This window comes from Bos indicus x Bos taurus, chromosome 22 (assembly GCF_003369695.1).
Source record: "Bos indicus x Bos taurus breed Angus x Brahman F1 hybrid chromosome 22, Bos_hybrid_MaternalHap_v2.0, whole genome shotgun sequence".
Lineage (NCBI taxonomy): Eukaryota > Metazoa > Chordata > Mammalia > Artiodactyla > Bovidae > Bos > Bos indicus x Bos taurus.
In genome coordinates, this window is record NC_040097.1 from 8,080,323 (window position 1) to 8,140,766 (window position 60,444).

At 46.7% G+C, this 60,444-nt stretch overlaps 2 protein-coding genes across 3 annotated transcripts; both read right to left on the reverse strand.

Annotated features, from left to right (window-relative positions):
- Nucleotides 1–5,678: 5,678 nt before the first annotated feature.
- LOC113880450 (serine protease 44-like) lies at nt 5,679–12,016 on the reverse strand. Its single transcript, XM_027522634.1, has 7 exons — nt 11,639–12,016; nt 11,435–11,486; nt 11,188–11,344; nt 10,254–10,519; nt 9,362–9,513; nt 8,653–8,793; nt 5,679–5,702 (listed from the first exon to the last, which is right to left on the reverse strand). The coding sequence occupies exons 1-7, from the start codon at nt 12,014–12,016 to the stop codon at nt 5,679–5,681; spliced, it is 1,170 nt and encodes a 389-aa protein (XP_027378435.1).
- An 18,527-nt stretch (nt 12,017–30,543) lies between these two features.
- On the reverse strand, nt 30,544–51,249 carry LOC113880764 (serine protease 42-like). 2 transcript variants are annotated; one of them, XM_027523304.1, is made up of 5 exons: nt 51,055–51,249; nt 34,583–34,739; nt 33,969–34,231; nt 32,905–33,065; nt 30,544–31,407 (listed from the first exon to the last, which is right to left on the reverse strand). In XM_027523304.1, the coding sequence occupies exons 1-5, from the start codon at nt 51,155–51,157 to the stop codon at nt 31,174–31,176; spliced, it is 918 nt and encodes a 305-aa protein (XP_027379105.1). In that variant the 5' UTR covers nt 51,158–51,249; the 3' UTR covers nt 30,544–31,173. The 2 variants fall into 2 exon arrangements, with proteins under 2 accessions (XP_027379105.1, XP_027379106.1); XM_027523305.1 differs by lacking the exon at nt 51,055–51,249 and adding an exon at nt 35,034–35,528.
- Between the last annotated feature and the right edge of the window lie 9,195 nt (nt 51,250–60,444).

Genomic DNA, 60,444 nt, shown 5'->3' on the forward strand with positions numbered 1-60,444 from the left:
GAACTTCTGTCTCTGGAGGGCCCACATCTGTATAATAAGATGTATAATGTCCAGGTGGCAGGGTTGTGAGCTGGGAGACTGAGCTAATGTGGGTGAGTGCTCACACTGGCACATGAAGTGACTACAGAAAGAAATCAGTTATAGGAACTACGTGATTATCATCATCACCCCCAACTTCACCACACCCTGGCAGCACCCCCAGGATGGGAGGGCTGCTCCCTATTGGAGGAACAGGCCAGGCATGCTAGAGGTGTCTTGAGGGGTTCCCCAGGTAATCTCCTTAAGTAAAGGCTGAAAGAAGTGGTGAGAAATAACTCAGGCCCTGCTGCTGGGGATGAGGAAACTGCACAGCCTCAATACAGAGATGGCGAGGGACCATCAACTCACCTTGCAGGGGCCTCCACTCTTCTCATGATAACCACAGACCATTCCTTTACGAACTACCTTGGGAAATGGTTTTTCCTGTTTCTTGACCATCCTATTACATGTCGTGTAGTGAAGAATGACTTGCTTAGTCTCCTGAAGAGTGGGTACATGTGACGGCCCTACAGAGAGACATTCAGTAATAAGTGGATCTGCATGAGTAGAACATGACAGGGTCCCCCAGATCCCACGGTGGGTCTTGATCAGGGCATTCACAGTCTTTCCCTCTTAGAGAAGGAAGGACAGTGGGTTTTGTCCCATTTGACACAGAAGGACCTGAGGCTAACGGCTGACATGGGGAGCAGACGAGGTAAGAAGCAAAGCCAAGTCAGAAGGAGGGACAGATCAACACAAAGACAAGGCTTCTTACAAGGCCTGATACAAAAGCAAGTGTCGTCGCTCTGGGTATCCGCAGTAGCAGTGACAGGTGTCTGTACAGGGCAGGGTCACAGACTCTGGGTCAGGTAGTGCCCACGGGTTCCCTTCAGCCTGCAGGCCAACCCCAGGGCATCAGACATCCCCCCTCAGATCCTGCCAGCCAGTCTCACCAAATTGTAAAGTTCGGCCCCATCCAGTCGCCCAGCACACTGTCCCAGCTTTCACTTCAAAATCCTTTCCAGGAAGGCACACTGGCTGGATGTACGCAGAATAATTCACAGAGAGGGCCAGCAGAACAAGGGCAATGTCATGCCTCATAGTCTGATAATTATAGTAGTTATAGCAAATGATGTCTTGAACTGGAATGACCACTGCATTTTGGGAATTTGATTGTAACAATGTGTCTCCTAGGCGCACTGTATATTCCTCATGGCTGTGGGAAGACAACATGCCCCTCACAGAGATTCTGGCGGGGCTACACTCCCCTCCACCCCTTCCAGGTTCTTCCCAGCCTGTTCCCATCTCCTACCAGCCATCAGCCTTTCCTCCCTCTAAACAACATCCCCTCCTCATCCCAAACCACTGGAGTCAGTGATTCTCCAAGTGAGGTCCCAGGAGCACAGAACAGCACCCAGGATCTTGGTAGAAATACAAGACTCGTGTTTCACTCAGAGTGAATACAAACTCGGGGCTGTGACCTCATTTTAAGGTAAAGAATGGACAGATCGGGTAGGGGCTCAGGTAGGAGGCAGGCCTGGCTTCTTGTCAGGCAGCCTGACCCGCAGCCCAAGCCCACCGCCCCAAAACTTACCCTCTTACACAGTGAGCTGACGTCAGTACCCAACGTGGCGCAATGAGGGAGCCTCCACATTTGTGGACATTGTTGATCTGCAGGCTCACCTGCCAGGGCCACTTTCTCTCAGGGGATGGCACTCCACCAACTATCCGCATAACCCGATGGCCACATGTTCCTGTGCTCGGTACAAAGGACCGGAGGTGACGCTGCTGCCTCCCTCCTAATACCCTCACCACGCCCACCACACCCGCCTCCTCCACCCCAACTACCAGCGCCTCCTCTAACATCAGCGACACCACGCCCACCCCGCTCAATTCCGCCAGGACAGCCTGACCCTTCAGCACCCCCATCAGCCAGGCAGTATGCCTCAGGGGATTCCAGGCAGGCCTATGCCGTCCCGCACAGACGCAGTACCTTGAGGAGGCAGCGGTTCAAAAGCGGGAGTCTGTGCAGGTTTCAAAGTCTCTCCCACTGGAGTTATGGGAGGCACAGGAGACACAGGGTGTGCTGAAACATTCACGGATGTCGGGTATCCTGAAGTTGAGGGGGTCCCCTGCAATGTGGGGCTCATTGTAGAAGCCTCCTTGGGTCCATCACCCTCACCTGGGGAAGATGAAAGAACAGTGGGAAGAGGAGCTGACCAGAATGCACCCCACACACCACTGGGCCATTGGCATGGCAGCCTGCTCACCCTCAAACCCCACCTCCCATCCCCCACGACCCACCCGCCAAATCCCATGACCCACCCCCACCCCCCGACGAGGAGCCCAAGACCAGTCTCCTCTCATTCCTGCCCGCCCGGGCCTCACTGAGAAGTGGCTGAAAGGCAAGGAGCCAGACCAGGAGGCCCAAGGAGCCGCCGCCACAGCGGGGGACACCTGGGGCCGCCATGCGCACTTCTGCTCGCCTCTGCACTCTGCAGCGCCCCCTCGCGGAGGCTCCGCGCCTGCCCTCCTGTTGGCGGGATCACACGACCAGACCGCGGACGAATCCCAAACAGGCTCCTCCAAGATCTTCCCCTCCAGGTTATTCAACAAAGACATATTCTAGCCAGTGTTCTTAAGACCCTTGAACATATAATTAAGTCCTTCGCCTTAGAGATAGTCTGGATTCTATCCCTCAGCGTGATATAACCACAGGAACCCTTTAAAAAAGGAAAGAAAAGCAACCTGCCCAATGAATGATTTAAAGAATTTTAAAAAAAAAGAAGAAGAAAGTATGGTAAATAGGAAATACAGGGGAAAACAGCAGTTTTGAGTCTGCATATAGTACCGTCTGCAGTACATGTGAATGAGTAAAACATACCAAACAACAAAAGGACTTTCATATTGGAGGAAAATGCAAGGTCCAGAAATGAGACTCTTTGAAGAGACAAATTTATACAAAGAGATACAGACACATGGAAAATAAAGGAATAGAAAGGGAAATGCCAGGTCACACTGGTGCAAAAAAACCCAAAAAAGCTAGGAGTAACAATTTGGTAATTAGATGAAGCATTTCAGGCAAAGGTTGTATAAGGGACAATGGGAATTACAGTAAGAACAAGACATGAAGAAGGGGATGCAACGACAAGCCTTTAAAAGGTAAAGCAAATGAGACCAACTTATGGGAACTGGGGCTTCTTACATACTACTCTTGGGAAGCTGATAATTTACATAGGCAAAATTAAGCAAATATATAGACTATTTCACTCTCACAACTCATCACCTAGACCTAACTGCACTATGATGAATTTTACAACTACCAACAGAGAACACTCACTCTTATTGAACACATAGAGAACTTTCAGAATCAAGGCCCTCAAGAAAATCAGTAATCTCAAGGAATCAATGTGTTGATTCTGTTCATGAGCCACACATCAATAACATGAAAATCAACTTGAAAAAAAAAAAAAAACTCTTCCCGAAACAAAGCCAAAACTCTAGATAATGATCCTCCTTTTAAAATTAGGAAATTATTTTTAAAAAATTAGGAAATCATGAGGGAAATTTGACATTTTGAGGATCAATACCACAGAAAGCATTACCTATGAAATTGCATGTGATACAGCCATAGTAGTAGTCCCAGAAAGGAATTTATAGCTGTGACTATATCAGAAAACAAAGACAACTGATAACAAATGAGCTAACTCAACTAAAAATGGGGAAAAAACCATAGAGTAAACTCAGTGAGAAAGTTTGGGAGAAAGGAGGAAATAATGAAAAACAGGAACAGGAAAAAATAAAATAGAGAAAAATTAAAGAGAGGATTGACACAATCTGAACTCTGTTCTTTGAAAAGCTTAATAAGAGAGAACGTTTTAGAAAACAAGAGAAAAAACATATTACAAAATGAAAAAAGGGAAGCAACTTAGGCACATGTTTAATCCTTAAAGAATACTACTAAATGCCTGTGTGAACGCTCCTATGGCCAAGAGAGAACAATGGGCACTGCCCTTCCTGCCTCAAAAAGCCAAAAAAAGACAAAAATATGAAACAACCCTTTTCAAGACACTGGACACCAGGCCACAAAGGATGGACTGCTGAGTGAGGGAGTGAGCCTACTACTGCCCTGCTGACTGCCCGAGGCAGGGCTGCAGACAGACAGTGGGGAGAGTGTCAAAGGAATTTAACTGCACCCCAAAATAAAGCCCAAGAATATTTCTGGGAAAGTATCAGACACCAGGGAAAGGTCACAATGTCTGGTATCTGATCACCTAATACTCACCACTCGAGGAACAAGAAAATACAACCCATCAAGGCAACAGTCAATTAATCACAACAAACTCAGAACGGACACAAACATTAAATGCACAGGCAAGACTAGTGAAACAGCCACTCGGACTGTGTCCTACATACACACGCAGACTTTAGGTAGACATGCTAAAGATGGAAAAGGATGCCAAGCAAACTCTAGATATAAAACCCGGCATGTGTGAGATGAAAAACATACAGTAGGGTGGGATTAACACCACAATAAACATCTAGAAAAAGCCATTAACAAACTCAGAGGCATGACAATTTAAAAAAAAACAAAACCACAAATGAAACACCAGTAAGAAAGCATAAAGAAACAGCACTGTGAGCTGGGAACTAATATATGGGTCACGGAACTTCCAAAGTGTTTCAGACAGAGAGACAAAAATATTGTAAGAAAAAATAGCAAATACTCTTCAAATATGATAAAAGCTGTAACTCCAGAGATCTAAAAAGCTCAATGAACATCAAACAAAGAAACATGAAGACAAGAAGATCAAAGTACAACATCAGAAAATTTCTCAAAACAAAAAAATAAGAGGAAAAAAATGAAAATGATGGGACATTTTGTAGCGGATGCAGTGGAAGTAATGTGCTTAGTTGAAGTCACCAAAGGCGTTGCTGGGCTTTCTTGTTTCAGCTCTCATATTATAAACAGACATCCTACTCCGAGTCCACTCAGTGCCATATTTTTGCATTTCTGTGCTGTTGGCTGGTGATTTCCCTCTTTTAAAAGGCTCCACCCATTATGCTGGAGTGCTGTCTACCACTCCTGAGGGCTCCAGCCTGGGATGCACACTGCAGAGAAAACAGATGGGTTAGGTCACCTCCACACAGGTAGGAACTACACTGCTGTTGGCCACGAGTTCAATGGCACTGAATCAACAGAGTGTATTAAATAAAGTGCTTTTAAGCAAAAAGAAACATAAAAAAAGATTGCCTTTTTATCACTTAGTGAAAATGCTGTGATCAGAGGTTCCCAGGAGTCTAATCCTGCATTTGCCTGAGAAGCAACTCTTCAGAGCTGGCTAATTCAGTGCTCAGAGCTGCTTCATAGAACATATCACCACAAAACCTGACGATTTTACCATGAGTGCTTAGGGTGCTTTGTCACCCACCAATAGGTAACTGACGCACTTACTGAAAGTCAGATTGTCCTACCTTGGCCTGGCCAAGGGTCCTAGATCAGTCCCCTGGAAACACACTTTGAGACAGATCTGTATGCCAGGGTTTGTTGAGGAGTGCTCTGGGGAAGATTCACACCTGGAAGGGAGCAGGTGAGGCAGAGCTGGGCAATAAGAGAAGCTTAGCAGTCATGGGGTTGCAACTGAGGTCTCAGCTGATCCTCAAGAAGCCCTTCCCAAGTTGTCCTAAAAGGAGGCAAGGAGGCTGGGCCTTCACATTCCTGCTTGACAGACACACATTTAACATGGGCTACCTGCTGTGAAAGGGTGGCATCTTGAGTGAATTGAGTGTAGCGCTTGCCCGTGAGGGAGCTATGACTGTATTCACAGATGCTGGAGAACACGTGTGACTTAGCAGAAATGCCACACTTCACTACTGAGCTCCTGAGTCCTTTGGACATGATCCTAGGATCCTTGTCATTTGGAGACCTTGCTCACCATCTGGTGTGATAGGATATTTCAGGGTGAATTCATACATTTCCTGGCCCACTCCTGGATACTACTCAAGCCATTTCTCCAAGAATCCCTGGCTTCTGTGGGTAGAAAATCATTATTTCAAACCACAATTTGGGCATTAGAAACTCACATAGTTATGCCTCACTACTCCTAATGACTGGAAGCCTGCAGCATTTTCTATTGGGTTTTGTGTCCTTGTCTTTTGAAGTCCAATATTTTCACTAGAACTCACTTCCTACCTGTCAATCTCCTCCTCTCCCTGTTAGCTAGCTCTTTCAGAGGGTGGTTCCATCAAGCCACCAAGCCCTGACCTAAGGGTCATCCTAATGACCACCTCTTCCCTCCCACCTGAGCCCCACATCTTATTCCTGCTCAGAGCCTAGTTCCTAATCACAACAGAAAGTCTGTATATTTGCCAGAAAGGGCAAAAATGGCTGCCATTACACTGGAGGCTGCCGCTCTCGTTTCTGAGAGGCCATGCCTGACGTTTCTAGGACCTAGAGGCTGATGCTCAACATCTGAGTTACTTGAACTGAAATCCCTCGCCCACCACAGGAAGAACATTCTGCTGCCAGCAAACAAAGTGCACCCACACTGAGGCTGTAGCCTCCCCAGGGCTTGGGATTCTCCTCCAGCAGGGGCTGGAACATCGGCTTCCCATGTGGGATTTTCCCTCTTTGACAAGACAACCTGGGCAGGAAAAGGAGGGCAGAGCAGTGAGCTGAGAGGCCCTGAGAGAAAGGAGTAAGGTGACATAGGAGACATCAGTATTCACTTTCCATTCACTCACTCGCTCACCAAACAGTTCCTGAAATTGCTCTATCTGAAACCTGGAGCTGGAAGCGGGAAGACACAGTCTCTTAAGCTTGGGCACAAAATGCCACCAAGAGGAAAGCAAAGTAGGGAACCTGCCCAGGGCCACCAGAGTCAGGGGAGCCCAGGAGAAAGCACATTTCACGGCCCAGGGTCGTCCACAGGAGACACTCTGGGGAGGACTCAGTGCTCATAGTGGAGGCAGAGAACGAGAAATGAGGAGCCGTACTAACATTTCCAGCCACAGAACATCACTGGACAGAGCAGGGGAGCTTGTTCTGAAAGAAGGCTGCAGGTGAGAATGGTGTGGAACACACAGACTCAAGCCTTCAAGTCCGCACGACTGTTCATTTCTGTAAATAACTGTACTAGAATGTTATCTGTGTGTGCTCACTCTTGTCGGACTCTTTGTGACCCCATGGACTGTAGCTGCCAGGCTCCTCTGTCCATGGGATTTCCCAGGCAAGAATACTGGACTGGGTTGCCATTTCCTACTCCAGGGGAATCTTCCCAACCCATGATCTAACCTGCGGCTCCTGCACTGGCAGGCGGATTCTTTAACAGTGAGCCACCTGGGAAGCCCATGGTTCCGCTGAGGTCCACTTATATCTGGAAGCTTGAACACAGACCAAGGAAGGATGGGTGGACAGGACACAGAGCCTGGGAAAAGATCAGCAGCCAGTCCAGGTGACTATGGGACCCTAGGCCTGCTGATTGAGAAGCCACACACACCCACAGAGCCAGACCCTCCATCCTAACCCCGTGAAAACTCAGCTCTTTGGGTCTCCTCCAGGCATGTCCCTTACGGGGCGGCACGAGAGGTACAAGGCTGTGTGAGTGCGTCACGCCCTCATCTCCGCCCTCCTGCCTCCAGGCTCCCATGCAAACTCAGTTCCAACAGCCCCGCTTGGAGTGATGCTGACACCTACAAGAGGAGCACTAATGCCTAGAAGAGGCCCTGGACCCACTGCCTAAGACACCAGCAGGCTTCCATCCAGGTAGACAGGCTCCTCATCTCCCACCTTCTAGAGAGTAATGGACACCATGAAATGTCCCTCAGCTCAGTGGGAAACTAGTTCTCTACAGCATGTTATATGCAACCCCACAACCTTCAGAAGAACAGAGATTCACAACACATAAGAGACTTTCTAAGCATTTATTGAGTTGACATCAGAAATCTCCACACTCCTTAATGTCTCAACACAACTTGGGGTGAGCCTGGATGTGGCCACTGGAGCACTGGGAAGGGGGGTTCCAAGACTGAGCTGCCCCAGGAAGGCTTGTGTGGCAGAGGCTGGACCCTCACAGATGGATCCACGTCGGGAAGCAGGGGACCTTTGGCCAACCCAGACAACTGAGTCACATGCGTACGTGCTGAGGCCTCACTCTCTCCCAACAATCACCATGTGCACTGATACGATAAAGTGTCAGATAATGCTGCTGCCAGGGATGATGTGAAGACGTTCTGCAAGATGTGGGTGAAGCACCCTGAGGCATCACCGCAGGTCACTCTCCATCCAGCTGGGATTGTTTCAGCCACTCCTTCCCAGCAGCAAAATGCGGCCATGGTGTAGGTGTAGATGCGATAGGTTCCTGGAGCAGCAGGCTGGAAAACTCTCAGGGTTTCTTGCTTCCATTTCTCAGTCACGTGGACCTCCACATGGTCAGTGGATTCCAAATTAAACTGAGGATAGGGCATTGAGTAGGAGTCAGAGGTCAGAGGCAGTGCTAGTCCAAGACTCAGAAACTGGAAGAAACGTGACCAGGGTGATCACGGGGTCAGCAGGATGCTCCAAGGCAGCACCAGACACAGAGTCAGGCTGAAGTAGCCCGTTGAACCTGTATGAGAGGTCTTACTCACTCTAGCAATGAGCCAATCCTTGTAGAAACTCACTTCTGTGTAAACTCCTGGATACCCGCTGCGACCACAGCCAATGCCCCAGCTCACAATCCCCACTTGGACCCATGAATTATTAAATTCACAGACCAGGGGACCCCCAGAATCTCCCTAGATAAAGATAAAGAAACAAACACAGTGATGGAAGAGGGACAACGTCATAACAGCCTAGTAGCCATGCAAGGTGGGAAGATGGACGTGCATGGGGCTCCCCAGGCACCACTAGGGCTCCAGCAGCCCTAGGTTTCCATGTGTATGAGATCTGAGAATTGATAACATTTACCCAAATTGTGTATGTCATCAATACAGTCTATACCAAAAACTGAATATTCTCAAAGAAAATGTATGTACTCTGAGATATTAGTAATGAATAAAATCCTTACCTGTTTATATTGCCTGTCACTTAGAAGAGGCTATAACACATGACTTGTATTATTGGTATTTCATGCCTGACTCTCCCCTCCTCCCCTGTCTCCCTCTAGGCAGCATCAGGACCTCTCTCCTGAAGCATCAGGTCAGACCAGCCCAGGAGAGCCTTGGTGGCTTGTCCCCTTAAACCCTCAACTTGAAGACAGGTGACACAGGCACTGCCAGATCATGTAGGTCCTACCGCCTGTGGATGAGGCACATCTGGGAGGACAGCTAAAATGCAAAGGCAGCAAAGGGCCCATGAACTCACCTGGCAGGCATCCTTTCCTTTGGAGCTGATAGCACAGACAGTCCCCTCCTTGACCACATCAAACTGACTTTCCAACTTTTCGCTGAGCACCTCATTACAAGTCTCATAGCGAAGAATGTTTAGCTCAGCCTCCTGAAGCTCTTGTGTAGAAGCTTGTGGTACGTCTGTAGAGAGAATTTAGGAGTAGTTTAGATCTGCCTAGTGGGACAAGACAGGTGCCCCCGGTACCCACTCTGGGTCTCAATACAATGTGTTCACATACAGACACCCTTGTAGGGGCAGTGGATATTGTTCCTGTTTGACACTACAGGACATGAGGCCCAGCGCTGATATGGCGAGAGTGGTAAAGAATCCAAACCAAGACAGGTAGAGAAGAACTAATAGAGGCAACCTGAGAAATTAAAACTAAATATGCAACAGGTGTCCTATCCATCAGTAAAGTATTTTTAGTTTAGAGCAGGATCAGACTCTCAAGACACATAGTACCCCAAGAGTACCAAACCCACCCTCTCCCCAGGGATAGAAGTCTCTACAGTTTCTTCCAGAGGCATTCAATGGCCTCTTCTCAGTCACAGGAAGCTCCCTGTCCACCAAGACCAGTACTTCCAGTTGGGACAGCTCAGATTAGCAGACAGATAGACATCCCCTGAGTTTAATAATCCACCCTGGAGAGAACCCACTTTGCTTGTCGCTCAAGCCCCCAGGTCCTGACATACTAACAAAAATTTGTAACACCATCAAATGACTCCCGCCAACATCTTCTCCACCCTCCTCCCTTACCTACTTGCTAGAAAATTGCCTGTCTCTCCCTTTAGTTTGGAGGCCCACACCTGGGCACCAGGAAGCCCCTTCCCCAGCCCAAGTTTGCTGCCATCTTGCTTCAAAGTCTCACCTTCTTCCTTTACTTTTCCCCATCCAGTCACCCAGCACTCGGTACCAGCTTGGACCATGAAAGCCTTTTCAGGGAGGCACACGGGTTGGATGCTCGCAGAGAAATTCACAGGGAAGGCGAGCAGAGCAAGGGCAATGTCATTTTCGATTATTCCGATAGGATTGAAATGTTTGTGGATAACGATGTCTTGGACTGGCACCGTGACTGCCATTGTGGAGGTTTGCTGCAACTGTGTGATTCCCATCTTCACTGTGTATTCCACATGGCTGCAGAGAGATCCTGGAAGCTCTACACTCCCCTTCCACATCTTCTAGGCTCCCAGCCTCGTCCTATCTCCAAAGCCGCTCATCAGTCACCTCCCTCCCTCCAGACCACATCCCTTCCCAGATCCCTGATCAAGAGGTTCTCAAAGTCTGGTCCCCAGATGAGCAGCATTGACCTCACATGGGGGCTTGGTAGAAACACAAATTCTCAGGTCCCACTCCTGACCTACTGAATCAGGGGATGGAGACACACAGTTATTGTTTTAACAAGTTCTATGGGTGTGTACCCATGCTCATTAAAGTTTGAAACCTCTGAAAGTAAAGCCAAATTGATCAGCTACAGTCCATTCCCCTTAAATATTTCCTCTTGCAAGTCTTTGCACATATATTTTTTCCCAACTGGCATCTCTCCCCACGTCTTGCCACTTGACTTGAAGGCTAATCCACACAAGGTTTTTTTTTTTAAAAAAAAAAAAGGAGCTCTGAACCTGATTTGGGGTTTTGACTTTCCAGCCTATCAAGGGCCCTGACATTACCTACCTCTGACTATAGCCTGAAGAGCTATAGTCAGGGACTGTGACCCTTGATTTTAGATGAGGAAGAGGAAGCTCAGGAAGGGGTTAGGACTGGCTCTAACCTGAAGCCAAAAGCCCAGAGCCCCCAAAACTCACCCAAATATGCAATGGGCCGCGGTCAACACCCACCGACTGCCAATGAGGGAGCCTCCGCATATGTGTTTTTGATTGACCTGCAGGCTGACCTGCCACGGCCACTTCTTCTCTGCGGCCGGCCTTCCACCAACTATCCTCGAAGTCCGATGGCCACACGCTAGAGCAGGTCAATGAAGGGAGAGGACTGAAAGTGAAGCCATTGACACCACTGCCACCAGAGCCCGATGAGCCTCAGAAGTCTCAGAACCCTCAAAACAATGCCATGTCCCCTCCAAGCCCCAGGCCAGGCCTGTGTTCCCCTAAGACTCCTTAGAGAATGGCCATGTCCTCTCAGATCTCAGGGGCAGAGTTGGGTCTGCTCAGATGGCCCAGGGAAAACTTGTGCCTCCTGAGAGTCTCCTCCCCCAGAGCAGGGGCACCTGCCCCTCACCCCAGGCTAGTTCTCTGCCACAGGGCTTGGCCAGGAAACATCACCTGAAGGAAAGAGGGGTTTTGGGGTCTCTCCTGGTGCCTGTGGGGGTGTCATAGCCTTGTATGAATCAGAGTCATTTAAGGTAAACGCCACCAAATTGGGGGCTACCGAAGTCATACGGGATTCAGGGGCCCCGGAAGTTCCCGGGGCTCCCGAAGGAGGCAGCTTCCAATGGCGTGCTCCGGGGTCCTCGCGACCACCCCCCAAGGTAGGTGGAGAGGGTGAGGGCAGAGCTGACCTGCCCTGCGCCCCCTCCCCACCCACCAGGGCCTCACTGAGCCAAGGTTGAAGGGCCAGGAGCCAGACTAGGAGGCCCAGGGAGCCGCTGCCGCTCTGGAGGACACCTGGAGACGCCATGGCACCTCTGGTAGTCGCCTCCAGGCTCTGCAGCGCCCCCTCGCGGCGGCTGCACGCCTGCCCTCCTGATGGTGGGGAAATGGCTCTGTCGTGGGGGCAACCCGCCCCGCCCCGCCCCGCCCCGCCCCGCCCCATCCCGCCCCCACCTATGGGGTCATCAGAGGGGCGGGGCCTGGGCCAGGCAGCGCCACGGAGTTGTGACTCAGGCGAGTCCTTTCTCTTCCCCGGCTCTGAGCGGACTCATTTATGAGTGACTCCCAGATGCCTGACATCCCCTGGCCAAGGTCCCTGGCCACAGAGAGTGACAGCCACGCCACTGCCGCACAGAGATGCGTCCATCACTCCCTGTAGGGCTGGATTAAGCCTTTCCTGGCATTTCCCTCCCCTTCTTGTTGGCAGTGAAAATTTAAATTCCTCAATATAAACGCTGCACTGAACGTTAGCAACACTGAGTTAGGCATGATACTGATATCTTTTTAAAAATCTACATCCACATGAAAAGAACCATTGGTAAAATGCAAATTAAAATCACGGTGAGATATCACTACACATCTAATAGACTGGCTAAACTTTGAAAATTGTGACAACACCAAATACTGACACAGATGCAGATATGCAGGACCACTCATACACCGTGGTAGGAATGTAAAATATTACAGCCACTTTGGGAAACAGATCTGCAGTTTCTTATAAAACAGAATGTGCAATTACCATATGACTCAGTAATTGCACTCCTGGGCATTTATCCCAGTGAAATAAAGATTTACATACACACTCGTACAGGCACAAACACACAAATACTTCGACAAATGTTTATAGTGGCTAAATTCATGGTAGCCAACATCTGGATTAGAATAGAATAGAATAGCCTTGTAATAGAATAATGGCTTCCCAGAGAAATTCCCATTCTAATCACTGGAACTTGTGACTATATTACCTTACATGGCAAAAAGAATGTGATAAAATTTAAAACTCTGGAGAAAAGATTAACCTAGATTGCATACATAAAAGTGGCCACAATGCTTTGCAGCTCCTCCTGTCAAGAGACAAAATCAGGGGCTTCCTTAGTGACTCAGTGGTAAAGAGTCTGCCTGCCCATGTAGGAGACATGGGATTGATCCCTGATCTGGGAAGATCTCGAATGACGTGAGTAACCAAGATGTGTGTCTCAACTACTGAGTCTGTGCTCTGGAGCCTGGAAGCTGCAGCTGCTGAGCCCACATGCCGTAACTACTAAACTGGGAGTCGTAGAGCCCACGCCCTGCGACCAGAGAAGCCGCTGCAATGGAAAACCTATGCACTGGGACTAGAGAGTGGCTCCTGCTCGCCACAGCTAGAGAAAAGCCCACATGGCAATGGAGACTGCTCAGACAGCTGAAAATAAAGAAATGAAATAATTCTTTTAAATCACTAGGAAGAGAACTCAATAGTTTTTTTAAAAAAAGAGAGAGGCAAAGTCAGACTGTGATAGAAGCAGCCACGTCGTGCTGTGCTGTGCTCAGTCGCTTCAGTTGTGTCCGACTCTTTGCGAGCTGACGGACTGCAGCCCGCCAGGCTCCTCTGGCCACGGGATTCTCCGGGCAAGAATAATGGAGTGCGTTGCCATGCCCTCCTTCAGGGGATTTTCCCAACCCAGGGATCAAACCCACATCTCTTATGTCTCCTGCATTGGCAAGAGGGTTCTTTCCTACCAGCACCACCTTGGAAGCCCCACTTGGTCTATCGGTTCAGTCGCTCAGTCATGTCCGACTCTTTGCGACCCCATGGACGCAAGGCTTCCCAATCCATCACCAACTCCCGGAGTTTGCTCAAACTCATGTCCATTGAGTCGGTGATGCCATCCAACCATCTCATCCTCTGCCGTCCCCTTCTCCTCCTGTCTTCAATCTTGCGCAGCATCAGGATCTTTTCCAGTGAGTTCTTCACATCAAGTGGCCAAAGTATTGGTCTATATGACCTGGCAAATCCTATGGTGCTAGAGTTTGCTGTGGTGAATTAAAATGCTTGTAAGAAGTCTTTGCTATGTCCTAATTAGAGAGTCACTGTATAGATCCCTACAGTTCTGAAGCAAGACCACACACTCTGCTGCAAAGAAACTATATTCTTTGAAAAGCAACTTCTGGCACACTACTGAATCCTAAAAAGAAACTAAATACCAGACCACAGGACATTATGTGACTAAGAGACCAGTGCCTCCTATCATAAGGTGAATATTTAGCCAAATTAAGTCATAAACTCAGTTAGAAAAAGCAAATTCACCACTCATTGGAAGCCATATATTTGGGATTAGATCATGGCAGGTCCTGAAGACACAAGTAAGCTGTGCAAAGAAAAGGCGTAGACACCACCATCCCCCATCATGGCACTTATCTGTATTGAACTGAAGCTTCTCCATCAGTTCACACTCATAGCCTGATAGGCAGGATCCTATGACCAATTGATGAAAGAAGAAAAAACCTGGGCCTGGTTCACAGATGGGCTCAAAATCTTAGTGCCAGCTGAAAAGAGACAGCTGTGGCACTAGAACCTCATTGAGTAGTTACATATACACATGTACATTCTTTATATAGCCAGCATTGCCTGCTGATAATGCCTTTGCTGACACCACTCTCAGTGGACTCAAGAAACATGTAACTTGCCATCATGGAATCCTGAGTAACATCACCTGACATACAGGGGCCTGCTTTTTGATCAGGAAGGTGCCAAGTAGGTACATGGTTAAAGGATCACTGGAACAGTCATAAACTTCATTATATAGAAGTTAGAGGATTGATCAAATACTGGAATGGCCTCTGTATTAGTTTTCTCTGTTCTGTAACAAATACAAATTCAGTGGCTTAAAACACATTTACTACACATTTACTATCTTACAGTTCCTGTGGGCCAGGAGTCCAGGCACAGTTTACCTGGGTCTTCTGTAAGGCTGCAGTCAAGGTGTCAGCCAGGGCCAGGTTCTCATCCACCGGGAGACTCGACTGGAGAAGAGTTTCCTTCCAAGCTCAGTCAGTTGTTGCCTGAATTTGTTTTCTGCTGTTGTGGAACTCATGGCAGCTTGCTTTTCCAAAGCTAGCCAGGGCGAGAAAGACACAGAATGAGTCCTCAGCAAGGTAAGAGTTTTACATATTGCAACATAATGTTAAGGGTGACATCCCACTCCTGAAATCAATCAATCAGATTCACTTTTCAAATTTCCTTGATGGGGAAGTAAAAATGACTAATTTTATTAAGTAGTGACCTTTTGGTCCACATTTATTTAAGATTCGGGGTGATGAAATGACAATTATGCACAAAGCACTTCTGCTGTATAAAAAAGTTTTTTGGACTCTTTGGGAGAGGGAGAGGGTGGGATGATTTGGGAGAATGGCATTGAAACATGTATAATATCATATATGAAATGAGTCGCCAGTCCAGGTTTGATGCATGATACTGGATGCTTGGGGCTGGTGCCCTGGGACGACCCAGAGGGAGGGTAGGGGAGGGAGGAGGGAGGAGGGTTCAGGATGGGGAACACGTGTATACCTGTGGCAGATTCATATTGATATATGGCAAAATCAATACAATATTGTAAAGTTAAAAAATAAAATAAATAAATAAATGGAAAAAAATATCATTGAATTGTACACTAAAAGTGAGTGAATTTTATGATATGTAAATTATGCCTCAATAAAAGTTTTCAGAAACCTGAAAAAAAATAATAAATTAAAAAAAAAATCCAAAGAGCAGAAATACACCAAACAGCAAATAGGTCCAAGATGAAATGTTTAAAAATAATGGATTATTTCCATTATCTGAATGGTGGAGACTGTTTCAGAGTTTTTATATATATCAAAACACATTTAATTGTTCACTTAAAATATATGAATTGCATTTTATGTAAATTACCCATCAATAAAGCTCTGGGAAAAAAAAGTAGGATGTTCACTCAAGCAAACTGTACATCTGTTAAGCTGACTTATCAGCTTTTATCATGGGATATCAGTTTTACTTAAAAGAGTGACTAATAAATTGTGGTAATTTAGACTTGCATATTTGGCAGACATATGATCAAGAATAAAGTTTTTTTAAAGAGTCTGCAACTTTTAAGAAAACAAGTGACAGTATTTGTTGCCAATGATAAGATTTGAGCTTAGAGGTGAAAAGTTTCGGAAAATTTATATTTGCTCTCATGAGTTCAACACCTTTCCAATAGTTAAATACTTTTCTGACAACAGTAGTGGTAACATGAGTGAGTGTGATTTTTTATTATGTAATGAAATGTGTCAACATTTGGGAATTCTATATAACAAAGTGAACCAATATTTTTCAATGATTTACAAAATTATGCATAGTTTCAAAAGATCCATTAGAAGTGAAAGATAGACTTCTGAAGTTCAGTGTATTTTCATATCCTTACTTGTCATCTGTGCCTTCTTTCTATAAAATGTTTGCTCATAATATCTACTCAGTTTTACATTTGAGCTGATTTTAAAGTACTTTCTGTTTAGTTTTTTTATATGCGTCCTAATCTTTTGTTGGAGTGTTGGTGTTGGAGAAGACTCTTGAGAGTCCCTTGCACTGCAAGGAGATCCAACCAGTCCATCCTAAAGGAAATAAGTCCTGAATATTCATTGGAAGGACTGATGCTGAAGATGAAGCTCCAATACTTCAGCCACCTGATGCGAAGAACCGACTCATTGGAAAAGACCCTGATGCTGGTAAAGATTGAAGGCAGAAGGAGAAAAGGACAACAGAGGATGACATGGTTGGATGGCATCACCGACTCGATGGACATGAGTTTGAGCAAGCTCCAGAAGATGGTGATGGAAAGGGAAGTCTGGCGTGCTGCACTCCATGGGGTCTCAAAGAGTCAGACACAACTGAGTGACTGAACTGAATCCTTTGTTAGTAATGGGTATTTCAAGTATCATTCATAATCATGATTTGTCTTTTCACTTGATTACATGTTTTGATGAACAAAAGTTATTTAACTATAATGCAGTCAGAAGTAACCATCTTTTTCTTTATCATCTATGCTTCTGGGGTCTTATTTTTAAAAGCCTTCCACACCCTGGGGTTTTAAAGGTACTGTCCTATATTTTCTTCTAAAAGTTTTAAACTTCTGTTTCTCATGTTTAGTCTTTCATCCATGTAGTTATTAAATACATAGCATGAGACAGGAATTCAGTTTCATTTTTTTCTACTTAACCATGTCTCCTAACACTATGTACTGAGTGGCCTACTATGCCCCCATTCATCAACAGTGCCACCTCTTTTATATATATATACGTGTCCATAGATACTGAGTCTGTTTCTGGCCTCTCCAGTCCTTCCATCATTCAATTTACTTATCTCTGTGCCAGTACTATGGTTTCTTGACCACCAGAGCTTTTGCGCATCAACATATGAGAGAATGCATTCTCCTACCTCAACTTCTTCATTAGGGTTTTGGCTACTCTTGGTACTCCATACACGTTTTAAAATAAGTTTGACAGTTATTTAAACTGTTGAACATTCTATTTGAATTGCATTAAATCTAAAGACCATTTTGGGGAGAACTGCCATATTCATGGTATTACCCTTTCCTATTCATGAACCTGGGGTATCTCTCCTATTTAGATCTTCCTTCACATCTTTCAATAAAATTTCATAAATGTTCCCATAAAGTCATGCACATCTTTCAGAAATGCAATTTTATGTTATTCTTTTATTTAATAATTCTATCATATTACTTTATCAGTTTGGAAAGTTTGTAGATTTTGATGGGTTTCTATACTGACAACCAGGTTATGTACAAATAATTATATTTTTTCTGTAATGAACATGTTCTCTTTGCTCTTCATGAACATTCTCTCATTCTGTTTTGGGTAGTCCTGTCTTGCTTAAAAAAAAAAAAACTAAAAATTATAAATTGTTTACACAGTCATGATTTTAGATATCTGTTATTTCTTCTTTGCTCACTTTATTTGTTAAGGTACAGGCTAAAATGTGGTAACAGAGATATCTGAAGATACAGTGGCAAAAATAACAAAGTTTACTTCTCTCATACCCGTCCACCTATAGGCAACCCAGGTCAGTTTCTGCCACCCTTAAAATGGGCATACACCTGCATCCAAGATGGCACCTCCATCTTCCTCACCTTCCACTTTGGGAAGGGGAAAGAGCCAAGAAAGTCTGCCCATGTCTGCCGAGGTCCACCCCGGCTGATCCAGGGTATTCGAAGCGGGGACGGCGTCAGCGAATACACTGGCTTTAATTAAATATTAATTAGAGATATAAAGAGTAATAGAATGAGGATAGCTCAGCAGGAAAATTCAGTGGAGAAAAGAAGCTGAGTAGCTTGGTTTACGCGGGAAACCAATAAAACTTCAAGACAAGAAGTTTGCACCACTTACATAGGCCGCAGGCATCCTTCCGTTCTCCCAAAGGAGAGGAGACACTGAGGCCTCCCCGGTTGGATCTTAGAAGCCCAGGCATAATTAGTAAGCATGGCTGGCTCCACGCTCCAGATGGAGACTCAGCCAGAGTTTGAGAGAGAGGGAGACATGGGGAGACCAGTATTTCGAGGAACTGATCCCAATTCTTTATTTTCCAGAGTCTGTTTTTATACACTGAGATGTTATACAAAAGTCACGCGGGGACAGCAGTCCTGACTTTTATTAAAGTCAGGTGCTTCATACAAATGTATACAGAGGTCTTAGTGGTGTTACATCATCTTCTGGCCAGGGGGGCCTGCTGACAATTTATGACCCTCTCCTTGTGACAGTGGTCAGTCAACCAGAACACTTATTTCTCCATGGGTGATTATTTTTGAAACAGATGCCACCCAAATAAAGTTACATTCCTATAGGGTGAGGGTGTAGTGGGTTTTAGTTAAAGAAAGAATTTACTTAGCCTAAGGTCCAATGTAATTAATATCAAAGTTTAATACTTATTTCTTCTATATATTCATTAACGTGTATAAGGGCAGGGGATGTGGAAACTTAGCAGTAAACATTGGCTCAACAAATGAAAAACCCTTCACCAATACAATTTCTAATCAGCCCACTATACTTATACTAATAGTTTTTTAACTTCTCTAAAGAACCTGTTTTTAGAAGGTTTAAAGCATCTCATGCCTCTCACGGTTGGGAGGCTGTGAGCAATCACATGTGGCTGGACAAGCCTGTCAGGCAGGCTAGAGAACCTTCAGAGGAGTTTGTAGGTTGAAACACTCCTATCACACCCAGGAATTATTATTAACTGGAGCTCTAAGTTAACTCCTTCTCCAAAAGAGGTGGTGGGGGACAGTCCCCTGTAAAGTCAGAGGTGTAGGTGAGAGCAAAAGTAGTAAAGTAGGCAGGCTCTGGTTATGGGGGTAGATGCTCGAGAATTTCCAGGGGGACTCCTGAGGCTCGATCCCGCCTTTGTGTATGTCGAGCCTCCTTCCTCATGACCTTTGCCATTGGCGGAGTGCCTCCCGCTGGCTCCCTGCACATGTCCCTTTGAAAGGCACATCCCTCCAACAGCACACATTACTTCTATTTACATCTGCTGCTGCTGCTGCTAAGTCGCTTCAGTCATGTTCGACTCTGTGCGACCCCATAGACAGCAGCCCACCAGGCTCCCCCGTCCCTGGGATTCTCCAGGCAAGAACACTGGAGTGGGTTGCCATTTCCTTCTCCAATACATGAAAGTGAAAAGTGAAAGTGAAGTCGCTCATTCATGTCCGACTTTTAGCAACCCCATGGACTGCAGCCCACCAGGCTCCTCCATCCATGGGTTTTTCCAGGCAAGAGCACTGGAGTGGGTTGCCATTGCTAATGAAACATAAATTAGATACATGGTCCCCCTAGGCTTCAAGGGAAGCTGACAAAGGTAATTTTTAAGTGGGTGACCACCCAGATCACTCAGGATCCATTTTACCAGTTTGGTGTACCCATCCCCAAACTGCTCTGGTTACAGCTACTAAGAACTCACACTTGCATCATTCTCAGGAGGTTTACCTTTGAGAACATGGAGTCTCATTACAGGAGGTGACAAGGAGTTGCATTCCTACTTCTGATCCTTCCAGTCATCCTGGCTTCCAGTGTGCCCAGTGATTTAGTGGTACTAGGGCACAAAAGCCCAGCTCCTGTGCCTTAAGACTGGAAGAATTCTCTAGTATAACACAGATCCCAGAATTATGCTAAGCATAGACGTCACCTATCATCACTTTCTTACTAAACTTTTTCCCCTTACCTATCCTGCTTCCTTCACACTCATACAGGTTTCCCCTGAAAATAACCCTCTTAAGTGTTTGAACATGAATCCCTGTCTCAGAATTTGCTTCTAGAGAAATGATCCAGTGGGTGCTGGAGCTGGCTTGTACCAGTTCACGAGAGCCAGTAGTTAATTTGCAGCAATTTTGTGAGCTAGTTGTTTAAAGTTACTATTATTGTTGAAAATTAAAGTATAAAGCCTACAGTTAAAGAAATTACATTAAAAACAAAGGTAATAAATAATCAAAAGCCATCACTTTTGCATTATTTTACTGTATTTACCTGTGCTCTTGGGGTTATGTCTACTGTAGCTGTATGGTAGAAATTCTGTATAATGGTGCACATCTCTTCCCAACTCCAGACTCAATAATGTCATGTTACTTAACTTATATGCAGAGTACATCATGAGAATCGCTGGGCTGGAAGAAGCACAAGCCGGAATCGAGATTGCCAGAAGAAATATCAATAACCTCAGATATGCAGATGACACCACCCTTATGGCAGAAAGTGAAGAGGAACTAAAAAGCTTCTTGATGAAAGTGAAAGAGGAGAGTGAAAAAGTTGGCTTAAAGCTCAACATTCAGAAAACTAAGATCGTGGCATCTGGTCCCATCACTTCATGGGAAATAGATGGGGAAACAGTGGAAACAGTGTCAGACTTTATTTTGGGGGGCTCCAAAATCACTGCAGATGGTGATTGAAGCCATGAAATTAAAAGATGCTTACTCCTTGAAAGGAAAGTTATGACGAACCTAGATAGCATATTAAAAAAGCAGAGACATTACTTTGCCAACAAAGGTTCATCTAGTCAAGGCTATGGTTTTTCCTGTGGTCATGTATGGATGTGAGAGTTGGACTGTGAAGAAATCTGAGCACCGAAGAATTGATGCTTTTGAACTGTGATGTTGGAGAAGACTCTTGAGAGTCCCTTGGACTGCAAGGAAATCCAACCAGTCCATACTAAAGGAGATCAGTCCTGGGTATTCATTGGAAGGACTGATGTTGAAGCTGAAACTCCAATACTTTGGCCATCTCATGCAAAGAGTTGACTCATTGGAAAAGACCCTGATGCTGGGAGGGATTGGGAGCAGGAGGAGAAGGGGACGACAGAGGATGAGATGGCTGGATGGCATCACCGACTCAATGGACATGAGTTTGGGTAAACTCCAGGAGTCCATGATGGACAGGGAGGCCTGGCGTGCTGCAATTCATGGGGTCGCAAAGAGTTGGACACGACTGAGAGACTGAACTGAACTGAACTGAATAGTTTGAAATAAGCCTGGATGGAAGTATTTCTATCACAGAAATGTGCAAATGTTACAGATCAGGACTTTTTTCCCCTACAGAGCAACTTGTTAAAAATTTTCAGGTACCTTATGAGAATTACCTAAGGCATCAGGTCATTGCATAAGACATCTACTGTTACGAAAGGAGAAGAGAATGGATATTGGGGCTAATTAGAATGCCACATAGGCCTATTTTTGTTAAAAGCTGGAGGCAAAAGTTTCATAAAGTGAAATACACAGATCTTAAATGCATGATTTAATGTTTTAATGAATATATGGGACCCTGTAACGACCATCTCAATCAAGATATAGAACATTTTGCAGTTCACTGATGGTCCAGTGGTTAAGAATTTGCCTGCCAATGGGTACACAGGTTTGATCCCTGGTCTGGGAAGATTCCACATACCATAAGGCAACTAAGCCCATGCGCCACAACTACTAAGCCTGTGATTTAGAGCCCTAGAGCTGAAACTAATGAAGCCAGCGTGCCTAGAGCCCAAGCTCTGCAACAAGAGAAGTGAGTGAAGTCGCTCAGTCATGTCTGACTCTTCGCAATACCATGGGCTGTAGTCTACCAGGCTTCTCTTGTCCATGGGATTTTCCAGGCAAGAGTACTGGAGTGGGTTGTCATTTCCTTCTCCAGGAGATCTTCCTGACCCAGGGATCGAACCCAGGTCTCCTGCATTGCAGGCAGACACTTTACCGTCTGAGCCACCAGGGAAGCCCTCACCACAACTAAAGAAAGCCTGCTTGCAGCAATGAAGACCCAGTGCAGCCAAAAAAATATTAAGTAAATAAGTAATCTTAAAAAGAGGTATAGAACATGTCAAAACCCCAGAGAGTGTCTGTGTGCCCTCTTCAAATCCATCACAGGCAACTGCAGGTTACCTGTTTTGCTTGTTTGGTCTTCACATAAGTGGAATATGAATACTGCACTCTTCCAGGTCTGACTTCATTCAGTCAACATAATGTTTTTGAATTTCATTCATGTTCCTGTATATAACAGCCCTTTATTCTCTTTTATTGCCAAGTTGTATTTTAGTGACTATCGTTTATCTGTTGACAGACATTTGAGTTGTTTCCGGATTTGAGCTATTATGAATAAAGATGCTGTGAACATTCGCAAGTCTTTGACTATACATTGTTGCTTCTTTATTCTAGTCTGTGGCTTTTATTTTCATTTTCTTAACAGTGTCTTTGAAAGAATAGAAGATTTTCATTTTGATGAAACCCAATCTTTTTTTCTTCCTAAATGGTTCATGCTTTTCCCACCCTATATAAAGAATCTTTGCCTACTCAAGGGTCACAGAGATTCTTCTTCCAAGTTTCTTACATTTAGTTCTATAATCCATTTTGAGTTAATTTTTCTATATACTTCAAGGTAAGGATTGAGGTGCTTTATTTTTTATTTATTTTGTATAGGAATGTCCCATTGTTCCAGCATCATTTGTAAAAATAAAACTATCCTATCTCCAGGTGAGTTATCTTTGCACCTTTGTTAAAATCAACTGGCCATATAAATGTGGATCTATTTCTTAACTCTTGATTATATTCCCTCGATCTATATGTCTGCCCTTATGCCAATACCACATTATCTTGATTACTATACCTATATATTAAGTCTTGACTATCCTGTAGTTCTTTATTTTGCTTATTCTAGGCCCTTTGCTTTTCCACATATATTTTAGAATCAACTTTTCAATTTGTACAACAAAAGCTCAGGCTTGAAAAACATGAAATTTTTTCAAATTTGGAAATATCACACTATCAAATTTCAAGACTAACTACAAAGCTATAGTAACTAGGACACTGTGAAGTTAGCATAAAAATATACAAATAGATAAGGAATTGAACAGAGTCCCAAAATAGGTGCACATATATCCTGAAAGATGATGCTGTGAAAGTGCTGCACTCAACATGCCAGCAAATTTGGAAAACTCAGCAGTGGCCACAGGACTGGAAAAGGTCAGTTTTCATTCCAATCTCAAAGAAAGGCAATGCCAAAGAATGCTCAAACTACCGCACAACTGCACTCATCTCACACGCTAGTAATGCTCAAAATTCTCCAAGCCAGGCTTCAGCAATATGTGAACCGTGAACTTCCTGATGTTCAAGCTGGTTTTAGAAAAGGCAGAGGAACCACAGATCAAATTGCCAACATCCGCTGGATTATGGAAAAAGCAAGAGAGTTCCAGAGAAGCATCTATTTCTGCTTTATTGACTATGCCAAAGCCTTTGACTGTGTGGATCACAATAAACTGTGGAAAATTCTGAAAGAGATGGGCATACCAGACCACCTGATCTGCCTCTTGAGAAATTTGTATGCAGGTCAGGAAGCAACAGTTAGAACTGGACATGGAACAACAGACTGGTTCCAAATAGGAAAAGGAGTACGTCAAGGCTGTATATTGTCACCCTGTTTATTTAACTTATATGCAGAGTACATCATGAGAAATGCTGGACTGGAAGAAACACAAGCTGGAATCAAGATTGCCAGGAGAAATATCAATAACCTCAGATATGCAGATGACACCACCCTTATGGCAGAAAGTGAAGAGGAACTAAAAAGCCTATTGATGAAAGTGAAAGTGGAGAGTTAAAAAGTTGGCTTAAAGCTCAACATTCAGAAAACGAAGATCATGGCATCCAGTCCCATCACTTCATGGGAAATAGATGGGGAAACAGTGGAAACAGTGTCAGACTTTATTTTTCTGGGCTCCGAAATCACTACAGATGGTGACTGCAGCCATGAAATTAAAAGACGCTTACTCCTTGGAAGGAAAGTTATGACCAACCTAGATAGCATATTCAAAAGCAGAGACATTACTTTGCCAACAAAGGTCTGTCTAGTCAAGGCTATGGTTTTTCCTGTGGTCATGTATGGATGTGAGAATTGGACTGTGAAGAAGGCTGAGTGCTGAAGAATTGATGCTTTTGAACTGTGGTGTTGGAGAAGACTCTTGAGAGTCCCTTGGACTGCAAGGAGATCCAACCAGTCCATTCTGAAGGAGATCAGCCCTGGGATTTCTTTGGAAGGAATGATGCTAAAGCTGAAACTCTAGTCTTTGGCCACCTCATGTGAAGAGTTGACTCATTGGAAAAGATTCTGATGCTGGGAGGGATTGGGGGCAAGAGGAGAAGGGGACAACAGAGGATGAGATGGCTGGATGGCATCACTGACTCGATGGACGTGAGTCTGAGTCAACTCCGGGAGGAGGTGATGGACAGGGTGCTGCGATTCATGGGGTCGCAAAGAGTTGGACATGACTGAGCGACTGATCTGATCTGATATACTGTCAATTAATTTTTGATAAAGCACCAATGCAAATCAATGTGAAAATAAATGTATTTTCAACAAATGGTACTGGTATTGGATAAACATTAGAGAAAATCAAACCTTGTTCCCTATTTCACACTGCATCCCCAAATTTAATAAACCTCAGACTTCAATGTAAAAGCTAAAATTATAAAGCTTAGGGAGAAAAAATAGAAGAAAAATCTTTGCAACCACAAGTTAAAAAGTGAAAAAAAGCAAGCCACAGACTTAGGAACGAATAAAAAGATAAGTCTCTTGATTTAAAATGAGCAAAAGAATTAGAAAGTTGATTCACAAAAGAAGATACACATATGAGCAATAGTACAGGAAAATGCACTCAATATCATTAGTTACAGGGAAATGCAAATTAAAACCTCAGCGAGAGACCACTTCATACCTGTTAGAACTGGCAATCTTCACCAGGTCCTGAGGAGGGAGGATATGGATCAAGCGGAACCACCATTTACTGCTAGTAGGAGCGTCAGTTCAGTTCAGTCGCTCAGTCGTGTCTGACTCTTTGAGACCCCATGGACTGCAGCATGCCAGGCCTCCCTGTCCATCATCAACTCCTGGAGTTTGCTCAGTCTCGTATCCATTGAGTCAGTGATGCCATCCAACCATCTCAGCCTCTGTCGTCCTTCTCCTCCTGCCTTCAGGATCTTTCCCAGCATCAGGATCTTTTCAAGTGAGTCACTTCTTTGCATCAGGTGGCCAAATTACTGGAGTTTCAGCTTTAGCATCAGTCCTTCCAATGAATATTCAGGACTGATTTCCTTTAGGATTGATTGCTTTCATCTCCTTGCAATCCAAGAGACTCTCAAGAGTTTTCTCCAACACCATAGTTCAAAAGCATCAATTTTTTGGTGCTCAGCTTTCTTTATGAGCCAACTCTCACATCCATACACGACTACTGGAAAAACCATAGCTTTGACTAGACAGACCTTTGTCAGCAAAGAAATGTCTCTGCTTTTTAATATGCTGTCTAGGTTGGTCATAGCTTTTCTTCCAAGGAGCAAGCGTCTTTTAATTTCATGGCTGCAGTCACCGTCTGCAGTGATTTTGGAGCCCAAGAAAATAAAATCTATCACTGTTCCCACTGTTTTCCCATCTATTTGCCATGAAGTGATGGGACCGAATTCCATAATCTTGGTTTTTTGAATGTTGAGTTTTAAGCCAGCTTTTTCACTCTCCTCTTTCACTTTCATCTAGAGGCTCTTTAGTTCTTCTTCACTTTCTGCCATAAGGGTGGTGTCATCTGTGTATCTGAGGTTATTGATATTTCTCCTGGTAATCTTGATTTCAGCTTGTGCTTCATCCAACCTGGCATTTCACATGATGTACTCTGCATATAAGTTAAGTAAGCAGAATGACAATATATAGCCTTTACATACTCTTTTCCCAATCTGGAACCAGTCCATCGTTCCATGCTTCCTGACCTGCATATAGATTTCTCAGGAGACAGGTAAGGTGGTCTGGTATTCCCATCTTTCTAAGAATTTTAACAGTTTGTTGTGATCCACACAGTCAAAGGCATTGGCGTAGTCAATGAAGCAGATATTTTTCTGGAATTCTCTTGCTTTTTCTATGTTCCAATGGATGTTGGCAATTTGATCTCTGGTTCCTCTGCCTTTTCTAAATCTAGCTGGAACATCTGGAAGTTCTCAGTTCACGTACTGTTGAAGCCTAGCTTGGAGAATTTTCAGCATTACTTTGCTAGTGTGTGAAATGAATACAGTTGTGCGGTAGTTTGAAAATTCTTTGGCATTGCCTTTCTTTGGGATTGGAATGAACTGACCTTTTCCAGTCCTGTGGCCACTGCTGAGTTTTCCAAATTTGCTGGCATATTGAGTACAGCACTTTCACAGCATCATCTTTCAGGATTTGAAATAGTTCAACTTGTATTCCATCACCTCCACTAGCTTTGTTCATAGTGATGCTTCCTAAGGCCCACTTGACTTCACACTCCAGGATATCCTGCTCTAGGTGAGTGATCACACCATTGTGGTTATCTGGGTCATGAAGACCTTTTTTGTACAGTTCTTCTGTGTATTCTTGCCACCTCTTCTGAATATCTTCTTCTTCTGTTAGGTTCATACCATTTCTGTCCTTTATGGTGCCCATCTTTGCATGAAATATTCCCTTGGTATCTCTAATTTTTCTGAAGAGATCTCTAGTCTTTCCCATTCTATTGTTTTCTTTTATTTCTTTGCACTGATCACTGAGGAAGGCTTTCTTATCTCTCCTTGATGTTCTTTGGAACTCTTCATTTAAATAGGTAGATCTTTCTTTTTCTCCTTTGCCTTTCGTTACCCTTCTTTTCTCAGCTATTTATAAGCCCTCCTCAGATAACCATTTTGCCTTTTTGCATTTCTTTTTCTTGCAGATGGTCTTGATCATGGCCTCCTGTACAATGTTATGAACCTCCATCCATAGGTCTTCAGGCACTCTATCAGATCTAGTCCCTTAAACGTATTTGTCACTTTCACTGTACAATTGTAAAGGATTTGATTTAGGCCATACCTGAATGGTCTAGTGGTTTTCCCTACTTTCTTCAATTTGAGTCTGAATTTGGCAATAAGGAGTTCATGATCTGAGCCACAGTCAGCTCCTGGTCTTGTTTTTGCTGACTGTATAGAGCTTCTCCATCTTTGGCTACAAAGAATATAATCAATCTGATTTTGCTATTGACCATCTGATGATGTCCATGTGTAGAGTCATCTCTTGTGTTGTTGGAAGAGGGTGTTTGCTATGACCAATGCATTCTCTTCGCAAAACTCTGTCAGCCTTTGCCCTGCTTCATTTTGTACTCCAAAGCCAAAGTTGCCAATTACTCCAGGTATCTCTTAACTTCCTACTTTGGCATTCCAATCCCCTATGATGAAAAGGACATCTTTTTTTGGTGTTAGTTCTAGAAGGTCTTGTAGGTCTTCATAGAACTGTTCAACTTCAGCCTCTTTACAAATAATTTGGAAAACTCTGGAATTTTCTAATAAAGTTAACCATACATCTATTCTATGAATAAGCAATTCCACTCCTATGTTTATTCCCAAAAGAAGGAAAAGCATATATGCACAAAAAGTCTTGTACCTGCGTGTTTATCAGTACCTTGATTCATAATAGCCCCTAACTAGAAACATCCCAAATGTCCATCAACAAGAGAATTAATGAACTGTGAAAACTCATGTAATGGATAACTACTTAGCAATAAAAAGGAATCAACTGATGATACACATGAGAACATGGATTAATCTCAAAAACAGTATGTGGAATTGAATGAAGGCAGTCAAAAGGTACAAACTTCCAGTTATAGGATAAATAAATTCTAGGGATGTAATGTACAACATGATTAGTATAATTAACAATATCACATGTTACATATGAAAGCTGCAAAGAGAACAAATCGTAAGAGTTCTCACAAGGAAAAGTGTCTTTCTATTTCTTTAATTTTGTGTTTATGAGATGATGGCTGCTCACCAAACTTAATATGGTAATCATTTCATGACATATGTAAGTCAAATCATTAGGCTGTACGCCTCAAACTTATACAGTGCTATATGTCAATTATATGTCAATAAAACTGGAAGGAAAAAAGACAAAAACAGTATGTGGAAGGCAGACCCAAAAGAACAGACTGTATGGTTCCATTAATGTGAGATACAATAACCTGCAACTCTAATGTGACAGTAAACAGAACAAAGGTTATCTCTGGGAGGGGATATAGAAAGGAATATAAAGCAGCATCTGGATCGATGGAGATGTTCTCCATCATGATTTTGATGTTAACATGGGTATGTATTTGTTAAAACTCATAAACGAGTACACTGCAATATGTGCATTTTACTATATATAAATTATACCTCAATAAAGAAAATAATAAGAGAAATACATTGAGATAATAGTCATTCATCAACATAAACCTCTAACCTTATCAGTTTTTAAATATGACTAGAGAAGGAGTGCAGAAGAATTGATGCTTTTGAACTGTGGTGTTGGAGAAGACTCCTGAGAGTCCCTTGGACTGCAAGGAGATCCAACCAGTCCATACTAAAGGAGATCAGTCCTGGGTGTTCATTGGAAGGACTGATGTTGAAGCTGAAACTCCAGTACTTTGGCCACCTGATGTGAAAAGCTGATTCATTGGAAAAGACCCTGATGCTGGGAAAGATTGAGGGCAGGAGGAAAAGGGGACGACAGGGGATGAGATGGTTGGATGGCATCATCGACTCAATGGACATGGGTTTGGGTGGACTCCGGGAGTTGGTGATGGACAGGAAGGCCTGGCATGCTGCGGTTCATGGGGTCGCAAAGAGTCGGACACAACTGAGCAACTGAACTGAACTGAGAGAAGGAAGCAATGGCACATAGCAAAGTAGAAATAAAAATAATTTAGTCTAAATAAGAAATTATTTTAAAAGCTTCTATTCATAACAATCCAGAAATAAAGCTATAATACCAACTGAATTAAAGTGAGATTTTTCTATGAGTAACTGAAACTGAAGATGATGGTGGCTCAATTAAGAGAGTTTATTTCTCTCTTGCATAAAGAGATGTGATGGCATCTATATTTGCTCTATAAATTCCAGAGAGTCAAGTTCCTTCTGAATTTCTGTTCTATACCCTTAACATGTTCCTCATGTTCCAAGATTGCTGCTCAAGCTCCAGTCACCATGAATATACTCTAGCCAGCAAAGAAGAAAGTGACAAAGGGCTTGTTCTCCTTTCTTTGAAAGGTATCTTTAATACCTTCCAAAATTCATACTCAACATCACTACTTACATTTTATTGACCAGAACTTATTACCAAACTTAAGACAGGTGGGAAGGTTGGAAATGTATTCTTTATCCTGACACCATATATGCCCAGAAGGAAGGGTCTGAAAGAAGCCATAAGACCATCAAGTTGACTTTTTTATTCACCTAACTATTCATATGCACCTTCTCCCCATATGCAAAATGCACGATCCTCTCCTAAAAGAAGGCAAACTCAAACTTTCATGAAAGAAATCAAGAAACAGTGAAGTGCTCTGCACAATGACAGAGAGGTAATCTGGGACCACATGGTAGTGAGGGAAACAGGCCAGTAGAGACACACTGTGTGTGGTGTTGGCCGCTCAGTCATGTCCAATGCTTTGCGACCCATGGAGTGCAGCCCACCAGGCTCCACTGCCCAAGGAATTCCCCAGGCAAGAACACTGGAGTGGGTGGCCATTTCCTTCTCCAGGGGATCTTCCTGAACCAGGGATCAAACCCAGGTCTCCTGCATTGCGGCCAGATTCTTTACCGTCTGAACCCCAGTAAGCGACCCAAACTGTCCCCTCCCTGAGTCTCAGTGCTGTTCTCCATAGCCTGGCCAAGGCAGTCTGGTGCTCCAGGCTCCATAAACCTAGAAGGGGAGCAACAGAATCACACAGAAAAGTGGGGTGATGTTTAGGCATAACGCCCTGACCCCTCTCCGGCTTCCAGGCTTCTCTCTCACTCCCTCCTTCCCAGATGCAGTAGCTAGCAAACTCACCTGCAAAGGTCCCTGCAGAGATGCTAATGGCTATGAGGGACACAGAAGCAGGACCCAACTTCTAAAGCCATCTGTCCACTCACATCACATCAGATCACTTCACTCCAGGGCTTTAAAAGACCATGAATACTTTCCTAAGCTAAATGTGAGATAAGTTCTCTTCAGTGACCCCAGACCAGTAGAGATGCAGAACACACAAATGATTCTCCAAACATTTATTGGGTTGACATCAGAAGTCTCCACACTCTGTAATACTTCAACACAACTTGGGGTGAGCCTGGATGTGGCCACTGGAGCCCTGGAAAGGGGGTTCCAAGACTGGGTTGCCCCCGGAGGGCTTGTGTGGCAGAGGCAGATACTCACAGGTGGATCTACGCTGGGGAGCAGGGGACCTTTTCCAAACCTAGATAACTGAGTCACATGAAGACATGGTAGGGCCTCCTCGCTCTCTCCCAACAATCACCACACAGACCGGTTTGATAAAAGTGTCAGATCTAACACTGCTTCACCAGTGACGATGTCTCTTCTTTGCCAGATGTTCCCCATGATGTGGATGAAGCATCATGTCCACCTGGCAGATCGCTGTCCATCCAGCTGGGATGTTTTCACCCACTCCTTCCTGGCAAGCAGAGCATGGCCAAGGGGTAGACATGGATGAGGCAGGGAAACTTCCAGGGCTTCTTGCTGCCAGCTCTCTGTCATGTGAATCTCCACAAGATCAGTGGATACCAAATGGAATTCAGGAATTGGCACTAAAGTAGGAGTGGGAGGTCAGAGGCAGGGCTAGGTGTGAGACTCAGAAACAGCGGGGAGTGTGGACCAGGGTGATCACAGGGTCACCAGGAGGCCCAGGGGCAACACCACACACAGCAACAGGAGGAGCACCACTGGATACAAAGAGGCAGCCTTGTTCACCACTGCAACTAGCCACTTAGCGTAGAGAGCAGTTTCTGTGTAAACTCCAGGCGTATTGTTACGACCACAGCCAACGCCCCAGCTCACAATCCCTACCTGGACCCATGTGGTACTGTACTGACAGACCAGAGGGCCCCCAGAATCTCCCTGAAAAAGAGAAAGAAATCAAACTTCAGGAATGGAAGAGCACCCACATCAGGGCAGGCTGACTGCACAGCAAGACACTGAGAGACGGGCATCTGTGAGCCTTCCCCAGACATCTCCCAGGCCCAGATTTCCGTGATGGTAAGAACTGAGGACTGAAAAGTCAACTGGAAAATTTTAGTATCCTCTGAAGACATTATGACTGGTCATTTCCTACACTACGTGCATGTGTGCTAAGTTGCTTTAGTCATGTCCAGCTCTTCGAGCCCGCCAGGCTCCTCTGTCCATGAGACTCTCCAGGCAAGAATACTGGGGTGGGTTGCCATGCTCTCCTCCAAGGGATCTTCCCAACCCAGGGATCGAACCCAGGTCTCCTGCGGCTGCTGCACTGCACACAGATTCTCTACCACTGAGCCACCAGGGAAGCCCTCCTATACTACAGTGGTTGTTAAACACTTCAAATACGACCTCTGCACTGAGCCCCTTAATCCGTACACCTAGCCTAAGTTTCTGTAGAGCTCCTGACCATACAGCCAGCTGACTCCATATATTAAGCTACACTCTCAAGACATCCCACATACTCATCCCAGCTCATGCAAACACTGCACATCCTTTTCCAAAACTGCTCTGGTGCCCCCCACCAACCAGCTCAGTCAGAAACTCAGAGTCCTCTTCAAGCTCTCCCTCACTCCCATCCTCACATGCAATCGGTTACCAAGAACTGATGACAATGTGCTTCAGATCCCCTCCACCCCTCCATGAGCCCAGGTCCTGCCTGGGGCTCAGCACCATTGCCCACATGGAGAAAACAAACTCCCGGCCTACAGGCCTGCCTGGACAGGACCAAGAAGCGCAGCACAGCACTGCAGGCCACACGTTCTGACTCCAGCCCCTACTCTGGCCATACTGGCCTCCTCATTGCTCCAGACTGGAAACCCATTCCCTAAACAAGACCGGTGCTTCAGACCTTGAGCCTCGAACTCACTGCTCCCTCTCCCACAGTGATGTTCTCCTCTTGCCAGGATCCAAACACTCATCCTCTGAGACCTGTCCCCCGCTCAGGAAGCTGCTCAGGGCAGAGGGGATGCTGTGGGCCCAGGGCTCCTACAGGCACTCCCAGAGGCCCTGGAACTTCTGTCTCTGGAGGGCCCACATCTGTATAGTAAGATGTATAATGTCTAGGTGGCTGGGTTGTGAGCTGGGAGACTGAGCTAATGTGGGTGAATGCTGAAACTGGCACAGAAGTGCCCATAGAAAGAACTCAATTACAGGAACTACATGATTATCATCATCACCCCCAACTTCACTGCATCCTGGCAGCACCCCCAGGATGTAGGGCTCCTCCCTATTGGAGAAACAGGCCAGGCCGGCTCATGGGTATCATGAGGGGTTCTCCCCTGAATCTCCTTAAGTAAAGACTGAAAGATAAGGTGGGAAATAACCCAGGCCCTGTCACTGGGGAAGAAGGATACAGACGTGGCAAGGGACCCATGAACTTACCTGACAAGAATCTTTTCCTATACTATTATAGCCGCAGATCACTCCTTCTTGTACTAAATCCTTATCTGTTCGTAGGGCCATCTGGAGCAGCCCATTACATTTTTCATAGTACATGATATACTGGTCGATCTCCTGGAGAACTTCAGACACAAGTGGGCCTTCTACAAACAAAGAAGAAACTCGGCAGGTGATAGATCTGCACAGGTGAGTGATAAGCCCCCAAACACCTTAAATCCCACCTCCCCCCCGAAGAAGGCATTATAGAGGTCATTGTCCCCATCTGACAATGGAAGAAACTGAAGCCCCAAGCTGGCAAGGGGAGAAGAGAAGGTAGGAACCAAATCCACAACAAAATAAGGAAGAACAGATCAGGACAGGAAGAGGCAAGCCTGACCATTGTGAGAAATGATAACCAAGCATCTGCCACTCTGCGTATCAATAGTAATCATGAAAGGCATCGCATACATTGGCAAAATGCCTTTACTTTAAAGCAGAATCACAGATGCTCAGACAAGGAGCACCCGAAAGCAACAATCCAGGCTCTTTCAAGAGATAAGAGGCCCTATAGCCTCAGCAACAGGGGTCTTCTGGCTCTGCCAAGACGCCCAAGGACAGAAAGTTCCCTACACACCAAGGCAAGTACTTCCAGCAACAGACAGCTCTGACTGGCAGACAACTCATCACATCCTGAAGAGTTAACCCTGGAGAGAACTCCAGAGCATCCGGTTCTGTCCCCAAGGAACCTAAAAATACCCCCAAACCAGTCAGACACACTTGCCCACAAATCTGCAGGAGACTTTGCCCATGTATTTTTTCTTCAGAGGACAGCTCTGGTTCCCAGGACTGGTGCCTTTCATAAATGGCTGGCATCAAATATTTGTGTTGCAACAAAAGATTTCAATCAATTTCTGGGCTCCAGCCATTTGGGAACCATTAACCTGGCTGCTCCCTTACCCACCCGCCAGGTGGTAGCCTCTCCCACCCCACCACTTTAGTGCTATTGCTTACTCCAGGGATAAGGCTGCCCCCCTCTACCCAAGGTTACTACCTCCTCACCGTCTCACCAAATTCTTGCTTCCTTCCCCATCCGGTCACCCAGCACCTGGTCCCAGCTTGCACGCGGAAAGTCTTCTCAGGGATGCATATAGGCTGGATAACGCCAGTGAAATTTACAGGGTAGCGGAGCCGGAGAAGAGCAAGGTCATTTTTAACGGTTCCACTTGTTGAGAACTGAGGGTGAACGACGACGCGGCTGACAGGGACCACCAACCCTGATAATGTACCCTGGAGTTTCCGATCTCCCATCATGACACTGTACTGGTAACGGCTGTGGGAAGAGGACATGTCCCTCATAGAGACCCTGGGAAGCATCCTTTGTGCCTTTCCACACACATCAGCTGTTTCCCAATCTGGCCCCAACCTCCCTCACCACTCTCTCCATGCCCCTATCCCCAAAATCCCCTCCTAATGACTTTCAAAATGGATTTGCTACAACTGGATTTGATCATCAAATTAGCATTCCTGGTAACAAGACTACCAAAATGCAGAATCTCTCCCATTTTGATTGTGCGGGCTTTGGTTTGGTTTGGTTTGGGTTTTCTATCAACTTGCAGGGCAATAGAAACTAAAGGGTGTCTGAGGAGGGCAGGACTCTGGCATCTCCACTGTCATTACTCACCTTAAAATACAGTGGCCTGCAGTCAGCACCCACCTCTCTGTGACGAGGGAAGCTCCGCACACATGTCTGTTACGGACCCTCAGGCTCACCTGCCAGGGCCACTTCCCTTCCTCGCTGTCGTGTCCTCCCAAGATTTTCAGGAACACTTGGCCGCACGCTGGGGTGAGGACAGGGTGGCAAGGAGAACCTCTGAGAAACAGGCCCTGACCCCCGGGAGCCTCCGATACAGCCAAGAAGGCCATGTCCTCTTAGGCTCCAGGGCAGCGCTTCCAAACCCGCAGGCCTTGGATCCGCACACGAGGCTCACCGCCACCCCCCCCCCTCCCCCGCCTTGGGTTCCACAGCAGGGCTGCGCTGATTCAGACCCCAATCCTCCCAAGCTCCTGAGGAGCAGCAGCTCCCACCCTGGCGCCTCAGCCCGCCCCTCCGGACGCCCAACGCTGAGAGTCACCTAAGCTAAACTCCACCAACTTGGGGACTTCGGAAGCGCCTCTGAGGGGTGGCTGGGCCACCGTGCGGTTCTTCGCGTCGCCTCCCGAGGGAGCTGGAGGGGGCAAGGACGTAGCCGACCCATCCTCCGAGGCCTCCGTGAGCCAGGGTTGAAGGAGCAGAAGCCAGACCAGGAGGGTGTGGGGGCCGCCCAGGGACGCCATGGGCTCCGCGATAGCCTCCGCGCTCTGCGGCGCCCCCTCGCGGCTGGCGGCTGAGTAGCAGCATGGGGACCACGGCGCATCTGGCTGCTGCAAGCCGGCCTGAGAGCGCAGTCACGCTCTCGCTCTCAGATCCTCATCCGAGACAGTCTCCACCCAGAAATCAGCCCAAGACCGAAGGGTTAGAGTCCATCTGAGGAGACTGTCCTTGCTAGGGGCCTGCCAATTTAATGTTTTTGAATTGTGGTGCTGGAGAAGACTCTTGAGAGTCCCTTGGACAACAAAGAGATCAAACCAGTCAATTCTAAGGGAAATCAACACTGAATACTCATTGGAAGGGCTGCTGCTGAAGCTGAAGCTCCAATACTTTGGCCACCTGATGCAAACAACTGACTCACTGGAAAAGACCCTGATGCTGGGAAAGACTGAAGACAAAAGGAGAGGAGGGCAACAGAGGATGGGTGGTTGGATGGCATCACCTATTCAAGGGACATGAACTTGGGCGAACTCTGGGAGACAGTGAGGGAGGGAGGCCTGGCATGCTGTAGTCCATGGGGTCGCAAAGAGTTGGACATCACTTAGCGAGTGAACAACAACAATTTAAAGGCAGGTGCTTCCTGACACCCCTGCCCTTCTTGGTGTGGTACCTGGCCTGGAGCTGGTGAGGATGGGCAGTCTAGGAATTTGCTGAGGAGCCCTAATTCTCCATAACGGTTTCTCAAGGCACGGCTCATTCACCAGACCTCGACTTGGAGGTAGGGGGACTGCAGATGAAGTGGGCTGGGCAAAGGACCTGGCTGCCATGGCTTTTTCCATCATGAGGATGGATACCTTTAAAAATGAGCCTCCAGCAAAGACACCTGTGGGTCAATCCATTCTTATTAGCTCTATGTCCCTGATATCTATTTGTCTTTGTTGCTTAAATGCTTCTACCAGGCCTCTGCCTCTCTGGGTTTCATTATTCCTGTCCAAGTCAGGGGAAAAACAATACTAATGCTTGAGTTTCAGTACTTCCCACTTTTCCCAGCCAAAAGAGGATTGCCAGTTACAATGTTTTTGAGGATGTGGGTGTTCCTCTCACAATTTATTTTCAATGTCTTGTTGAGGGGGTTATTATCTAAATTCCTCTTTCTCTGCATTTCTCTCTACATTAAGCCAGGAAATTTCTGGCATATCAACTTCCTTTTGTACAGTCTACTACTGCATTCAGGTTTAAGACAACCCAATAAACAGGTATCCATAGAAGCATTCCTACTTGCCTGAACCACCAAACTGAATTCCAAATTTCTAGCAAGTGCACTCTTCATAAATTTGGCCCCAACCCTACCCAATCAAGAACCCCTCAAATCCAGTCGTATCCATATACCCTTGTTTGTTCCCATGTAGATCAGCAAAATCTTGCAGTTCTTTTTGTAAGGAAGCCTTCTACCCTGGGTTATACTTTGCCCCTATCCTAGAACATGCTGGGATCTTACACTAGTTATTAGGTCTAGAAGCAGTGAAGACTGGGTGGTATAGGGAGAGAATTCAGTTCAGTTCAGTCGCTCAGTAGTGTCCGACTCTTTGCGACCCCATGAATCACAGCACGCCAGGCCTCCCTGTCCATCACCAACTCCCGGAGTTCACTCACTCATGTCCATCAACTCAGTGATGCCATCCAGCCATCTCATCCTCTGTCATCCCCTTCTCCTCCTGCCCCCAATCCCTCCCAGCATCAGAGTCTTTTCCAATGAGTAAACTCTTCGAGTGAGGTGGCCAAAGTATTGGAGTTTCAGCTTCAACATCAGTCCTTCCAATGAACACCCAGGGCTGATCTCCTTCAGAATGGACTGGTTGGATCTCCTTGCAGTCCAAGGGACTCTCAAGAGTCTTCTCCAACATCACAGTTCAAAAGCATCAATTCTTCGGCACTCAGATTTCTTTACAGTCCAACTCTCACATCCATACGTGACCACTGGAAAAACCATAGCCTTGACTAGATGGACCTTTGTTGGCAAAGTAATGTCTCTGCTTTTTTAATATGCTATCTAGGTTGGTCATAACTTTCCTTCCAAGGAGTAAGCGTCTTTTAATTTCATGGCTGCAGTCACCATTTGCAGTGATTTTGGAGCCCCAAAAAATAAAGTCTGACACCGTTTCCACTGTTTCCCCATCTATTTCCCATGAAGTGATGGGACCGGATGCCATGATCTTCGTTTTCTGAATGTTGAGCTTTAGCCAACTTTTTCACTCTCCTTTTTCACTTTCATCAAGAGGCTTTTTAGTTCCTCTTCACTTTCTGCCATAAGGGTGGTGTCATCTGCATATCTGAGGTTATTGATATTTCTCCTGGCAATCTTAATTCCAGCTTGTGCTTCTTCCACCCTAGCGTTTCTCATGAAGTACTCTGCGTATAAGTTATATAAGCAGGGCAACAATATACAGTCTTGAAGTACTCCTTTTCCTATTTGGAACCAGTCTGTTGTTCCATGGCCAGTTCTAACTGTTGCTTTCTGACCTGCATATAGGTTTCTCAAGAGGCAGGTCAGGTGGTCTGGTATTCCCATCTGTTTCAGAATTTTCCACAGTTTATTGTGATTCACACAGTCAAAGGCTTTTGCATAGTCAATAAAGCAGAAATAGATGTTTTTCTCGAACTCTCTTGCTTTTTCCATGATCCAGCAGATGTTGGCAATTTGACCTCTGGTTCCTCTGCCTTTTCTAAAACCAGCTTGAACATCTGGAAGTTCACGGTTCACGTACTGCTGAAGCCTGGCTTGGAGAATTTTGAGCATTACTTTACTAGTGTGTGAGATGAGTGCAATTGTGCGGTAGTTTGAGCATTCTTTGGCATTGCCTTTCTTTGGGATTGGAATGAAAACTGACCTTTTCCAGTCCTGTGGCCACTGCTGAGTTTTCCAAATTTGCTGGCATATTGAGTGCAGCACTTTTACAGCATCATCTTTCAGGATCTGAAATAGCTCAACTGGAATTCCATCACCTCCACTAGCTTTGTTTGTAGTGATGCTTCCTAAGGCCCACTTGACTTCACATTCCAGGATGTCTGGCTCTAGATGAGTGATCACATCATCATGATTATCTTGGTCATGAAGATCTTTTTTGTACAGTTCTTCTGTGTATTCTTGCCACCTCTTCTTAATATCTTCTGCTTCTCTTAGGTCCATACCATTTCTGTCCTTTATCGAGCCCATCTTTGCATGAAATGTTCCCTTGGTATCTCTAATTCTCTTGAAGAGATCTCTAGTCTTTCCCATTCTGTTGTTTCCCTCTATTTCTTTACATTGATCGCTGAGGAAGGCTTTCTTCTCTTGCTATTCTTTGGAACTCTGCATTCAGATGCTTATATCTTTCCTTTTCTCCTTTGCTTTTCGCTTCTCTTCTTTTCACAGCTATTTTTAAGGCCTCCTCAGACAGCCATTTTGCTTTTTTGCATTTCTTTTCCATGGGGATGGTCTTGATCCCTGTCTCCTGTACAATGTCACAAACCTCCGTCCATAGTTCATCAGGCACTCTATCTATCAGATCTAGTCCCTTAAATCTATTTCTCACTTCCACTGTATAATCATAAGGGATTTGATTTAGGTCATACCTGCATGGTCTAGTGGTTTTCCCTACTTTCTTCAATTTAAGTCTGAATTTGCCAATAAGGAGTTCATAATCTGAGCCACAGTCAGCTCCTGGTCTTGTTTTTGTTGACTGTATAGAGCTTCTCCATCTTTGGCTGCAAAGAATATAATCAATCTGATTTCAGTATTGACCATCTGGTGATGTCCATGTGTAGAGTCTTCTCTTGTGTTGTTGGAAGAGGGTGTTGGTTATGACCAGTGCATTTTCTTAGCAAAACTCTATTAGTCTTTGTCCTGCTTCATTCTGTATTCCAAGGCCCAATTTGCCTGTTACTCCAGGTGTTTCTTGACTTCCTACTTTTGCATTCCAGTCCCCTATAATGAAAAGGACATCTTTTTTGGGTGTTAGTTCTAAAAGGTCTTGTAGGTCTTCACAGAACCGTTCAACTTCAGCTTCTTCAGTGTTACTGGTTGGGGCACAGACTTGGATTACTGTGACATTGAATGGTTTGCCTTGGAAACGAACAGAGATGATTCTGTCGTTTTTGAGATTGCATCCAAGTACTGCATTTCGGACTCTTTTGTTGACCATGATGGCAGAGAACTGGTGTGCCCTTATTATGTAATTTACTCACATGAGGTCATTACAGTGTCTGTAAGGCAGAGAGACCAGCCTTATGAAATGGGAGGAGGTGCTGTTTCTGTTAGCAAGAGAGGCTCAATGTGGCTGGGCGTCAGGGTGTCCTAAATCTATCCAAATGTATACCCCCTTGTAAATTTTCAGGGTCTCACTCCCAAATCTATGGCCTAACTTTTTCATAAGAGTGCTGATGAATCTCTTAATTCAGTTGATGTTGAAATTCAGCAAACCCAAAATAATGAGCCCTAAACCCCGTGCTCCACAAGAAGCCACTGCACTGAGAAGCCCACTCGGCACAACTGGAGAAAGCCCATGTGCAGCAATGAAGATGCAGTGCAACCAAAGCTAAATTAATTAATTTTAAGACAGAAAAACCAATTGCAAATTTTCTATTAATGGTGAACTACAATGATATTTTATGTGTTTCATCGTTTTTTTTTTTTTTTTGCCACATGGCATATGGGATCTTACCGAACTTCCCCAACTAAGGATCAAACTCGCCCCCCTGTATTGGAAGTGCAGAGTCTTAACCACTGGACCACCAAGGAAGTCCCTATACATTTCATCTTTAAGAGTACATTTCATGCGGAGAAGTGTCACCAAATGCTATTAACCCATGAACATAGGGCTTGAAGCAAAAAAATCTTCACTTGAAAGGTATTTGTTGAGTTCTTTTGGATTCTTCTCCAGTCATTTGCCTTTTATCCTGTCATTACATTGCAAATTAATCACTTCATTGAAGTTTAGGTGGAAGCCACTCAACCACCATGTTAAGTAGATTTTTGAAATATGTAAATCTCCTTTGCACTGACATTGAGGTACAAAAACTGCCTCTGGAACAGTAACAGAAAACTCAGAAAATATATCTACTGCAAATGTGCGTGGAAATGCCTGTCTTACATCTTGTTTTAGCTTTGGACAGCACAGGGACTTTATAAAGTAGCTAATACAACTTGTGATTCAAAAAATGTTACTTATCATCAAAGTGATTTACCATAATACAGATAATAATGGGCTTCCCAGGTGGCACAATGTTAAAGAATGCAGCTGCCAATGCAGGAGACAGGAAACACGGGCTCAATCCCTTGGTCGGGAAGGTCCCCTGGAGTAGGAAATGGCAGCCCACTCCAGTATTCTTCCCTGGAAAAGTCCATGGACAGAGAACCCTGGTGAGCTACCGTCCATAGGGTCGCAAAGAACTGGACACAACTGAGCAGCAGCACACACACACACACACAGACAACGACACAAAACTAATCGAGGATTGGGAAACACTGTCACAAGGCACTTGCACTACCTGAGAAACGAATACCAGTATTTGAAAGAAGAGGACTCATCTCAAGATACTCACTGTAAACTCAAGGGAGACCAAAAAAGGTAAATACTGCAAGTAAGACAACAGTGGGCCTTCCCTGATGGCTCAGAGGTAAAAATCTGCTGCAATGCAGGGAACACGGATTTGATACAAGGTTCCAGAAGATTCCCTAGAGGAGGAAATGGCAATCCACTCAGGATTCTTGCCTGAAAAATTCCATGGACAGAGGAGCCTCACTGGCTACAGTCCATGGGGTTGGAAAGAGGCGGACACGACTGAGTGATTGAGCAGAGCATGAAGACAATAGTGAGGGAAAAACAGAATCACAAAAAAGACTCCATCGATGTAAAGAGAAGGGGAAAGAGAGGAAAAGAGAAAGAAGAGACAGGAGAAATAGAAAAAACAAGCAAGCTGGTAGATTTTAATCCAACAATAACAGTACTTACACCAAAGGTAAATGAATCTATTAGATTACATTAGTAGTTTTATTAATTCATGTTCATGTCGTATTATATGAATTAAGACAGACTGCAGAGATTTTTTTTTAAAGCACAACTATTTATCCACATTAAATATAGACAGGTTATAGGGGAAAGTATAGAATATAATACATAATGCAAATACTAATCGAAAGAAGAAATGGCTAGATTACTATCAGGTAAAGTCAACATCAGAACAAAGAATATTGTCAGGGATAAATAAAGACAGTAATTGCATAGTAATAAAATCTAAATATGTTAGGATCCTAAATGGAGCTAGTAACAAATCTTCAAAATTTACAGAGCAAGGGCAAAAAAAAAAAAGATATTATGACCACAATTAGAATTTGGAACTTTAACATGTCTTTCATAATTGATAGAAAAAGTATACAGAGAATTAGTAGGCATATATAAGATCTGCAAAACACTATCAGTGAATTAGACCTAATTGACATTTATAGAATACTCTATCCTAACAGCAACAGAATATATCTTTTTTTGAGTGCACATGTAGAATACACCAAAATACAGCATATTATGGGCCATTAAACAAATGGCAGCAAATTCAAAAGAATTAAAATTGTACAAAATATGTCTTCAGATTATAACAGTATTAAGCTAGAAACCAATAATATAAAAATATCTAGAAAATTGCAAAATGTTTAGACAGATATTAAAACTTTAATTTTGTACTTCCAGAATGGCTGCGTGAGGAACTTGATTGATTCTCTCTTTAGAGAGCAAGCTATTTATAGCTGGTGAAAATTATTTAAAAAATAACTAAGTTCTCTGGAAATTGGCCTGAGAGGACACAGAAAATTGAGAAATATTTATGCAAGAAAATCTAAAAAATCTTGGTGAGAACGAAGAGTTCTTGGCAAGAGTCTGTGGTATGTGAGCCATGACCAGCTCCTATCCCCACTCCTTAGCTTCATATTATGGAAATGTGCTCTGGGCAAGTGGCCAAGTCAACTGGGTCTCCCTCTCTCCCAACTATGGTTTCACTCAGAAGTAGATAGCTGTGTCTTTCACTCTCCCAAGACCAACTGCAGAAGCTCTATTCTAGCAGGCACGACTAAGAAAACCTTCCTTCCCTCACTTAATTCCTGCTCAGAGCAGAGGCTCTAGTCCAGGCAGAGCAGGCTAAGAATCCCAAGTCTTCAACGGCCCCCTCCCAGTTCCCTCCCAGAGCAGAGATTCCAAGCTGGAGCAAGGGAGATACCATCTCACTCTCCAGTGCCCACTCCTGGAACAGGAGTTTCACTCCAAGAGAAGCAGGCTGCCATCCACTTCCCTAGCTCTGCTGCAATAGCTCAAACATCCTGCCCAGGAGAACAGGCTCTGTGACTCTGGTTGAAATAACTGAATTATTATTATCTGGAACAAAGGGTGGAGAAACTCATGCCTAATGGAGTTGTTAAGAACAAAAGACATCTTCCTGGTGAGCACTTAAGAGAGCGGCAGTAGCTCCATGATGCTAGTGACAGATTAACAGCAGATTAACCAGAAGTTGAAAAGAGAAAACCAGTGAAAGAGGTGGCCAAGAAGAGTTCTCCTGGAGGCACACTCATCCCCGGCGGGGCGGCGGGGGGGGGCGGTCTAAAACACTGCGTATGTGCTAGGCTATGCCAACTCAGGAACAATAAGAGCAGGAAGTAGGGGTTTCCCTGGTGGCTCAGTGGTAAATAATCTGCCTGACAATGCAGGAGACACAGGTTCGATCCCTGATCTGGGAAGACCCCACAGGCTGCGAAGCAACTAAGCCCCTGCGCCACAACTACTGAGTTTGTGCTCTAGAGCCGGGAAGCCGCAATTACTGAGCCCACGCACCCTAGAGCCCATACTCCTCAACAAGAGAAGCCACCGCAATGAGAAGCCCAAGCACCACAACTAAAGAGTAGCGCCCCCTTGCGGCAACTAGGGAAAACTTCGTGCAGCAACTAAGACCTGCTGCTGCTGCTGCTGCTGCTAAGTCGCTTCAGTCGTGTCCGATTCTGAGCAACCCCATAGACGGCAGCCCACCAGGCTCCCCCGTCCCTGGGGTTCTCCTGGCAAGAACACCGGAGTGGGTTGCCATTTCCTTCTCCAATGCATGAAAGAGAAAAGTGAAAGTGAAGTCGCTCAGTCGTGTCCGACTCCTAGCGACCCCATGGACTGCAGCCCACCAGGCTCCTCTGTCCATGGGATTTTCCAGGCAAGAGTACTGGAGTGGGGTGCCATTGCCTTCTCCAACTAAGACCTAGAACAACCAAAATAATAAATAAAATGATAAAAAACATAAGGGCACGAAGTAGAGCAAATATAAATGTGCTTCCCAAACCAAACACAGATCTATCAGCAGAGGGCAGAACCCTTGCTAGTTCAACGGATCAAAGCACAGCCTGCACAATGAGCTTTTCTGACCCAGAGGCAACTCCTAAAAAGCCCAGCTTAAAAATAAAATCACACTCATCCATAGTTGGCTGAGAGGCAGTGCACATACCAAAGGCTGTATCTTTTAGGAATGAATGGACAGGGAATTTCCAAGTTTCTAGTCATCAGATGAACATGTGGGGGAAAAGTAAATTCCCTAAACGGTGAAAACAGTCTCCAAGACATGCACACATTTCCAAAGGTAAACAGTGAAAATAAAACTAACCAAAGGGGCTTACACACAACCAGTGACCAATAAGAGGCTTATGCTGATCCACGAGTTAACACTAGGAAGCCAGGCTACAAAATAAAAATAAGGAAAAAAAAAACAAACAAACATGAGCAGGGATATCAGAGGCTGCAAACTGAGAGGGAAAGAGACTTCACAAAATTATCTCACACAAATACTAAACAAACAGACAAATGATCACAATCCAGGGTAACCAGGGTAAACAAATGATCACAATCAGTATCCAGGTTTGTACCACATTATCTGTGATGTCTGCTATTCAATGAAAAAATTACAAAGCATACAAAGGGATGAAATAAAATTTTGAACATAAACTTCTTTCTCCACCTGTTTGAGCCACTACCCCCTCATCTTTAGCATGCACTGTGTATCTGCATCATATAACTAAGTCCATTAGAAGACACGGGAATGCCTACTCACCAAAACAAAAGCAATTTCCTCCTGACACCAGAAGGTAACTCCTTAGGAGATAACATTCCTTTCTCAATCCTGTAAGAGGTCGCAGTAACCCTCTAACCTTACTGGACTACGTAAATTGTCAATATGTGACTCTGTGCATAAACCTTTGTCTCAAATCTTATATAACTGTGCAATGACCTCTAAGAGGCAGAACAACACAGTCCGGAGAACTTTCTGAAAGACTGTCTCCTGGATTATAATCCTCAAATTGGCTCAAACAAAAGTTTCCATTTCTTTCTTAGACTGACTGATTAATTTTTTTTATCAACAAAAGATACACGACAGTTTAACCAATACATAGGAAAACAAGCAGATAACAGAAACTATCTTTTAGGGACCCCATGTGTTGAACATAGTAGACAAAGGCTTCAAAATAGTTATTTTAAATATGTTCAGAGAAGAAAAACAAAATAAGCATGCACACACATACATACATACATGTCATCTCAACTGAGGCAAGAACATTCCTTTCTTTGGGATTCCCTAGTGGCTCAGACAGTAAAGTGTCTCCCTGCAATGCGGGAGACCCAGGTTCGACTCCCAGGTCGAGAAGATCCCCTGGAGAAGGAAATGGCAACCCACTCCAGTACTCTTGCCTAGAAAATTCCATGGATGGGGGATCCTAGTGGGCTACAGTCCATGGGGTTGCAAAGAGTCTGACACGACTGAGCGACTTCACTTTCACTTTTCAATACTCTTTTATGATCAAAAAAAAGGAGTAAACTAAGAATAGGAAGAAACCTCCTCAATATGATGAAGGCCATATATGAAAAAGCCACAATGAGGGGCTTTCCTGGTGGCTCAGTGGTAAAGAATTCGCCTACCAATGCAGGAGACATAGGTTCAATCCCTGGTCCAGGAAGATCCCACATGCCATGGAGCAACTAAGCCTGTGTGACACGACTGCTGAGCCTGTGCTCTAGGCCCAGGAGTCACAACTACTGAGCCCGTGTGCCGCAGCTACTGAAGCGCGCATGCCTAGAGCCTGTGCCCCACAACAGGAGAAGCCACCTCAATGAGAAGCCCGAGCACTGCAACTGGAGAGGAGCCCCACTCACTGCAACTGAGAAAGCCCGCGCAGCAGTGAAGACCCAGCCCAGCCAGAAATAAGATACACACATAAAATTATATATAAAAGAGAAAAACCCACTATGAACACCATACTTAATGGCAAAAGACCTAAAGCTTTTCCCCTAAGATCAGGAACCAGACAAGGATTCCCACTTCCACCACTTCTATTCAACATAGTATTGAAGGTTCTAGCCAGGCAATTAGGCAAAATAAAGGCACCCAAACTGGACAGGCAAAAGTAAAATCATCTCTGTTCACATGATCTTATATATAGAAGTCCCTAAAGATTCCACACAAAGAAAAACCCTAATAGAGATAACAAATGAATTCAGAAAAGTTGCAGGATATAAAATCAACATGCAAAGATCTGTCACATTTCTATACACTAATAGTGAACAATCAACAAGGAAATTAAACCAAATATTAACCAGAAATCAATGACAGCTTAAATATCAAACTGAAAACTCCTAGGGCTTCCCCGGTGGCTCAATGGTAAAGAATCCACCTGCCAATGTAGGAGACACGGGTTGGATCCCTGATCTGGGAAGATCCCACATGCTGCGGAGCAACTAAGCCCGTGTGCCATAACTACTGAGCCCACGTGCTGCAGCTACTGAAGCCCGTGCCCCCTAGAGCCTGTGCTCAGCAACAAGAGAAGCCACCGCGATGAGAAGTCCTCAAACCGCAACTAGAGAAAGCTCGAACAGCAACAAAAATCTAACACAGCCAAAAATAAAGAAATAAAAATTTTCATACTCCTAGAAAAAATTATAAGGGCAAAATCTGTGTAACCTTGAAGTAGGCAAATACTTTTGTGACGTAATGCGTGCTTAGTCACTCATTCATGTCTGACTCTTTGCGACCCCATGGACTGTAGTCCGCCAGGCTCCTCTGTCCATGGGTTCTCCAGGCAAGAATGCTGGAGAGCGTTGCCATTCCCTTCTCCAGGGGATCTTTCCCACCCAGAGACTGAACCTGTGTCTCCTGTGTTTCCTGCATTGCAGGCAGATTCTTTACCTACTGAGCCACAGGGGAAGCCCCTTTGTGAAGTAGACACAGAAACAACTGATAGAAGAAAAATTGATAAATTGGACTTTATCAACATTAAAGAATTCTGTTCTTTGAAAACTACTGTTGAAAGAATGAAAAATTCAAGGCAGAGATTGAAAGAAAATATTTGCAGTACATCTATAGGACAAAATATTTGTATCCAGAATACATGAAGAATTCGTACAACTCTGTAAGAAGACAAACGGCCCAGTAAAAACAACAAAAGCCAAATACTAGTGACAGGAAGCAGAGCAGTGGTTGCCTTGGGCCAGGGGGCAGAGGGAAGAATGAACTGTGAAGGGACACAAGGGCACTTTTACAGGGGATGGAATTGTTCTGCATCTTGATTATTGTGGCTTTACAAATATATCTCTCTCAAAGCTAGTCAACTATGTGCAATTTACTGCACTTAAAAATACACCTTGCTAAAATTCATTTTTAAAAATAAATAAAATCAGGATTAAAAAAAGGAAATGACAAAAACAAGTCTACTTGCAATTTATATCAAAAAGAATAAAATACTTAGAAATGCATTTAACCAAGAAGGTGAAAGTATACTGAAAGCTACAAAAACTTCCTTTAAGGAAATTAAAGATTTAAACAGAAAGGCATCCTATACTGAAGAATAGGAAGATAGAACTGAGAGCTCAGAAAAAAAAACACCTCACATATATAGTCAAATGATTTTCAACAAGGGTGTCAAGAACGTTCAGTGAAAAGAGGATAGAATTTTCAACAAACTGCGCTGGTACGACTGTATATCCTCAGGCAAAAGAATGAAGTTGGACCCTTACCTTACACAATACACAAAAATTAACTCAAAATGAATCAAAGACCTCAATGTAAGAGGTAAAACTATAAAACTCTTAAAAGAAAACATAGGAAAACATCTTCATGAGATTGGATTTGATGGTGATTTCTTGGGTATGACTCCAAAAGCACAGACACAAAAGAAAAAACAGATAAACTGGATTTCATCAAAATAACTTTTGGTTTACAAAGAACACTATTAGTAGGGTTGAAAGATAGTCCACAGAAAGAGAGAAAATATTTGTAAATCGTATATCTGATATGGGATTAGTATCTAAAAACATAAAGAACTCCTACAACTCAATGACAAAAACCCCAACAACCCAATCCAAAAATCAACATAGGTGGTGGGATGGGGAGGGTGGGAGGGAGGCTCAAGAGGCAGTATATACACATATATATATATACACACATACTTATGGCTGATTCACATTATTGTATGGCAGAAACCAAGACAACTTTGTAAAGCAATTATCCTCCCATTAAAATTAAAAATAAATAAATTTAAATGAACATAGAAATTGAGTAGACATTTTTCCAAAGAAGATACACAAATGGCCAGTAAGCACATGAAAAGACATCATGTCTTTTACCCAACATCACTAATTATTAGGAAAATACAAATCAAAACCACAAGATATTACTTCATACCCATTACGATGGCTAAAAATAAACAATCTGAAATCAACAACACAGAAAATAACACGTGTCAGTAAGGATGTGAAGAAATTGAAACCCTGTGCATTGTGGAGAGGGAAGAGGAAGGACATAAGGGGAGACAGTAGGGAGGCAAGCAGAGGGGGTGCAGGGAGGGAAAGAATGGAAGAAGCTGAACTATTTATACACAGGAAAATCAAAACGCATCATTTGCAGAAGATACAATTGCTTTCTAAAACAAATCCAAACAAACCACCTGAAAAATTAATAAAACTATACAAAAACAAACTAAGAGGGCTGGGAGAAAAGATCAATATACAAAATCAATAACTTGCTATCTGTAGCAATAATAAATTAGAAAATGTAATAGAAAAAAAAAGATATTGCATTAAAGATAGCCGCACACTTTTTTTTTTAATACCTAGGAATTGGCACAAGGCTTTGCACCGTCTGCCTGTGTTCCTCTGATCTTTTTATTTTTTTAACTTTTATTTTGTATTGGGATATAGCCAATTAACAAAGTTATGATAATTTCAGGTGAACAGCAAAAGGACTCAGCCATCCATATACATTTATCCAGTCTGCCCACAAACTCCCCTCCCATCCAGGATGCCACATAACAGTGAGCAGACTTGCACATGCTATATAGTAGGTCCTTGTTGGTTATCCATTTTAAGTATAGCAGTGTGCACATGTCAATCCCAAACTCCCGATCCTCTCCCCCATCCTTCTCCCTGGCAACTGAAAGTTCATTCTCTAAATCTGTGAGTCTATTTGTTTTGTAAGTAAGTTCTTTTGTATCTCTGACCCTTTCTTACCTCTCTCTTCCTCATTCACAGGGCTCCAACCCTACTGGCCTCTTCCATATGCCTCACTGGCTCCTGCCTCCTAGCCTCTGCACTGGCTGTTCCCTTTGCCCCCAGATAACCACACAGCTTATTTCCTCACCTCCTGGATCTATACCAGGATCAGTAAATTTTTCCTGTAAAAGGCCAGATAGTCAATATCTTAGGCATTGTGGGTTGAGAGACAAAAATCTAGTGTATGCAGGTACTTAGATAACAAGAAAGAAAATGAATTTCCACAAAATGTATATTGATGAAATTTAATACACAACCAGAAGAACTGAGTACTGGGTTTGTTTTGGGTTTTTTTTTCTTTTGGTTTTGGTTGGGGTAATACAGGTCTACTAAGAAGAATGGAATTCTTTAGGGGGATAACATCAAAATTAGTGTTCCCTATCATGGAAATGATTGCAAATGCTCTTCTGGAAAAACTATTCTTGGCTAAGAGGTGGTGAACCAGATTTGGGGTGTACTCAGAAGGCAATAGCACCCTACTCCAGTACTCTTGCCTGGAAAATCCCATGGATGGAGGAGCCTGGTAGGCTGCAGTCCATGGGGTCGCTGAGAGTTGGACACGACTGAGCGACTTCACTTTCACTTTTCACTTTCATGCACTGGAGAAGGAAATGGCAACCCACTCCAGTGTTCTTGCCTGGAGAATCCCAGGGACAGGGGAGCCTGGTGGGCTGCCAGATGTCTATGGGGTCGCACAGAGTTGGACACGACTGAAGCGACTTAGCAGCAGCAGCAGCAGCAGCAAATGTCTCCTCACTGAGGCTTTCCCAGGACACCCTCTCAAAAAGTGTGCCCCTCTTCTCTGCCCTCTTGATCACCCTTATCCTCTAATTTTCTCTGTGGCACTTCTCACAATTTGAAATACTATATGTTTTACTCAGTATATGTGGGCTGTCTTCCCCCTCCATACGTAAACTTTCTGGGGACAGGGTTTCTATCTGTCTTGTCACTGCTGGAGTCCCAGCACCAGAACAGGACTGGCACACAGCAGGCACTCAATAAGCATCTGTTAAATCAATGAACGAATGAATAAAACTCTGGGGAAGAGAAATGAGCAGAGTTGAGATCAGGCACCTGTAAGAGATCAGAGCACTGCCTGGCACATGCTTTGCTCGGTATTAGTGTTACTGTTGTTCCTTTCAGCGGGGGCCCAAGCATCCAGAAAGTGTAAGCCCCAAAGCAAACAAATCTTCCAGCCACCAGATGCATCCATCGCTCACCTATCCACCTGCTACAACCCCTCTCCCTGTCCCCCAAGAGGGTTCCTGTCCCTCCACTGAAATCTGTGTCCTCCTCTGGCTCTCTCTGTCCCTCAGCTACAGACGGGGCTTCAGGACCAGTTCCCAGGGGCCCTCGCCCCCTCCAGTGCCTCTAACAGAGTCCCTACTCACTGCCAGGGATGCCTGGTACCCAACCGTCTGATTCCACTCTCCATTCTGGCCCCCACCCCACCTCTTCATTGCCTAAGTATTCTGGGCCCCCATCTCTCAGCCTGACTAACTGCACCTCACTCTTCGCTTTCTCCTCTGCAAAGCCTTTCCTGACACCCTTCCCTTACGGGGTGTCCTCAGCTGTCTATGCTGGCCCTTCACTGAACACTCTCATTCCATCAGGACATCTGTGCTGCCCTATTTATCTCCCCACAGGCCCTTCCTTTACCTCCCCAACTCCGCTCCAGAAGACCTAGACTTGACCCTTGGCCCCTTAGCTCTTGAGAGTCCCCGCCTCCAGCCCCCTGGAAATTACTTGTTCCTGGGGTCCATTTGCTCCCCCTTGCTGGTCCTCTCTCTAATCCCACAACAGCCCCATCCTACAGGGGAGGAAATGAGAGGTCAGAGGTTAAGCGTTTTGCCAGGACCACACAAGGAGGCAGGAGGGAAGCGGGACCCTGGGCAGGGCTGAGGAGGAGTGGCGCCGGCAGCACTGGCCTGGGGTGCACAACATGGCAGACAGACGGAGGGACAGATTTTTGGATGAGCCAGCCGCTCGGCTGGGGCTGGAAACCAGAACGCCTCCTCTCTGCAAGGCCAGGCGTCAGGGGCTCACCCTGAGGCGGCTCCCCCGCCCGCTGGCCCACCGCCAGCCGTCATCCCCGTGAGGTCAGCCACGGGGCCGCGATTTCGGGGAAATACCAGCTCCTTATTAAAAACAGGCGGTGGTCAGGCCCCTGCTGCTTTCCCAGTAGAAACTAGGCTGTTTGTTCCAACAGGAACAAGAGTGGGCAGGGCCGCGCGGGGGCCAGAGCCGCGGTACCTGGCGGAGGGTCCAGGCGGGCCTGAGGAACGGGAGTGAGGTGGGGGTTGGCTTCCCACGTCTTGGCGAAGGCAGCCGGTAAGGGGACTGCCACCCAGCACATGACCGCTGGGTCAGGGGCCGGGACCGGACACCGCGCGCGAGGAAGACGTGACAGGCTTCCCGGCAGCGGGACCTCAGCTCCAAACTCCGGGAGCCTGCAGCGCCAGAGACGCGGGCGGGTTGCTAAGCCCCGCCCCTTCCGGGTGCAGCCCCGCCCCCCGTCCCGCGGGCGCCCACTCGGCTGCGAGCCGCCGGGCCCTGCAGGGGGCGGCAGAGGGCCGTGCTCCACGCTCCGGGCGCCGGCCGCCGGGCATCTGGAGCGCGTTAGACCTGGGCGGCCGGCGGCGGCGTGAGCTCATCCCGGCCGGCCCGCTGCGGTTTCCAGGCGCGGCGGAGGGAGCAGAATACAGAAGCTTTGCGCCGCTGGCCCCCCGGGGGAGCGCGGCGGGAGCCGAGCTCCTCTGGGATGTGGGTGTGAGCCGGGGCGGCGGCAGTGTGTGTGTGTGTGTGTGTGTGTGTGTGTGTGTGTGTGTGATGTGGGTGGGTGTGTGTGATGTGTGTGGGGGTGATGTGGGTGTGATTGGGTGTGAGCCAGGGCGGCAGTAGTGTGTGTGTGTCCCCGCAGGAGAGATTGCCTATGATAAGTTGCACACATCACAGCACATACTCCTCATTTTACAAAAAAGAAGCCTGAGTGCAGGGGAGAGAGGAGAGGGCCGGCTGGGTGACACATGGCTATGACTCCAGGTGCCCCGCCCCTCAGCCTGTGTCCGTCTGTGTGCGTGTGTGTCTGTGTGTGTGTGTGTGTGTGTGTGTGTGTGTGTGTGCCCGCGCGCGCGCGCGCGCGCACCAGCGATGAGCCGGCCCATCGTGTCCCACAATGCCAGGGTCAGTGCCGGAGGTGGCCAGGGGGCGGGGTTCCTTCCCCCCATAAGACATTCTTCCTGGTCCCTGCCCCATCCCCTGCCCACCCCGATCCGCGCAGGACCTTGGCATTCATTTCCTTCAGGAAGCAGGGAGAGACTCCTTCACACAGAACCCTGGTGAACAGTGACACACACGTAGGTCCAGACTCGCACGTGGAGCACACACTACATAAGAGAAAACTTTCAGTTGTCAGGGCTCCCCCGAACCGGGAGGGCCAACAGGCAGATTGCAAAGTGGCGACAAGCTTTGGAGGGGCCTCTTGGTGAGATGCCCCCATCTCACCAAGGGAACAGGAGGGGCTGGAGGTCACTGAACCCTGCATCCTGGGGGCTCCAGCTCCCTACAGGGTGGGGGCACTTGTGGGCTGCACCAGACGGAGGGGGAAGCTAGGGCTGGAGCAGGCAGCTCTGAGGATCCAGGGTTCCCCTAACCCATCAGGCTGGTCCTTCCCTTGGGCCCTCACCTCAGGCACCTACTGTCCCAGCTTTGGGTGGTCATTGCGCCAGCTGTGCTGGAAACGAGGGACGTGGCCCAGCACCCGCCAGCCTTCCTGGCTGGGCTTGAAGCTCTGTCATGCCCACATCCTCCTCTCCTTGCCCCACAGCTGGGCAGAGGCTCAGAAACAAAGACCCTGCCTGCAGGACGGGCCACAGGGCTCCATCAGCCTGCTCACTATTGCTCCCTGGGCCCAAAGCACACATCTGCAGGGGCTGGTGATGCTGGGCTTGCTGGGAGCTCTGGGCCTCTGTGACCACTCTGTGTTGCCACCTGTTTAACACTGAGGCCATCCTGCCCTGGCTAGGCCTTCACGGGAATGTAAACTGTAAAGGGCTGTGCATCTATTGTGTCCCCAAGGGTCCTCAGCTCCCAAGACACTGGGGCCAGCTGGGTGAGATATTTTTTTTTTTTTTTTAACTGGAATGACTCTGGTTTGCATAACCAGAGATTCCAAATTACTTAGCAAAACATGTTTGCTTTTTAATTAACATGTGCTTGAAAAACAATGGTTTTAATTACAGTGGGTGGGGGAGAGAAGGGATGCTGGGGGAGAATACTGCAAGTTCCAAGGCCCTAGTCAGACTTCTTAAAAATAAAATGGGGTCTTTGCTCCAAGCTGGCAGAGGCTGAGAGGCCCCGATCCTTGGGGAGCCTTAAAAACATGCCTACCTGACTTCACCCTCTACAGCTCCCTTTCTGGGCGTTTACTCTTTTGCTGATGGTTTACTCACTTACCCACTGTTTTCCTGGGCCCCTCAGGAAAGGGGTGTTTTTTTTTAAGAAAGCAGTCTTGGGGAGTAGGTGAGTAGGGGTCCATCAGACAGAAGGAACAGTATGAATGAAGATGGAGAGTGTAGACCTTGTTGGGGGAACATTAAGTTTACTGGGGAGGGAGGGAGAGGAGGTAGGGGGAAGTGACCCATAAAAAAGCCAAATGCCCCAGACTGGTGGGCTGGAAAGGCGGAGCTGGTCCCAGGGCCTGCTGAGGTCCGAGCTCTGGTGAAGGCGCCAGGGGTGGTACTGAGCTGGGGCCAGGAACATAGGAGTGGACGGAGGTGAGGCCACAGGAAACAGGAATAGGCAGAGCAAGGGGAAGGGCTGTGGAGACTGGAGACAGGAAGTGGCCTGGGGCTTGGGGGCTTGCTGGTCGGATGCTGGTGGGCTCCGTGGATTTGATCGGTCCAGCAGGGAGCCAGTGTTGACCCCACCATCCTGCAGGCAGGAGACACCTACCCGGCAGGTATTCAGTAAATGCTTGCAGAAGGGCGAGGATGAGAAGCTCCATCCAAGTCAGCCATACCAGCTCCCCCACTGACCATTCAGGGCCAGCACTGGGGTGCAGCCCCGTACAGGGGTCAGCGCGGAGATTGGGCAGGACCCCCTCCCCTCACCCATGCAGACAAAGGGAGGTTGAGAGGAAGCTTTTGGGGAGTGAGAGTACCCCCAGGGGTAGGGTTAGGTGACCTCGAACCCCGAGCTCCCAGTGGCCCATTCAGGACCCTGTTTCTCATTAGGGGCCTTCTAGCCTTCCCCAGCCAGCACCCCCACATGAAACGTGCCTCACTGTACTTAATTAATTATGTGCAGGGTGGGAGGCCCAGTGGGTGGGGGTTATTTTTTCCCCTGAGCTCAGACATTCCTTGCTTTATTATTCTCCACATTTCAAAGCAACTGTCGCCTCCCCTACCCCCATCGCACCCTCCCACCCTTGCTCCTGACTGCCCCCAAACCCCCCCAACCCGAAGCTCAGACTCCAGAAGTAGCCTCTCCAGGGCTCAGAACAGTTGAGGTTCCCACACCTCCAGCCCCATACAGGAGGGAAACAGGCCCAAAGAAGAAGCCCCAGAGCAACCTGCAGGGGACCCCCCTCTCTCACAACACTGCCTTCCTTGCCTGGATTCACCCCTCCAGGCCTCCTTCCGCAGAGGTGACCTCAGAGCCCTTTGTGGTGCAAAAACAGCCCTTGCCTTATGGCACCTGGAGCAGGTGCTCTGACAGTTCTCGGGGCCCAAGAAAACAGCCCCCAGCAGCTTTACAGAGGGTAAGGCCCATCCTGGAGCAAGGGATCAACCTAGAGAATAGCAAGACTGGGGTCAGCCTAGTGGATCACAGAAGGGTCAGGTGGGATGGGGAACACTTCTAAAGACCCAGTTTCTGAGAACTAGAGAGGCCTGGATAGGTTTTCACCCTACATCAGAGAGCTGCCTGCCTGGCTGAGCGGGCTCAGCTGAGAGTGAGCTCCATGTTGCTGGGGGTATTCAAGCAAGCAGCAGCTCATCAGACTTGTCCTGGAACAGATGTTGGCTCTGATGTCTGAGACCTCTTCCTGCCCAACTTTAAGGTGGGAGTCGGGCTGGCAGGCACCAATAAGTGGAATCAGGGTTCTTCCCTGCTCACTCAGGTCGGAAATCACAGGCCACAGGAGCTGGGCCAGAGCCAGAGTTGGACTCGGCCAGGGAATTGTTTTAGTTCACTACAAGGTGCTGGCACCTGGTGAAGCACAGGGAACACAGTAGATGCGTGGTCACTGTGCAGTGATGAGTTAAATGGGCCCTGCGAGAATCAGGGGAGGAAGGCAGGTGCAGGGGTCAGGGCCTCCTCCTGGGAGGGGGACTCTGACCACACAGGAGACCCAGGCAGGAGCCCAGGGCAGGCAACCTAGGGGTGCTGGGGACTGAATTTCAAGGTCACTCTTGATGCTCTCACCATTTTGCCCCTGCTGACCCTAGAGCGAGGCCTGTCCACCCTGAGTCCAGGACTTGATGGCTGGATCCCCAGGTGCCCAGGATGGTTGGAGTCCCTCTGCCATGTGACCCTGGAGCCACAGCAAGCCTGGGGGTGTCCCTCACCTCCAGCTCTACCCTCCAGACCAAGGCACCCTTTTGGCAAGGGAATGCACAGTACCTGAGCTCCTGAGAGAGGGAGAAGCTGGCTACTAGCAGCCCAAGCCGTCTCCACCGAGAGCCGTGGGGTCCGGGTGTGTCACCCTCTCCAGGGCTCCCAGCCCAGGCCTTGCAGAGGAACCCCCCCGAGGCTCCCGGGATGTGCCCAACTTCCCTTCTCACCCCTCAGCCCTGAGCACTGCTGCTCTGCGCCAGCTGGAAGGCCTTCAGTGTTTGCCTTTCTGCCCCAGCTGCCACCATCCCAGCCCTGAGCTGCAGCAAGGGAGGTGAGGTCACTACCACGCTGACTTCCCACCAGAAGCACACATAGTTATGGGCATCCAGCGGTTTGGAAATACCTGGAATCTCAGGATCCCAGATATTCCAATGCAAGGAGCTGAGGCATCTTTACTTGTGTGCTCACCCTCCCCAGCCCCAACCTCACCAGTGCCTGCTTGTCCCAAGGGCTCATGCAGTGCCCCTGCCAAGCCTCCACTCCCCACTCCATCCCAACTGGCCAGGTCTCCGTTAGTCATCACGGTACAGCCCAGTTGGCACCTGATTCAAATGAGCCTTGAACCTGAAAAGGACCTGTCCCATTCAAGGGCCTCTCTCTGGGTATTGGGGGAGATTTTTTTCACTGCAACAAACTGAGATTTCCTCAAAACTCAGAAATGGACTTGTAAGGTCTTATTGTGCCAAGTTAAGACATGGAAAACAACTGCTACCAGCTACCATCCCCGATGTTTATAAACGAAATAATATTCTTAAGGCAAAAAAAAAGGCAGAATGTAATCTTTGACAAAAAACACCCAGGCCCTGAAGATGCATGAATTGAGTTTCATGGATAACATGCAACATGGGCCTTATTTTTCTCCAGTGAAAGCAGTCTTGCATATTGTCATGTGTTGCACCCTGGGACTTGGAAACACCCAAGTGCTTCCAATCTCCAGCAGAGCAAGAATCCCTTCTGCAGCCTTTCTGATTGGAATTGGTTCCCCTCTGCTTACACACCCCTTGGGACAGGGTGCTCAGTACCCCTCCCAGTTAACCTGGGAGCTGAGGATGGCATTCTAGAGCAACTTTAAGTGGCTTCCAAGCAAGCCTAGTATGGGAGAGAAGGAAAGAGATGAGGAGGGGAGTGATGGACGAGGTACTGAGAGGAGAGAAGACAGGCCTCCAGACCCAGAGCAGGTAGTAGGGAAGAGGGGTGCTCATGTTCAGCTGGACCAAAGTATAAAAATTAAGAAGTTGGCCAAGATGTGAGACTTCCCAGGAAGCACTGTCTACCCCACCTCGGGAGCTGCAGAGCCTTCCACTGCCTTTCCCCATTCCCAGCCCTCCAGAAAGGCTCTCATGCTCACCAAGGCCTCAGTAGACACGCCAGGTATCCAGATCCACAGACCCAAGAAGACACTGGAGGTTGGAAGAAAATGGTGAAGTCTCAGGTGTCCACAGCCTGGCTGGGGAGGAGCAGCGGGCAGGGGCCCTTCCCTGTCGTGGGGGACCTGGGCCCTGGCCACTGAGACTGGAGGGGCCTGTTGGGCGGGCGACCCTGGGGAGCCTCGTGTACACACTCACACACACTCCACATTCCAGCTGTGCTCTGTCAGCATTCAGGCAAACCAGGATTGTGTGGCTTTGGGAGGGCGGCAACAAATAACCCCTAAACTTGGGCAAGGGCGGGCCTGGGGCTGGCTGGAAGGGGCTTGAGAGAACCCCAGGGAGGCTCTTCTGTGCTGGGTCACTGGGGTTCAAGGTCTGGGGTTTGCCTACTGTTCCCTGAGGTGCCTGGGCTCCCTGGGGTGTGGCTGACCCGGTACCCAAGGGCAAGGCTCATCCTTGCCCCCTCCCCTAAGCCTTCCTCACCACCCAAAACCTCAGAAACAATAGCAGAGCACTCCAGCCTGGCACCCCAAGCCCCCCTTACACAGGGTGAGGGCTGCCCAATTTCCGTTTGCTGCCCGCCCTCCTCCGCCACCTCCTTTCCACACCCCACATCTGACTTTGTGCATGCCTTCGCTTAGATCCTTTTACCCTACCCGCCCCCCATGACCCAATTTCTCTTAAGATCTCTATCAGCTTTCTGTCAGCTTCTCTGCCGCAGTGCTTTGATCCCCAGAGTCCAATGTCTCACGCCCACAGTTTGACTTCCTTCCTCCTTGTGACCTGGTAAGAGGCTCCTCTGATACCTGATTTCTTCAAGACCCTGCCTGACTTCATTCTGCCCCAGCCTGAATTTCTGATCTTCTTGGCCTCCCATTCAGTGCTATCTGCCCCACATCTCGGTGGTGGCCCCCAGATCCTTACAGATGGTGTCTGGCGAGAAGATGCAAGCCGTGGCAGGCTGCCAAGCTCCCTGGAGAGCTGAGACCTCAGAGCAGAGAGGGCTGCTTAGCTCTGGGGTCCTGAGGCTGAATTCTGCCCCTGGCTCCCCAGCCACCTGACTGCCCCACTGACCCTCTGGTTCTGCCTGGACCAGGACTGGAGTGGTGAATACTCCTGTCACCTCACAGAGACCTCAGAGCTAAGGCCTCGGACCAGATGGGGGAAGAAAGGCATAGAGAGACCCCAAACCACATTCCAGCCAAACGGGGCACATGACCTGGCACCTGAGGTATGGAGGAGACCAGGCTGACCCAAGGGCAAGCCCTTTGCCACCCACCCATCACTTCCCACTGGCCGCAGGGACACTGGCTGGACCACCCTGCTTGAGGGGGGAGCTGGGACCAGTGTTTATGCAACTGTGGGGAGGCCACAGCCTGGCAGGGAGCGCTGCCCGCCCAACACAAGCACTGACTCAGCAGAGCCCCCCAGCACGTACACACTCAGACGTGCACACAAACAGACACACACACATACACAGAGGGAAACACACATGTGCATATGCGCAGACGCATAGGCACCTGCATTCGCGGGTATGCACGCACACTCACAGACACAGTCCCAGACACAAGTAGGCGGGCACACTTGTGGACGCACACACACATGGACACAGGGACACACAGAAACACACACGCATGTCACCCGGCCATGGCAGGTGGGAGGCTGCTGAGCGAGAAGCCTCACCCCCACAGCTGAGTTCCACCCTCCAGGCCCCCTCCGCTCTGACACTCAGACCCACAGTCAGTGACCCAAACCCACATGGGGTCAGCACAGCCACATACAACAGGCAGAATGCCCCCAGAGTGGCACCACGGCCATGAGTGCGACAGAGACATTCCTAGTGGAGTAGAGCCCCAACAAGAGGGCGCCAAACAGTCCCAGGCAGGGCTCAGCAGACACCATAGGCCCCAGCTCTGCCTCTGCCAGCCCCTGCAGCCTGTCCACGCTCGGCCCACCCTGGAAGACTGGTGGGTGGGAGTTGAAACGTGTCCTGTAGAATGTGTGAGGTATTCCCTTCCACCTCCAGGCCAAGCCAAGTAGGGTAGTAACTCCCAGGAACTAGGGGAGCCTACAGGACGGAGGGTGTATTTGGGAGAAGGCTTGGGGCCCTGCAGGACCATCCTGGAAACCAGAGGAGAGGCGGGCTTTCTTGGGAGAGCAGAACACATATCCCCTGAGATCCCGCACCCCTGGAAACCTGGAGGCAGGACCTCTTCCTGCCTGGGGATGGTGACAGCAGGTGTGATCCCTGCCGATGGGACTCAGCCCAGGACAGGCATCCCTGGAAAGAAGAAACTGGACCATTCACCCAGGCGGCCTCTGGAGACCTTTGAAGGGAATCTCAGCTGCTCCTGGACTTGACGTCCGAGAGCAAGGTGGCTAGGACAGACAGGAGCTGTGGCCTGCCCAGAAGGATATCAGCCAATCAGGGGGCTCTCTTCCCTGACTGGGGCCAAAGGGAGACCCTGTTGTCATCTGTGGAGGTCCTCAACCATCCAGCAGAGTCACACGCGCATATGGACACCCCCAACTAGAGCCTCTGCTTCCTGCCCCACCAGCCAGCTGGACTGTGCGTGATGGAAGGGCAGACCATGCTCCCCAGCCCTCACCAGATCAGGGGCTGGACTGGATTGTGTTTAGATAAGGAAAGGAAGAAGAAAGCCTCAAAATCTGCCCAAGGTGTTGCTGAGAGTGTTTTCAAAAATAACCTGGAATCTGATCTCTTTGCACCATATCCGCTGGACCAAGCGTGCCTCTTATCTTTCCTGGACCCTCCTACCTGGGGTCCCTGATTCAGCTCCTGTCTGCCAGTCTGTTCTCCACACGGCAGCTAATAGACCATCTCCCCAGAGCACACACCAAAGCCGTTCCCATGGCCCAAGGACACTCCTTCGCATCCTGTCGCCGTCCCACCGCACTCTCTGCTCCTGTCTCCACTGGAATGTCTCTTCCCTCTGATGCCCTCATGGCTCCCTGGAGCAGATGCTGAAATAGTGCCCCACATGGATGTGCCAGCTTACCTCTGGGGCGCCACCCCAAGCAGCAAAGGTGGGACCTGGTGAATGAGTGGTCTGGTTCCCTCACCCCCTCAGTGGGACAACACCACCATCTCCTGGAGGTCCCCAGCAGGGCTGAACCCCCAGGATGATCTGCTCTCATATACCCAGGGGAATTCCTTCCCTGCACAGATGCTTTCTCCTGCTCCCTGAGGCTACCTCCCAGGAACACTATTTGCATTCAAGTCCTTGTCTCATCTCTGCTGCTGGGAAAGCCCAGCCTAAGACAACACCATCTAGCCTCTCTTGTTTTTCCTTTTTTTATTATTATTATTTTTTGAAATGTATTTATTTTAGTTGGAGGCTAATTACTTTACAATATTGTAGTGGTTTTTGCCATACATTGATATGAATCAGCCATAGGTCTTGTTTTTCTTATCTTCCACAACACTTCCCCATCCCTCCCTCCCCGCAACCCCTGGCAACCACCATTCTATCCTCTGTCTCTGTGAATTCTAGAAACCTCCTTGGAGTGGGATCGTGCTGTAATTGTCGTTCTGTGTCTGGCTTCTTTTACTTTGCATAATGTCCTCAAAGTTCATCCACGCTGTGGCGTGTGTCAGAATTTCCTTCATTTTTAAGTCAGAATAATATTCCAC

What these genes read in the sequence shown, in the direction of transcription:
- LOC113880450 (XM_027522634.1), bottom strand. Translation starts at nt 12,016, where the DNA reads ATGGCGTCTCCAGGTGTCCTCCAGAGCGGCAGCGGCTCCCTGGGCCTC. An exon ending in GCGGCCCATTGCATATTTGG is followed by an intron (nt 10,520 to 11,187) that starts GTGAGTTTTGGG and finishes ATCTCTCTGCAG; the next exon opens with CCATGTGGAATACACAGTGA. An exon ending in TCTACAAGGATTGGCTCATT is followed by an intron (nt 5,703 to 8,652) that starts GCTAGAGTGAGT and finishes GCCTCCTTTTAG; the next exon opens with GACAACTTGGGAAGGGCTTC.
- LOC113880764 (XM_027523305.1), bottom strand. Translation starts at nt 35,235, where the DNA reads ATGGCGTCCCTGGGCGGCCCCCACACCCTCCTGGTCTGGCTTCTGCTC. An exon ending in GCAGGCCACTGTATTTTAAG is followed by an intron (nt 34,232 to 34,582) that starts GTGAGTAATGAC and finishes CTCTTCCCACAG; the next exon opens with CCGTTACCAGTACAGTGTCA. An exon ending in TAGGAAAAGATTCTTGTCAG is followed by an intron (nt 31,408 to 32,904) that starts GTAAGTTCATGG and finishes TCTCTTTTTCAG; the next exon opens with GGAGATTCTGGGGGCCCTCT.